The 72,089-nt window shown below is 36.1% G+C and overlaps 2 protein-coding genes across 2 annotated transcripts; both read right to left on the reverse strand.

The window, feature by feature from the left end:
* Positions 1-4,785: 4,785 nt before the first annotated feature.
* On the reverse strand, positions 4,786-8,735 carry LOC110915339 (lipid phosphate phosphatase epsilon 1, chloroplastic). Its single transcript, XM_022160017.2, has 4 exons — positions 8,193-8,735; positions 6,115-6,340; positions 5,952-6,025; positions 4,786-5,200 (listed from the first exon to the last, which is right to left on the reverse strand). The coding sequence occupies exons 1-4, from the start codon at positions 8,484-8,486 to the stop codon at positions 4,973-4,975; spliced, it is 822 nt and encodes a 273-aa protein (XP_022015709.1). The 5' UTR covers positions 8,487-8,735; the 3' UTR covers positions 4,786-4,972.
* A 6,326-nt stretch (positions 8,736-15,061) lies between these two features.
* On the reverse strand, positions 15,062-19,130 carry LOC110915341 (salicylate carboxymethyltransferase). Its single transcript, XM_022160024.2, has 4 exons — positions 18,975-19,130; positions 16,565-16,966; positions 15,786-16,058; positions 15,062-15,503 (listed from the first exon to the last, which is right to left on the reverse strand). Exons 1-4 carry the CDS (start codon positions 19,047-19,049, stop codon positions 15,171-15,173), a joined length of 1,083 nt encoding a protein of 360 aa, XP_022015716.1. The 5' UTR covers positions 19,050-19,130; the 3' UTR covers positions 15,062-15,170.
* Between the last annotated feature and the right edge of the window lie 52,959 nt (positions 19,131-72,089).

Consider the following 72,089-nt stretch of genomic DNA (forward strand, 5'->3'; position numbering starts at 1 on the left):
TGAGAAGCCGGAACGTCTATAGTTACCGCAAACAGCGATGCGGCCCGCACCGCATCCTGTGCACTCAGTAAGTGGGACTGACACCACAGAGCAAGTAGCACCAATGGCAGCTGCCTGTCAGGTCTACGTAAGCGACAGACTGACGGGGCGTCACCACCACAGCCGACATGCCTGACAGTCTGACACACCTGCAAAGGTGCAGCATGCCGTCAATCTATCCATCCACCTCCTCCTTCACTCCTCGGCTATAAATACCAACCCCAAACCAGGTTTGAGGTATCTCTTCACAACTCTCTCACTACTACTACTATCATACTTTGCTTCCCAAGCAGACTACTGATTCTCACGCCGGAGAGTGGTAACAAGGAGCACCCCCCACCCCATCCTCCTTGTTACGAGTCACGGTTTGTTTCCTTGTGCAGGAGATCAACCGGCAGGTGATCCAGCCAGCGATCCTCGAGAGGAAGGGAGTAACCCTTCTTGACGAGACCAGTGTGTTAACCCCGCCCGGTTAACCATTGTTTCATCAAACCCCCTTGACCGAACAATAAAAGATATCTTCAAATCTGATATTCAGTAAATTCGGAGATGAATTTTGTAGGTAAAGTTATGGTGTTGGGTGGTGATTTTAGATAAATACTTACGGTTATACCAAATGGTAGTACACAAGAAATCGTTAATTCTTCAATCACTTCGTCCTATATTTGGAGTACTTGCAAGGTGCTTCCTTTAACGAAAAACATGAGGTAAACTATAGGAGTCAACACATCTGAAATAGAAGACACGAAAGCTTTTGCAAACTGGTTGCTTCAGTTGGGCGAGGGAAGGACTTGTGATAGTGATGATTGTGAGGTCGTTTTATATATTCCTGATGATCTTTTAATTAACTGCTCTATGGATCCTATGTCAGACTTTATCGACTTTGTATACCCTTCACTTCTACAACTATACAAAGGTAAAGATTATTTTGCTGAAAGAGCTATACTGGCACCAACAAATGAAGTTGTACAAGAAATAAATGAAAATTGCTTCCTTTGTTTCCTGGTGAAGAAGTCGAGTATTTGAGCTCAGATAGTATTTGTCAAACTGACCAAGCAAAGGATTCATCACACTGTAAACTATATTCTCCTGATGTTCTTAATGGTCTTAAGATATCCAGTTTGCCTAATCATCGATTAGTCCTTAAAGTCGATGTCCCTGTAATGTTGCTTCGAAATATTAATCAACAAAATGGTTTATCCAATGGTACGAGATTACGTATTACTAAACTTTACAAACGTGTTATAGAAGCTGAGATTATATCCGGAGGAAACGTAGGGACAAAAACGTATATTCCACGAATCAGTTTGACACCATCAGATAAAAGAATTCCTATCAAGTTTTAACGACGACAGTTCCCTTTATCTGTATGCTTCGCTATGACTATAAACAAAAGTCAAGGACAATCTCTATCAAGGGCTGGATTGTATCTCAAATATCTAGTTTTCTCACATGGTCAACTTTATGTTGCATTATCAAGAGTCAAAAGCAGAGCCGGTGTCAAGTTGCTTATACTAGATAAAGATGAGAATGTAACAAATAAAACAACTAATATGGTCTACAAGGAAGTTTTTTTTCGGGATTTGAATAATTTTTTTTTGTCTTCCAATATATGTGTTTTTACATAGTATTAAATTTTGAACATAAATAATCAGTTTTTGGTTGAAATCGCGTGTAACGCGGGCAATAGCCTAGTATAATATAAAAAAGAACCAAGTGTCACGGCAAGCACCCTAAGGGTATGTTTGGTAAAACTAGCTGATGGCTGGTGGCTGGAAGCTGGTAGCTGTAGCTTTTTAGATATATTTGGTGTTTGGGAGAGTAGCTGGAGCTTTTAATAAAATGACCAAAATGGACATAACTAAATATTTAAAAAGTTTGTGCATTAAAAAATTTATTATCTTTAGAGGTTAAAATAGTCATTTTTTTTCCTAAAAGCTTGTAGCTCCTTCTAAACGCTACTAGTAGGAGCGTTCAACCAAAAGCTTCAAGCTCATAACCTAAAAGCTTCAAGCCCCTTCAACCAAACAAGTCTTTTTATTGAGTATGAGCTTTTTTCATAAAAACTAAAAGCTAGAAGTTCCTAAAAGCTCCATGCCAAACATACCCTATGTCACGGTTTGACCGCTGTCAAAACGAGCATAAAACACATTATGTGACAACCAACTGGGGTGTCCCAGTTGGCCAGTCCCACCTCTACTCTTCATAGAGACCCGGGTTCGAGTCCAGGCAGGGGGTATTCTGCCACCTTCTTCCCAGAGGGAAACGGACTCAGCTCGAGATGGGGTATTCACCGCCAGGCAGCATTGGGACGTTGCTAGCTTGTGGAGTGGGATCAATCCAGCGGCCGGGAGGTCCGTGCAATACCCCCCCCCCCCCCCCCCCCCCAAAACACATTATGTGACGGTTTAAAAGGAAAATAAAACATATTAATATTCTTGAATTTTGCTCGCAAGACAATTTTAATGGCAGTTTGAATATGGACGAGTCGAAAAGAATGTTACATGCCAGAATAACTAATACGGCGATGTAAAAGAGGGTTTCGGCGTGCAAAGATGGCATTCCGGGACCTGAACTCAGTCCAGAAATTGGTCGTTCTTGTTATAAACTCCACTTCAAAGTGTATAATATTCAACAGGAACCCGAAAGTAGCCCAAAAAGTGAATGCATCATGCCTCAAAGGATGAAATTAAACCACTATAACAATCCATTTACTCTGCAATCAATTCATGACACAATACAAACATCAACTTGGATCAAAAGATCATCTTTTCAAAAGACTAACAACCATACCAACCAACTGATGAACAAGAGTGTGTAGCCCATCAACTGTTTGAGAACATGGGTTTGAACCTGCAACCACTTTTCGCCAACTCTGAGCCTAATTTTTCAGTTTTGATTTTCATTTTGGTTTTCATTCCTTTGTGTGATTTTTTGATCAACACGCTCACAAAACTTCTAAACAAACAATAAACGATTTTCAACTTTGTGTCTTCTGACGTTGATGATGAGGAGGTTTGATTGAATTTGTGAATGAAGTTGATGATGAAATTAAAAGTGAAATCCATTGGGGTGAACCATTAGTCATATTTGTTATCTCACCGAAACACACAAACAGAAAAGTTTGTATCTTGAAGGAAAAGTGACGAACAAATTTGAATCAAGTATAGTTTAGTTTAATGGAAAGTGGAAACCATGTAACTAATAAGCATGCTATCAATTTCTTTTCATACCTTAAAATCAAAAATTGAAAAATATAACATGTTGGTCTTGAAGACTTACCAATATCACAATTTTATTGAATAGAGACCACCAAGAAATAAAGAACTCGCATTATAATGGTTAAATGGGTTCCTTTAGATTTAAAAATTTTTCTGTCTAATTTTGTCTGCTAGGCTCACAGCTTCTTGATGCAAGTCCTTTACCTTCTAATATAAAAAATAAATTAACAACTAAATTAGAGATGGGTGTGGATAGAGAAGGGTTGAGATGAAATCGGTTGGTTTTGTGGTGTGGGAGTTGTATTGAATAATGAGATTGCTAAAATGGTTGTGTTTGCATGACATGATTCTGAACGATGTAAGATTGTCATATATATGAAATTTCAAACTTTATAATCATGACCATTTTTTTATAATGACGTTAGTATGTAAATGAAAAATAAATTAAACGTTGTCACTTTTAAAATATCGTTTACAACAAATATAAAAGATAAAAATTGTTAGATTGAAATTTAATAAAGAGTTAAATGTCATTTTAGTCCTTCTGGTTCGGACCATTTTTGCAGTTTAGTTCAAATGTTTCATTTTTCACCTGTAGGTCCAAAAGGGTTTCATCGTTGCCATTTTAGTCCACTGTGTTCACTTCATCCATTTTTTGTTAACGAGAAGGGCAATTCGATCATTTTATATGTAATTCTGTTAACTAGAAGAACAATTCGGCCATATAAAATCACCAAATTGCCCTTCTCGTTAACAAAAGTAATGGATGAAGTTAACCCCGTGAACTAAAATGGCAACGATAAAACCGTTTTGGACTCACATGCAAAAAATGAAACATTTGGACTAAGTTGACAAAATGGCTCAATCCACATAGACTAAAATGGCATTTAACTCTTTAATAAATCTAATAGGTTAAATAAGATATCATTAATGTATAATAAATTTAATTTAATTGAAAACAGCTAGCTTAGTGGAGTACATCTAGGAAACTACATATACTTAGTATCCATTGGGTTTCCCTCAAAGTAAAAGTTAAAAACTATTAAAAAATTCATTTAAATAAGATCCAAGAGGTTATCCAAAAGAAATCAGAATATCGAATAACTTGAGATAAAATGTATCCAAATGTCATATATCTAGAGGGAAGTACTCATGGCCTCAAAAAGTTGAGGGATGTATTGCAATACTGGAAGGTTGAGGGTTATCTTAAAGTTTCTTACAGCCTGAGACACATGTTGCGTATTCCCTAAGAAATATACATGAATTACTACAAAGGAGAAACATAGTAAGGAATGTAAGCACATACCTACACACTCATAAAAGTAATAAGATTGGAAAGACATAAAGACTTTACATTTTGAAATAATGCGCGATTTTTTTCCCAGCAAATAAGGTGCGATTGAGATTTGACTCTAAAAACAAAACACCAAAATGTGATTGAGATTTTCGTTCGATTTATTTTCCGTTGTTTATTCTATTTTAATACGAGCTTTTATGGTGTTGATGGTCGCTAAGACGATGACGGTGGTGTGGCATTGGTGCTACTTGGCATAGTTTTACGCCCCAAGTCATAACGCGTTTTTGGTCATGTCTTATTTTGTAAGCCCCCGGCCGCATCGCGGCAGGGACTTCCATCTAGTTAACAAATAAATGTGAAAGTAACAGTACAATCTTTGGATCATTTCAACCTACCAATAAATTGTAGAAGCCCATTAATCTTCACCTTTCAACCAATGTTGAATAACATGTGAAATAAATCCTAAAGTGAAACCTGCAGCTCCAATAGTAACAAGGATTCGAACTAGCAGACTTGAATCAAATGCTCTATGAACAGCCGCTTCCCATGCCCAAAACCATAAGACTGCAAAAACAGACCCCACGATTGCTCCCACGACGACTTGGAGTGTCGTGTGATAACGTTGTAACACTCGTAGCCATGACTGCACATAAAAATATATTCGAATCAGAGAAGTGCTTGAAACGTTGTGCATGCACGCGAGCTCGAGCTAGGCTTGGCTCGGCTCGTGAGCTCGCTAGCCGGCTCGAATTATTTTATTTTACATAGATTAATTTTAGTTCTAAATGTATTGAAATAAAAAATACGTGGGACGGGGTTGAGGTGTTAACATTTTAAGTTTAATTAATCAATAACATATAAAAATACGGGAAAATAAACCAAAATTATACATATAATACTTTTGATATGCCTTTCGGTCTTTAAAATATTAGAAAAATAAAAACAATACATATAAACATATGTGTAATTGTTTTTATATTTTTTATGCTATCAATATTTGTAAAAAAGAGAGAAAAAATCCAAAAATTAACAAGCCGGCTCGAGCTGGCTCGAATATTTTACGAGCCGAGCTCGACATTTCAGCTCGGTTAAATAGACAAGCCAATCCGAGCTGGCTCATTTACGTTCGAGCTCAAGCTCAACCTGGCTCAGCTCGACTCGATTACATGTCAAAATTTGTTAGGGTCAAAACACATACTTTTACAAGTGGGTCAAAATGGATAAAGATCGGATTAGCTAGACAACATTTATTGGAGTAGTTGCAAGTACTTAACACTTAAGGCGTCTTTCAACCATTTTGACCCGCTTCCTTTATTGCTAATATTTTTCTATCTTACAGTTCAGAGACGTTATGACTAAACGAAGAACCAAAATAAGAGTGCATTTGTACATACAAAATAAGAGCCAATCGCTACAACAAACAAGCTAAGGATAGCTGCAACTCCACCGGATCCTTGCCATTTGAAGACTGTCATAACAAGCACAAAAAACTTTATGAAACACAATGAACGATTAGATTTAAACCACAATGGTTGTTTGAATCGGAAAGGATATTACCTGAATGGATAACAAATAAAACAGCATAAAAGATGGCTTGAGCATGAGAAGATGGCATCCCATGGCCTGAACTCAATCTAGAATCAGGCCGTTCTTGCTTCAAAATCTTCTTTAAAGTGACTGATAGCACCATGTTTATAACGGACCCCATTGCAGCCCATAATGCAAGAGCATCGTGCCTCAACAAAAGAAGTCCACCGAAAGTTACAGCAACAATCCATTTACTCTGCAATCAGTTTTATAACCATAAGATTTTGCTATCTCAAACATAAAAGACCAACACTAATTCGCGTCAAGAAAAGATGATGTGTGAACAAGAAATTCTAAGCGTAAACAAGACACATTGTCCTCGACATGCATGCATTGTGTAAGATGAATCATTCTTACAAGCATGGTGTTTTTCAAATTTGGTTTTTGTTTCAATTGGGATTAAAGAAAAATATCCTACGTTTTTCAATCACACGACAGTGTTGCTAACTTTTAGCTCTACAACAACTTTTAATTATCGGTAGCCTATCACTATTATTAGTAACCTTAGTAATTTGGCGAATTGGAAATAAATAATCCCACCTAGCTCAATTTGGCCGATAATAATCCCAAGTCAGTTATTGGCCGATAATAATCCGAACTGGTCAATTTTTTTTGTAAAATAGTCCGCCGTTAAAATAGCTTAATGGAGTTGAGTTTTTTTCCGAATTATAAACCGATGTTTTAGGACTTTTGATCAGAATGAGGATACGAGTCGATTGATGTAAAACTTACCTCGAAATGGCTTGATTTTTGTTAATTGGAAGTTTAAACACCCGAATTGAAGCACCGTTTTCGTGGGTTGGGGCACTATTTCGAGGTAAGTTTTACATCAATCGACTTGTATCCTCGTTCTGATCAAAAGCCCTAAAACATCGGTTTGTAATTCGGAAAAAAACTTAAATCCGTTAAGCTATTTTAACGGCGGACTATTTTAAAAAAAAGGCAAATTAGAAATAAATAATCCCAACTCACTGTTATTGGCCAATAATAATCCCAACTCATTTAATCACCAATAATAATCCGAACTATTCACTTTTGTTTGTAAAATACTCCCACGTTAAAAAAACACTAACTAGGTTAAAATATTGCTGATGTGGCTTAACATGTATGGACTGACGTGGCTGGTTAACATCTTACCTGTGTATAAAATGATTATCAGCCTCATTTGCACACACAATCGACTGTATTTGCCCAATTTGTAGAATTAGAGTTTTGAAGGAGAGTGCGATTGTGTGTGCAAATGAGGCTGATAATCATTTTATACACAGGTAAGATGTTAACCAGCCACGTCAGTTCACACATGTTAAGCCACATCAGCAATATTTTAACCTAGTTAGTGTTTGTTTAATATGGGAGTATTTTACAAACAAAAGTGAATAGTTCGGATTATTATTGGTGATTAAATGAGTTGGAATTATTATTGGCCAATAACAGTGAGTTGGGATTATTTATTTCCAATTTGCCTAAAAAAAATTGACCAGTTCGGATTATTTTTGGCCAATAACTGACTATGGATTATTATCGGCCAAATTGAGTTAGGTGGGATTATTTATTTCCAATTTGCCTAGTAATTTTTATACTTTGTATATACACGAGTTGACACCAGCCCACGCGTTACGGCGGGATATTGATTATGAATGTTTTAGTATCACCATATATATAAGATGTGAAAATTCTTAATTTTATTTAAAACATTTTTTTCTTGTTGCTTTAACCTTAGCCAACAACACAATGACAACAAAGAAATCCTATACATATACCAAATAGCAACAACAAAATTGAGCCGGGGTCTTAATGGAAGCGGCCCTTGTGTCTCCTGCGATAGAGGAAAGGTTTGCCCTCGACCCACCCTCCCGAGACCCTACCATTATTTAGTAAAAATATTTACTGGGTGCATTTGGATATTGTTGCTACCTGAATGCTTGTATTGATTCAGTAAACAGATATAATTCTCTAATCAATTTGACACCCAAAAGTCAAAACATAAACTTTCTGTAAACAACTGTTGAGAAATTCAAAATTAAGAAAGAAACAACAACAATACCCACCAGAAGATTAACAACAGCGTGCAGCCCACCAAGTGTTTGATGAAATGCCACACCACCATTTTCAATCAAAGCTTCCTGTTCCAAAGCAGAAACTGCAGGAGCAACATGTTCATCACTCCCTGCAGCCATCCTCTTACAAACCCAGAAAGAATTCCCACAAACAATCTTTTTTTCTCTCAACTTAAAGGTACAAAAACCAAGGCCGGTTAAAAATCGCCGATAATTAACCAACTTACGAAGTGGGTTAGAAACCGGTGGTGGGGCTATGAAGCACACCACTGCAGATGGAGACATAGATTAATCAGAACAAGTAGGTTCATCAGCATAGATTAGGGATAATTTGAGCTATAGAGTGAGCGGTTAGTAATTGAGCATGTAGATGTTGACTTGAGAACAAAAACTGAAAAAGATTATCTGATAATCAACTTTATCGAGTTTGTGCGATTAACTTGAGTGTAGGGTTGTGGGTAATGATGGATTGAATTTTGATGAAACAAATCAAATGATGGAAATTGTGAAATTAGGGTTTGTTTATGGTTTGAATTGGTAGGTATAATTGTTTTGTTATTGAAATAATAATTGAATAAAATTTAAAACCTTGTCAAATTTGTGATTTTAGTTTTACAACCTCACCAACCAAAAACTAGGGGCGTGCACGGTTCGGTTCGGTTCGGTTTTTGGGTAAAATCAAAACCGAAACCGAAATGTCGGTTTTTGGGTTTTAAAACCGTTCGGTTTCGGTTTTTTTCGGTTTCGGTTTTTCGGTTTTTATGTCCGTTCGGTTCGGTTTTTCGGTTATTTCGGTTTTTGGAACAAAATTATGTAAGATTCAAAAAATAAAAAGTATAATTTATATTATAACAATCTTTTTATATGTTTATATTTAAGTTATTATAGTTCACCTCTTTAATTAGTATTGTTTACATAAACCTAACCTTCTAATATATTTTTATGTTTCTTCAAAGTTTTATAAAATTTAATTTTTATATTAAATTTTGTTATATCTTATAGGTAATAATAAATCATTTCAGTTATAATGTTTTTATTATAAACACTTTACATTCAAGAATAAAATTAACATTTTCTACTAGCATTGGGTTAAACACTTAAACAGTTTAAACTTAAACATAAAAATATATGGATTGTAACTTATCGGTTCGGTTCGGTTTTTTTCGGTTATTGAAAACGTTTATCCGAAAACCGAACCGAAATTTTCGGTTATTAAAAATCCGAAAACCGAACCGTCGGTTTTTGTTTCGGTTCGGTTTTTTTCGGTTCGGTTATTTCGATTATTCGGTTACGGTTCGGTTATTTCGGTTTTCTTGCTCACCCCTACCAAAAACATTAACCAATGATATATGTGACGTGAACAACATATTAATGTTATAAATAATGTCAAGACAAAAACAAAAGGTTTAGTATATGTTTTTAAGCTCTGTTCTCAAACAACATATTTGCGACGGGTGAGTGTAAAAGGTGTTTGAAAATTGTACGAAATATTAGACATGGCAAAACAAGCTTATCTATTCCATTTTGGGTTAATATAGGTATTTTAAATTATAATATGGGTTAAAATTGGCCAAACAAAATTAGTCATTAGATTAGGATGAGTTATAAAGTGGTGGATAAAAAAAAAAGAGTTGATCATGATGGGTATGAGATAAAACCCAAGCGGGTCAGGATGGTTATGATATAAAATCACTAAACTAATTACTACTCGTAGATATTTATTCACAACTGCGACTTCACCAATCGCTGCCGAAGTACTCTCCCGTCGTTCTTTGTTTAAAAATAATAAAAAATTTAAAAATAATAAAAAATTTAAAAATAATAAAAAAATTAAAAACAAATTCTAAAAAATCAAAATATTCTAAAAAATAAAAAAAAATCTAAAAAATCCAAAAAATTCTAAAAAATAAAAAAAAATCTAAAAAAAATTCTAAAAAATCCAAAAAATTATAAAAAATCAAAAAAATCAATAAAAAAATCTAAAAAATCAAAAGAATTATAAAAAAATCAAAAAAAATGTTAAAAAATCAAAAAATTATATTCAAAAAAATCCAAAAAAAGTCTAAAAAAATCAAAAACAATCTAAAAATCTAAAAAATCCAAAAAAAAAATCTAAAAAATCAATAAAATCCAAAAAAATTCTAAAAAATCAAAAAAAAAATCAAAAAATCAAAAAAATTCTAAAAAATAAAAAAAATTCTAAAAAGTAAAAAAAAATCTAAGTTCAACAACCTCCTCCGTGTACCTCCTCCGGCAACCACCATCGTCATCACCACCTGCGACACATTATTCTCAGTTCAACAACCTGCCATCATCTTCTCCATAGCCACCACCAGTCGTCACATTCTCCGTCGTAACACTCCGGTCACCGCCACGACTTTGTCTACCCAACATCACCGTTCCTCCGCTGTTAATCTCCTTCGTTGCTATTGTCGCTGATAATCGAACGAAAAAGACGATTCTTGACGTTGACGGCGGTTCTGAATTAGGGTTACGAAGAAGATCAGGATCGCTGTTATTTTGATCATTTCAAGTTTTTTTAATTAATAATAATTATAATAATAATAATAATCATTATATTAATAATATTAATCATTAGGTAATCATTACTTATCATTAATATTTATTATAAAAGTTTTTATTAAAAATATATAATTATAATATTCTTTTATTTTAAAATTAAATTAAATTAAAAAAAAGATTTACATATAAAATATTAAAAATTAAAAATTTAATTAGATTATTAAAAGTTGATATATATATATATATATAGAAAACTTTAAAAAAATGATTAGAATTTTAAATATCTAATTTCTTTTAAAAGGGGGGGGGGTTTGTTGGTTTTTGTGAAAAAGTTTTAACAAGTTTTGAGGTACGGTACACGAAGCGGGATCGTTTGATTGCAAAGTGTTCGAAGATGTCTAAAGCCCTAACTCAGCCAGACGAATCAAGATCACTCATTGACACGGTTAACTATCTGTTGTGTGCTGAACCTTGCAGGAATAAGGTTGCACAACTTAGGGTATTCAACTCTAAAATGATGGATGATTACAACAGTGTCATGGCAAAGTGCACCAGTCTTCGAGAGAACAATAAGATTCTCTATGAAAAGATTGACGTAGTTAAGAAGGATATAGCTCAACTCCATCGAGACGTAAATCAACATCAATGCTGGGTTTATGACTATAAACACAGACTTATTGTAAAAACTTTAGAATGCGATTCTATGAGAGCTGAGCTGGAACTTCTTACTGGGAAGCATGGTTGCAAAAGTCGCTAGGCGCTCCCTAGTCGGATTCGGGAGTACTTGGGAAGTACTCGGCTTAGGCGGAGATTACTCGGGGAGTAATTGGTCTGGGAGAACAGTACTCGTGCCTCGGCAGCCTACCTTGTAGCGAGTACTCGGGGAGTACTCAGAGCCTAGGCGGGACTTTTACAACCATGCTGGGAAGTACAAACAAAACGAGTTGAACATAACGAAGTTTGATACTTCCAGTGACACTGTTCGTAATCTATGCAATGTGCAACTCGCGTTCAAAGAAAACAAGGGAAAGGCTTTAGGCTACAACAAGGTTCCACCGCCATATAATCATAATTACTCAAGAATGCCTACTACTGAACAAGAACTAGAAAATTATGATAAAAATGATTTATGGTAAACCAAGTGATTATGTTCCATGGGAGCCTTCTAGACCAACGAATGCCAGACCCACTGATTTTCAAAAGCCCATGAGTTTTGTTAAGAACATGGATTCAGATAAAAATTGTTTAAATGAATCAGTTGGTGAGTCAGAACAAGAAAATGAAAAAGAACCAGTAAAGATGTCAACTGAGGAGTCCCAAGAAAATTTGTCAAATTTTAATTCTGTAGACAATATTAACTGTTTTAGTTCATGTGCAGAATCAGTGATAGTTGAAGAGCAGTCTGAAGTGGATGATGAACCACATTCAAACGTTGCTGATGTTGCTGATGATTCAGATGCTTCCTTATGTGCCAAACACGATCTTTACATTTAGAACTCTGTTATGTCTTGGTTTGCTGAGTCTCAGGGTATTCCTACTAAAACTGATAATTCTGGTGTTGTGTTTTTAGATTATGATTGTGATGATAATGTTTTAACAGGGAAATCTGATGTATTGACTGATAAACTTGAAACACCTGTTCAAGTGACTCAGAAATCTGAACAGGTGATTTAGACAACTATTCTAGTGTGCCTGAAACATCAACTGATACATCAGAAACCTCTGAACATGATAAAGTTGATAAAATTGATATGTTTGATTGTGTGAATGAAGAGGTTGATAAGCAGGGATCATCTGATGAATCTGACAATCAAGTTGCAGATTCTGGTACATCAGATAATGAACATAGCGCTTCTGAAGATTCTGAATGTGATGAACACTCAGAATCAAGCAGTGGAACGCCCCAAGAGAGCCAAACAGTTTCAACATAGACTGCTCATCATCTGAGAAACCAGAACCAGCTGATGTTAGAAACTCAGTAATTGATGAAACTAAAGAAGAGATATCTGTGGAAACCAACCCTGTAAAAATTCCTGAGAACATGGAGTCTGAAGAAAAGGGATCCATGGAAATAAATTCAACTGATGAAACTGAAGAAGAAATATCTATGGAAACCAATTTTGCCGAAACTCCTGAGAACATGGATTCTAAAGAAAAGGGATCCATAGAAATCAATTCAACAGTTGACTCAATTCTCGATCCTAAAGGATCAGATTCTGAAGATACTGTTTCTAATGAAGCAAAGTCTATAGAATCTGCTCCTTTCAAGAAAAAGCGGTCACGTAAAAACCGAAAACCACGCAAGAAGAAAACTAAAAAAGGGAATTCTTCACATGATGTTAAAGAAAAACAAGAGGAAAACCCATCTCTCAAGCAAACTGAACCTAAATTGAAGGGTAAAGTTGTCGATACTCACTCGTGTGCAGATGATTATGAGCAGGTTTCATCCAAGGTTAAACATGCACACAAGCAATCAGCGAAGGTTATGTAGCAAAACTCTTGAAGAGTGAGCATTGATACCAAAACCTGAAGAACATTGATACCAAAACCTGCATATTTGGGTAAGATGGAAAAACTTCCCTCATGGATTGATAAGGCTAAAAGCATTGATACCAAAACCTGAAAAACATACTATATGAAGTTGATAAAATACGTATGCACTAAAATAGTCGAATCGAATGTGGTATAATCAACTCACTAGTGAGCTCGGAAACGAGAAATACATATGGTGAAGTTGGTCCATTGTTTTCATTAAAAGAACAATGTGAGGTTTACAAGTATTACAATATATGCTGATGTCATTGAATCTCATGAAGAGAAAAAAAATGAGCTTAATTAAAGCAAGAATTTGCAAATGAAATATGGTATTGCAAATCTATGGTTGGATTTCTAAAACATAAATTTGTATTATTATCCACCAGTCATAATAAATCTAGTAAATGATGGAAATTTTCATATGGACAAAGCTTATGGTCTAAGTAAATTTAATGATGTCCAAATATTTGATACAGAAAAAATGAATTTTATCATCTTCTATCAAAGAATCAAAGATCCTTGGTCCTGAAGTACCCTAGTTCAATATAAATGGTATTAATATATCTTGCTAGTTATACATAAACATATATCATTAAATTCATTGGCAAGATATAACTCGTGTAGAGTGACGAGATAATGTAATGGGTAAAACATATATTTTCTATACCCTTAAGGTACGAAAGATATGGGTTCATATTTTACTAACCCATCAACAAGTTTGGTTAGTTTTGTAAATGCAGGGATTATAACAAAACACATTCATGGATATGGTATCTGTTTACAAGAGGAGACATTTAAAATTTCACATGAAGATCACACATCAACGTTCATTGAAGGATTGTACATCAATAGATCAAACGAAAAATTATTTACTACAAAAGTTTTCAGCAACTTTCATAGAAGATTGGCACCTGTTACTTAAATGATACATATCATAATGAGGGGGAGTTTTACACAAGTTGCACTCTTTTTCCCTTCACTAAGTTTTATCCCATTGAGTTTTCTTAGTAAGGGTTTTAATCAGGCAACGTACATGCTCCAGAAGTATCAGGGGGAGACGATACACGCTGCACTATTTTTCCCTTAGCTAACGTTTTGTCCCACTGGGTTTTTCTGGCAAGATTTTTAACAAGGCAACATCTCCAAGCGTATCAAGTTGATAACCAAGGGGGAGTGTTATAAATATATTATTATTATGGTTATCAACACTAAAAATAGATTAGTCTCTTCTTCAAGTTTTGTAATCATATATATACCTCTATTGTATCTCAATGTAAAACATATTATTCAATGTAATATCATAGCTTTCTCTCTATTGTTCTTTCTCTAGTTTCATAACAAGATGGATATTATGCATTAAGTTTTAGAAATAATAGAAATAACCAATTACCTTTTTTTGGGCCAAGTAGATGGGTTAGGGGATTATGGGTCCACTCCACGCCCGGCTAAGGAGGCAAGAAGCTAAGGCCGAAGCCCAGCTAAAGTGCTAAGGCACATCGAGCTGGCCCATTTTATGCTTTATTTTTAAAATACAACGGTTATAAAATACTCATATAAGAAAATTTACATAGCCCGCCCATGGCTTTATAACCTAGTGGCATCTTGGGGGTGGGATAAAACTTTGGAACTAATAGGTCCTGGGTTCGATTCTCACAAGGAGGGTTTTCCCATATTTATTGGGTTTACTCCTGAATTGGTGTATAGACATTATGCCTAGTGGAGATGGATATGATCGGGTGGTTCCGCTGGTGGCACGATGATACTCCAGTGGTCCGTCAGGGATCCAAATTTGCCGTTCAAAAAAAAATTACATAAAATATAAACTGTATATAACATATAATACAAATATAACTTACTCACGCTAACATACATGCTACATACACTTGCAATAATGCCTACATCTCTTTAAAATCATAACTTTTTAAGAACAACAATAAAACTTATGGGCTTAATATCTTCTATAGCCATTTCTTCATCAATCAAATTTCCATAATCTTCAAACAAGTTGTCAAGGATTTCTTCTCCGAAGTGTTGGGAAAGCATCGACTCTTGAATCGCTCGAATGGTCCTCGCCACTTCGGTTCCATGACTCGTATAGAGACCCGAGCGGTGTTCAATTTCGAACATTTCAAACCGGTCCATTACAAAAGACCCTTCTTTCTTTACTTCATCCTCAATTTCATTCCTCGAGGGTGCATAAAAGTGAGCATCATACTCGTCCACCTTTTCTTGCTTAACTTCTCCCTACATGACCCAAAATAAATTTAAGTTCGGGACAATCTTAACTAGACGCGTTCATGAATCGTCATCGGTTTTGTTTCATGGACAACCTTTCAAAATTGCCTCTTTATTTTGGTCATATGTTATGTATTTTTTATCATCAATGCCTAATAATTATGCCCAAACCGTAAAACCAAAATAGAGTTAGATCGTTAGTAACAACTAGCTTACCTTAACACTATTAAAACCGTACTGTAAACACCCATACACTTAACCAGACCATTTATACGAAAAGTTATAGTGTACCTTAGAGACTAAGGTGGCAAATGACCGTGAAAGAAGTTCCCATAGGATCGAGTTGCCCCTATCAACATGGCTTCGATCTCTCCTTCCTAACAAAATAAGCACCATCCGACCTCCAGACAACAGTTCTTTTGACCTTGATTGCAGAAACAACGTAAAATCTTCTTGGAATTGATTGAAATACGCTTTTGAGACTTCTGGCGAGCTCGATTTGGAGATGTAAAATTTACCTTTGTTAATCGATCTACCTTCCTTGTCATAAAGACCCGGAGGAATCTAAACGAGCAAATACATTTGTCATATATAAAAGTTGTTGCTTTTAACTAACAAGTTAGTTAGAATATAAATGCATAGACAACAATGACGGAATCATAACTTTTAGTCGGGGTGATCATAAAGTTCCTTTCTGACCGGTAATAACTAGAGGGGTAGAACTCATTTTTTTATTAAAAAACTCAATTTTATAGTCAACAGAGGTCAACGGACCCCTATTGACCCCACTAATTCCACCTCCGATAGACAATTTAACACTTACCCTAGAGAGCCAATGCAAACTGTAAGACGAGTAAATTCCTACTCATGTTCTTATTTTAAAAAGTCAAATTTTACGTTCAAAATTCCTATAAATTTTGGTGAGCAGAGGTCAACGGATCATCTAAATGGGTCCTACTCATGTTTTTATTTAAAAAGTCAAATTTTATATTCAAAATTCCTACAGCAGTGGTCAACGGGCCCTCTTGACCCCTACGGGTTCCATTCCTGATAGAAAATACAACACTTACCCTAGAGAGCCAATGCAAACTGTAAGATGAGTAGATGAAGTGAAGACATTTGTCCGGAAACAATCTACCATAAAAACTGCCCGGATAACCCGCGATGAAGACACTTGATTCGTGCTTTTGGCACCGATCCATGTTCAACTGCTTGTAAAAGTCAGGCAGGATCTTGAAGACAGCATTGAAGTCATTGGTCGGAAGATCGTTAAGGTAGATACGATACTCGGGTGGTGGGATGTTTGAGGTGGTTTTGTCGATGGCTTCGACCATTTCTCTGATGGTTGATAAGGTGTTTTGGCCACAAGAACAGCCAAGATCGGCTATGCCTAAGCTTTCTGGTGTTGTAGAAACGTAGGTTTCCTCAAGGCTTTTGAGTGTTATGTGTTTCACCATATCTGAACCTTTTTTCTACACACAAATATATAGCATAAGTGTTATATTATATGTTTATAATATGTCTTCCTACTTTGTATCTATATCATCGTTGACGTTAATTTGTAAGAAAAATTAACAAAATAACTTTTAATGTAAATTAGTTTATAACTTTAGTCTATGCACAAAAAAAAAAAAAAAAAAAAAAAAAAAAACATACAAATTTATAAGTTTCATATAAATAAGCCACTCACTAAACCGCCTCTAATTTTAGAAACTCTAAACATTAATTGTTTTGTGACTGTAGTTAATTAATTGAAATACAGAGTTAATTTTTTGGGGGGAAATTGGCCTGTAATAATCCCACCTAGATCTTATTGGTCATTAATAATCCCACCTCAGAATATTCCCCCCACCAGTCCCACCTTTCACCTATTTTTCCTACAATGGTCCCCCGTTAAAAAAACTTAACGGAGTTAAGCTTTTTTTCCAAATTACAAACAGATTTTTTAGGGCTTTTGATTAGAATGACGATACGAGTCCATTGATGTAAAACTTGCCTCGAAACGGTGCTCCAAACAATGAAAACGGCGCTTCAATTCGGGTGTTTAAATTTCCAATTAACCAAAATCAAGTCACTTGGAGCACCATTTCGAAGTAAGTTTTACATCAATGGACTTGTTTCATCGTTCTGATCAAAAGCCCTTAAAAATCTGTTTGTAATTTGGAAAAAAACTTAACTCCGTTAAGGTTTTTTAACGGGGGACCATTGTAGGAAAAATAGTTGTAAGGTGGGACTGGTGGGGGGAATATTCTGAGGTGGGATTATTAATGGCCAATAAGGTCTAGGTGGGATTATTACAGGCCAATTCCCCTTTTTTGGGTGACAAAATTTCTGGTACATTATGAGATTAAAGAAAAAAAAAGGTATATTGGCATTTGGCAGTGCCAAGAATTCTCAAATAAATTTAGGCCTCGCGAGAGTAAGAAAACGAGTAGACCAATTATAATTATAAACTGATTTAAACTTTACTAATGGGAATTGATGAATAAAAGAGTAACAAGCTTACTTTAAAACGAGTTTTCGTGTTTATTGTGCTTAAAATAACATATGACCCCACGGGAGATCAGTCTCTTGGTCATCACCCACCCTGCCCCCTTAGGGGCGGGCCATGTAAATTGGGGATAATTGGCTTAGTTAATGAGAATTTAACCCGGAAACTTATATGATAAACTTGTCGTTTCATTTGACGAACCGATTTCATCATGTTGAACTGTTTTCTTTGTTTAAAACTTTAAATGTTGTCTAGTATTATTTTTGTCTTTTTTTATACTTAATTTTGATCTTACATTACTTTTTTGTTGAGCTATGAATATTAATGACACTAGTCATACAACCTAGCCGATACAAATATTATTATGGCTAATTCATTTATTAATAACTATATATAAGTGTTAAATGGCTAATCCATTTATTAATAACTATGCAAGTGTTAAAGAGTCCAACTCCAACTTTTTCAACATGATTAAGTAGGGTTTCTGAATCTATCAAAGTCAATACAAAATTACAAATTTACAAATTTACAAGTTGACATACAAAAAAAGGTTGGTGAACACCTTACACCTCCATCACACCACTATAATAATTTTAGTAATATTCAACGAAGTGGCCTTCTTTTCTGTTTAACAACAACTCGTACTCAGCAAAAACGTCATTTCAACTGTCGTTTAGTGAAAATTTAACGACTCTTAAACTTATCATCTTGAGCTTATGATTTGTAAAAATCAAAGTTGATAAACTCATATACTTCTAAATAAATTTATCAAATTTTTATAAATTATTATAAGACGACAAAACCCTAAAAATATGGCAATTTAAACACCCCTTGAACAATATTATAATTCGTTACTAACTATTGATTAAAACATCATTATGTAAACATACAATCTATTTTGACAGACAACACTTAAATATTACAAAGTGATTAATAATCTTTGCATTGTTTAACAGAATAGATTAGATTAGATGTTAGGTATGTGTTACCTGAAGATATGAATTCTGGGCATAGCTATGTTCACCAAGCCCACCATTCATGTGGAAGACTTTCTCAACATCCATTATTGCTCAATAGCTAGTAATGGTTGTGATATTTGAGTTTGAGTGTGAGATCTACTTACCACTTATCCCCTCTTTATACTTGCTCCAGATATGCTTGATGGCCTAACTCATCTCCAAAACAGCACATCCCAAAAGTTTCGGAATAAAAAAACAATCAAATCCTTTTTATTTTATTATACATACATAGGGGAAAGTTCAAATGAAAATCATTAGTTATTGTGAAAACTCGAAAACTAATTAAAAAAGCCAAACAAACATACCAATTTTTTTTTTGCATATCAATTTTCGCCACTTTTAGTATATAAAAAAAATTTCAAAAAAAAAAAAATTGTACTGCACATGTGTAATACAAAATATTTTTTTTTTTGAAAAAAAAAATTTTGGTGTGTTTTTTAGGCTTTTTTTAGTTAGTTTTCGAGTTTCACAATAAAAGTGGTTTTCATTTGAACCATCCCCTATATATATATATAGTGTGAGGTTTATCGGGGAACACTAAAATAGTGGGGAACCGACTCAAGCGAACTCGATTGGACTCATTCCAACGGCGTTGAAACCGGCTCGTCGAACCCTAACTAGGATCTCTTAACCCTAAACCCTAAATCATAACCCCTAAACCCTAAATATATTAGGGTTTGGCTTTTAGGGTTTAGCTTTAGGGTTTAGCTTAGGTTTTAGCCTTATTTTTTAGCTTTAGGGTTTAGAGTTTAGGAGCTAGGATTTAGGGTTAAGAGACCCTAGTTAGGGTTCGATGAGCCGGTTTCAACGCCGCTGGAATGAGTCCAATCGGAGTTCGTTTGAGTCGGTTCCCCGCTGTTCCCCACTTTTTTAGTGTTCCCCAATGAACCTTCCCCTATATATATATAATATATATATATATATATATATATATATATATATATATATATATATATATAGAGATATATATTTATATAGGAGTGCTTGTTCAGAACCAGTCTTATCTTAGAACTACGCAAACCAGATAATGAAGTTGTAAACAGTGCATGAAAAGACAGGCAAAGAAGTCGAATAGAGAAAGGGTCTCGGTTACATAACTGTTTTATATATTACATTCAAAGCAGTTCGTCCGTCCGAACTAAATTATAAACATATTAATAGTTTGAAATAACCATCTCTCAATATGTATGGTAGTATTTGATGCGTGTTGAAAAGAAATTAATATAATTCAAATCAAGATTCCAAATGTCTCCTCACATGTCATATTCATCTGTATGGAAATTGTACATTTTCTTGGATGACACTGTTATGTTTACAAAAATGGTCAGCCAAATTGATAAGCAAATTGGTTTGGACCACCTTCTTTAATATAAGGACAAGTTGAAGTAGAAACTGGTCATGAACGAACTATATATGCTATTTTTAAGTCTGTCGATTCAATTATCCATGTCCTCATTCTTTTCCTGTTACTTTTTCTAACACTTTTTAAATGAATTAATCTAATTATGTGATGACATTTATAGATTTTTAGTTATATATTAAAGAAATGGGACATTTATTTCAAGATAACCAAGTAACCAACTACTATTGAAGCATTTATGTAAAAAAAGTAAGTTGGGTGAACAAAAACCGAAATCAGCAATATAGGAATGGTAATTCTTTATACGACACGATGTAAACTCGAGTTACTAGATGTAAGTCCGACACAACTCTATTAAATTGGGTTAGAAAGTGTTGGGATCAATCTTGATTTGTTTGTTTTTTGTTTAATATTTATCTAGTTGGTTAGAGTTAAAAAATTTTATGAATAATGTGTGTTTGAATTATTATTTAATTAGGTCTCATGATCTAGTTGTGATAGGTTTGTTAGCTTGGTGATAAGTATGTTTAGTATAAATAGGATTTAGAGTGAACTTTCATTTTGCTCCCTGTAGTTTGGTCATTTTAACGGTTTTGCCCCAATCATTTAGGTATGTACCAAGTGTTGGAGGATGGACGGGATTAACTCATTCTAGGTCTAAGAGATTGTTTGGGTGTTCGTTTGCAAGTTTAAAAGAGGCGGTGGAACTATATTGAAAACCAAGGTTTTAACAGTTCACACTTTTGTTAATCACAGATTCACCCATATTGAAGACGGGGATCCGAGATAACATTCAACCCTTAGAAAAATGCCGGAACGGGGAAACAGACCCTTTGCGCGAATGGACTGGGCCAGCCAGTCGCGCGAATTGAATGTCCATTCGTGCGAGTGGGCTAGGTCCCTTCGTGCGAGTAGCTTCTGTTTGAAACGATTCAATTCGGTTTTGTTTGAACAGATTCGCTTTTTGCTGGAATTAACCTCAACACTAATCTAATCTAAAGCTATAGACTTAGCTTTTGAGCTCGGTGGGTTCTTGCATCTGCCAAGTTCAGAAAGTCTTTTGTAAAAGTTTAAAAATAAAAGATCTTCAACCTTTAACTTGGACCTCAATAAGGTGAGCTTCATTATTCAGACTGCCATGACAAGTCTGTGAATGCTTCCTAGAGGGTAATCAAGTTGCAAGATAAAAGAATGGTAGAAAAGTAAGAGATAAGTATAAAAATATGCTCAGCTGGAAGTGCACGAAAACAGTAGGTTTGAGAGAATTTCGGAGTGTGGAAGGTGAGAAATGAGGGTGAAGGTTAGTATTTATAGGCTGAAAAGGATGTTCGAGCGACTGGGCTTTGGACGAATGGGCCCTTTCGTGCGACTAGGCTTGACCACTCGCACTAAGAGGGTTGCTCCCTTCGTGCGAAGCGCCTTGTTCAGTTGCACGAAGATTCATGTTTGCCGTTTTCGCGTATTTTAGCCGGTTTAAGTGTTTTAAGCGTGCAGGTGCAATGTATAAGTTCAATGTATAAATAAATGCATGTGTAAACTGATTTTGCATGTATAACAAGCATGAGTTTGGGTATAAGTATGTATCAATGTTTGCAACTTTGCATGTATAATAAGTATGAGGATGTATCAAGTATGTATAACAAAAAGATCGAGTTTTATTATGATTCAAGTATCGAATTATAATGCTTAAAAAGGAAAATCGGATACAAAGAGATTATAAGTTTCATTAAATAGATATACCATCGAACTTTATAAATTAGCAAAGTTCTAAAATGCGAATCATTACATAACCTACGTGAATTACTGCAACTAAATGGACACAATTACCACCTGACCTAAAACTTACGTATATGTATTGTGTTACAACAGGAGTACATCCCATGTTGAGCCAGCTAATCATATTGAAAAATTGAACCATGCAATTTTATATACAACACGTATATCTAACGACGTTAAGACTACATTATTAATAACTTAAAGAGTAAAAAGAACTATAAAATCTATATAATATCAGCAGGGCCGGCCCTGAGAATTCCTGTACCCTGTTCGACCTCGAAAAAACGTGCCCTCGAGCCTTAACGAAATAAATAATTTAAACTGGTTTTTTCATATAATCGTGAACCGTTGACAAAAATATAGCATTCAATAAACAATGCAGTTAACAAAATACTCTCCTGCTATACAACGTTTCAATATCCACAGGGCACTAGTTGCCGCCCAACATGGACTAATTGTTTTTTATTAGTTTTTAAAATCATTTAGGTATTGGGCTCAGTAATCTAATCCCAATGGGCTAACTAATCTAAAACATATGATTTTTTTTGTAAGTGCGCCTATGTTATGTTAGTATTTGTTTGGCTATACCCTATTAATTTTTTTTATATATATAATATCGGATGTTTTTTAAAAAAATTCCGTGCCCTACGAAATCACGGGCCCTGGCCGGTGGTCCTCCCCGCCCGCCTCCTGGGCAGGCCCTGAATATCAAATCATTTTATCTAATAAATGGAGATTAAGGCTGATGTCATAAGGCAGTCCTCCCCCAATCATAGGCAGGTATTTTAAAAAGGGTGATGTCAATTCTTTAAAAAATGATGTCATCTTTTTTCTAAAACACATACATGACCACATACATGCACACATACATACATAACTTGACCAATAAAACGATTTTATATTTAAAATTAAAATTGTTTTAAACTATAACCTAGATTGTTTAAACTCTGCAGCTTATTCATTGGGCCAACCTTCTCTCCCAATTAAACCCTGTAGCTTTTTTGCACGCCATTACACCATCCAACCACCCCTTCACGCCATTTAATCAGATGAAACTTCGAACCCTAGAGTTTTGAAATTCAAATCACGCTTCTTTCTCTACTGTTACATAATCTGAAGAAGAATCAGTTGCAACATTACCAAACCCTTTCCTTTCAATCTTTCTTCATCAATCGGTATGTGTTATTCTTTGATTTGTGTATGTTTTACATATATTTCACATATTTCAATGTTAGAATTAGGGTTCTTCAAATGGGGATTTCACGATTAGGGTTCTAACAGGTTTGAAGCCAACAATGTTTGATCTTTCTGCCGTTTCTCATATATACTAACAGCATCAAAAACCCTAAGTTGTTGTAAGTCTATCAGTACTGATTCTTTGATGTTTTAGGGTTTATGTCTATATATGTTTTATTTGTTGTTTGTTTGAATCAGTTTATTGATTCTGCTACTTCGTGTGTTCTGTTTGCAGGTTGTTTGATCTTGAGAACTGTTTTAATTGCGATTTTTATTGACTGAAGCCCTAATTTGTTCATCGGAGGAAGTAAGTGACGTTTTTCTGGTCTTTAGCTTGATTATTAGCTGTTATTAGGTTAATTGGTTTCTATTAGACTTGATTTGGTGTATTTTGATTGATTGAGATCAGATGATGGAAGATATAGTTTTCATGAATTTTTAGGTGAATTTGAAATTGAACATATGAACAAATGTTTGTTGTGATCCCCCGAATATGTCAGTTTTACATGTTTTTTGGATTTTGTGTTTGTGGTTGTTGCTTAAAGTGTCATTTCTCTTATCTGCATTTAAACAACTTATCTGTTTATCGTTTGGATGAAGAATCGTGCTTTTTTTGCTTATCTTGGGTGATATAAGTTGTTTTTAATAAGTACTTTGAGATTTACAACCTACTGAAGCCATAGTTCAAGATAACTTAGCCATAGTTGAAGCAGCTCCTCAGGTAAAGCTTTGAGTTTTCTTCATTCGATATTAAATAGTATTACAAAATTGTGATTTTGAAAAATATTAAAAATTACACATTAAAATAAACACTTCCTAGGATATCTATTTCTCTCGCCTTCTTCCATGCAATTTCATTTTTTGTTTTAATTTGCAGATCAGCTAGCATATCACAGGTCTTCTGATCCTGTTTCAGCAGATGTGTGATAAATGCTTCTGCTTTTTCTTTAGACTCTGATGGAGTAGAACAGACAACTTCATCCAGCAGTGCAATGCTACTCCAGGTTTGCTTATAATATTTATCACTCACCATAGCAACTTTTTTGTTGAGTTCTTCATCTTTTCTCTGTTCTTCGAGTGACCATCTTGAAAATTCAATTTTAAGATCGGCAGTTTCCGACCAGTGGTAGAAGCTTTTGCTTGCCATTTAGAAAGAGTGTGAGTGTTTTTTGATGGTTTGTTTTAGGATGAAAGGTTTTTTAAAAATGAAGTGGTGATGTTTTCAAGTAAACTAATGATGATCCTTTATAGTGTTTAAAATGTTTGATAGGGTAAATGAAGAGTCGTCTCATAATTATGATAACCTTTTTTTGAAGGTTTAAATTTTGTTCTTTGGGTTTCTAGATATTTAATTTTACTTGCTTTCCCATGAAAACTCATTTTTCAAAGGTTTTGCATTAAAATGTTTTATAGGGTAAATCAAGAGTCGTCTCCTATATACATGTTTTTCCCTCTTAAATCATTAAATGTACATGGTTTTTAAATATAAATTTTTATTTAATGGTTGCATTTATATCTGACCTTTGGGCTGTTACATATTCTATATAATACCATTGCCAATTCAAATGTTGTTTCAACATACCCAGATTCATTCAGTGAAATAGAAGAGCAACTGTTATTGTTTTGCCTTAGTTCTTATAAATACATTAAAATGGAGTCATATACTTCTGCACAATCTGACGATTTCAAGCAACGCTTTATTAAACAAATCGAAGAGCAAGTTTTTGCTGATAGGTCTACTCTTCAAGAGTTGAAGAGGTGTTTTAACGGACTGCAACTTGGTCTGCTGACAAGAGACCAGGTTTTGAGAGACCTGATGACGATGTCGACTACTTCCGTTCGTGACCTGTGTGTTGCGAGTAATATAGAGTGTGGAGATAGAGACCTGGAGTTCATGAGAAAGATCAATGACATACATCGAGAGGTTCAGAGCTCGATGGAGTTGAAGTTAAAGTTTCTTGATTCTTGCTATTAGAGTTTAAGTGTCTGGTTAGTTTTCTTTTTTATATGTAATTGTTACTTTTTTAATACTTTATATTTTAATCGTATTAATTTTTCTTATCACAGTTTATTTTTACTTCTTTTTATGAGTTTGAAGATAAAGAGACAGTGTTCCATTGTCGATAAATTAGAAAATTTTTCATCTGAATTTTTTTAAGGTTGTTGTTTGGTACCATTTTCTCTCTCTCTCTCTCTCTCTCTCTATATATATATATATATATATATATATATATATATATATATATATCTCTGTTTCATGCTCTAATTATCCAAATCAATTAACATTTTCATGTGTTTCATCCAAATCTTTGCTGGCTTCACTGCTCTAATTCAGGTATACAGATCATTCATGAAGATTTGTTCATTTATGTTTGATTTAACATTGTAGTTTATGTTTTAGACTTTTAGATTTAAGGATCAACTTCCTTCATTTCAATCAAACTGTTTAATCTTGATTTATTTTCCTCCTTTAACATTTTTGGAAGCCCAACAGTTTCAACAAACCCGGGTAACTTTTTTCTCAATTTGGATTAACTTAACATTGTTTGGTAGCTGTATATATTCTAGGGCTAAAGTCGAAAGCTCCATTAGTGGCAGGAGCACTCAATATGGTAGTCTTATATACTCAAGTTTTTTTTGGTTTTGTTTTCAATGCTGATTTTTTTTTGTTATAGGTTCTTCAAACACATACCGACTTGCTCTCAGCTAAGTCAGTATTCTTCTTCATATAATTTGACCTAATTTTCACATCTGATGTTCCATAGTTCCAATATGTCTTCTGATTGTCCAGAATGTGTATGTTTATAATTCAACTTCACCATTCATCCTCTTGTGTTTATATCTTCACTTGAATGTTTTGATTAGTGATTATGTTTCTTCTAATTAGTTCTTCACATACTATTCTTGATTAAACAAACAATGAAAATGATTGTTTAAGTATATCATAATTTAAATGTGACTTTAGACATGTTATCAGTTATGTTGGTGTGTGATTGATAAGTGTGCAAAACAAAAGAATGATAGAAGAAGATATGTACTAGATTTTATGATACGTGTGCAAAACAAAAGAATGATAGAAGAAGATATGCATTAGTTATGAAATTGGGCTTCAGTTTTAATTATGTTTTAGGACCATTTATCTCACACTTATCTTTGGTTTTATGATTAATTATTACTCATAATAATATTTTTTATTGTAATTTTTAACTTTGTTATATATATATATATATATATATATATATATATATTGTCTTTACAGTGATAAATGACTACAATCTCATTAGAACCTTAAAAAATGCAGCTTCTTTAGGATAATCTCATGTTGTGGACTTCAGAAATTCATACATGCAGGTCGGATTTTGAAATGTTTTTATTCAGTTCATCTTTTTACCTCATATTTCAGCTACATTATTGTTTGAATTATTTGTGTAATTTAGGGGCAGTGGCCTCTACAAATGGATCAGCAATAGCAAAGATAGGCTCCACTGTAAATGGACAGGGGATATTTGTCTAATATGGTAGAATTCAAAAGATCATGGTTTTAAGGTAACTATGTAAGTTGTTTCTTGAATAATAGATGCCTTGGATATATGAAACATTATATTAATTTCTTACGTTTTATGTTTTGTAGCTTAGTCTGCCAATTTGGTTGAATCATCTTTGCCATTCATACGGAGTGACCGAGAAGATGTTAAGGTCTACAGATCAGGGCGGTTACTCTCAATTCTCGATTGTTGTTCACTCAGAAGTTAAGGTACTTTTACCATCCGTGAAGATGTTCTTGGTCTGTTTGTTGCTTCAAGCTGTCTCGATCTCTTTGGAGTTGGATAGGCGGCTTTGGGAGGCATGAAAAACAAAATTGTTAAATTTTGGCAAAATGTACTTGAAAGATGATAACTTAATAGTTGAGCTTCTCATTCTACAACTTCGATAAATTCAGGGGTGTTTTTCAAATAATGCTTCCTAGATGTTTGAAGACCTACAAATGTCCAAAGAAGTAGCACTGTGGACATTTGTCGTGATTTGTCGATCTTCAAAGTTCTAGGAACCATTATTTAAGAACACCCCTGCATTTATCGAAGCTGTAGAATGAGATCCTCCACTGTTGGGTTATCATCTTTCAAACCCATTTTCCCTAAATTTATCGATTTTTTTCATGCAGGGATATAATCTGTTTTTTAGTATTTGAGTTGGCCGATGACCCATGTTCAAGGGTGCCTTATCTTTCAGACTATACGAAGATTGCCTCTTGCTTACCATAAGGTTAAATTTTAAATTAATATGGTCTCATTCGTTAATAAGCTTATAATTATACTTAAGAATTACGAACAACCAATATCTAATCATTAATGCACCTAATGACAGCAAACCATAAACAAAGCAAGAAGATATGTTGCGAGGATACATCTGTTATCAATCTCAGGTATTGATTTTCCGTTGCTAATTTCGTGTCAATATAAATCTGATTCTTATGAGTAAAGTTATTCTAGAAATGCTATGTTTTCCGTTTACATCTCAGGTGAGCAAGAAGAGAGGAAGACACAAAGGATGTGAGCAAGAAGAGAGGAAGACACAAAGGATGTGTCAAACACAGTTCAGATGATACAGGTTCAGGTAATAAGAAAAAACCTTCTGTTGAAGAAGCAACCAGTGATAGTGTTTTGGTGGAAAACGTGGATGGGTCGGTGACATTGTCGAGGGTTGTCAGAAAATGCTATCACTGGTTGCTTCTTCAACAGTGATAAGAAGAAACCCTCTGTTGAAAAAGCAACCACGTAGCATTTCCTGACAACCCTCGACAATGTTGCCGACCCTTCCATGTTTTCCACCAAAACACTATCACTGGTTGCTTCTTCAACAGAGGGTTTCTTCTTATTACCTGAACCTGTATCATCTGAACTGTGTTTAACACATCCTTTGTGTCTTCCTCTCTTCTTGCTCACATGAACACGAAAGAGGTTATCTTGAACATGAGTAATAACACATATCAGTGTTTATTTGTTTGTATGTTTTATTGTATGTAAGACTTTAAGCTGTGGACTAAAATTTTGTTTAAAGCGTTATGTAGTTTTCAAGTTTTGTTGGTTTATTATAGTGTTTTCGTTTCATTCATTAGTATTTGTTGGTTTAATATTAAATATATATTTTTTATTATATTTTTTGGCATGTAATAAATGAATCATAATCGCAATCAATTAATGAATAAAACGTAAAGCACTACGTAATTATGATTGTTTTCATTGAAAGATTGATATCATGTTCTAATTTTAGTGTCTCATTAGCATACGCTGTTTAATTATTATTTATTTCATTATCGATTAATATTTATCGTTGTAATGTTGTTAGCAAATATAAAATGTTCATCATATGACATTTCTTATTTTCTATCAATTAATGAATGATTTTTAAAACATTATATACTTACGATTGATTTGATGGAAAATTTTATCTAATGGACTAAAACAAACCCGTGTGTTACACGGGTCATAAGCTAATCAATTATAAAAGCCAAAAGATACTATTAATTATTATTAGAGTAAATTACGTTTTTGACCCCTGTGGTTATATCACTTTTACTATATTAGCTCAAAATAAGAATTTTTAACATATTTGCCCCCATGGTCTCTATAACTAACCATTTTGGCCCCCATGATCTCTAGACTTAGGGGCCAAAATTGTTAGTTATAGAGACCATGAGGGCAAATATGTTAAAAATTTTTATTTTGGGCTAATATAGTAAAAGTGATATAACCACAGGGGCCAAATACGTAATTTACTCTTATTTTTATTACTTATAACATAAATAAAAGCCAAAAGATACTATTAATTATTGTTACTTATAGTATATAAGAAACTATTATACTCTAAATATATAGTGAAACCAATAATAAATATAAAAAGCATTTTATAATATCCAAACTGATGCTCTAGTGTAGAAGTTTTTTTAAACACTAGATTTTTTTTAATTGTAACCTTAAACGGGTCGGCATGCTGGAAAAACACTAGATTTTTATTAATTTTAACCTTAAACAGGTCGGCATACTGGAAAGAGTCGGCTTAGGTTAATCTGAAGTTGACCCATTTAGCAACAAAAACTCATTTAGCCTCAATGCTACTTGTTTCTTTTATGTCACAGGTAGTAAGAAATTGTATATAATAAGATACTAACATGATGTGATATGATCTTAACTTATGAACTTTTATTTTGTTGTAGTTGAATTATTGCGAATATATTATTGCAAATATATCAATGATTAATTGTTTATAAATATATTAGTGTTTCGTGAAGGTGTGTTTGGTAATGAGTGCAGAGTTTGATGTCTGGCGTGCACTATCTTGACTCACAAAAGAAATTAGGCATCTAAGTTAGTCCATCAAATCAAACCTTTTGCCCATTTTGGGTACAACTCTTTAAACTATTTGAGCGTCATGCCATATTGTTTGTGTTTTAGTTTATTATTTAGTTACATAAACAATTTGTTTTAGGATTTGAATTATTTAATATGGTGAGAAAACGTATTGTAATGAAGAAAGTATAATCTTACATTGTATATGTAGGCATAGCATTCCTTAGTGTACAAATAGGCTTAGGGTGTGCGGAGCGGGATGCGGCAAACGTCGGCAAAAAGGTTTGCCGAGCGGCAAACACCGCCGCCGAGGTTTTTCCGACGCGGTGAAACATGTGGTGCGGGGATGGCATGCCGATGCGGGGAAGGTGATTGAGAGAGAGAGAGAGAGGGTATTGTGGGTGGGGTCAATTCCTATCTCAACCAATCACAACTTTTTTTTTTTTTTTTTGAATAGTTTACCAATTCACCAAGTGTCTAAACCATTGCCAACACTTTTCACCAAAGTTTAAACACTTTTGACTCATTGACATGGCGCGCTCTGATTGGTCGGTTTTTTGGTTTGCCACTCCAAAATGTTTAACCACTCCTTACACCCTTAGGGTGTCCGGAGTGGGGTGCGGGGAGGAGTGGCAAACTAGTTTACCACTCGGTAAACACCACCACCAACAAAGTTTTCCGATTCCAAGTTTACCAAATCGGTGGTGTGATGCCGATGCGGTGAAGTAGAGGGTGTGTGTGGTGGGGTGAGGTTCATTCCTATCTCAACCAATCATAACTTTTTTTTTAAATAGTTTACCACTTCATCAAGTGTCTAAACTATTGCCAACAATTTTCAGCAAAGTTTAAACACTTTTGTCTGATTGACATGGCGCACTCTGATTGGTTGGTTTTTTAATTTACCACTCCAAAATGTTTAACCACTCCGTACACCCTTAGTAAAAACAGTAGCTCGTAGTTTAGGCTATAGAGTTCACTTTATACCGTTTATATACATTGACTATACTAATCTTCATATGGTTAGTGCTTGCATAAAATATTATTGAATTGGCTAACAGATAATTTGCCTAATAAAATATTGAATTGGATAAATTGCCTAGAATTTCTCCACTTTAAAGTCAAAGCTTTAGATCATGGAGAGGAGACTAAAACCTAGTGAGTTTGCAAGAGATTTATATTTTGAGGAAGACTGAAAGTAGGGCTGTAAACGAATGAACGTTCAGTGAACAGTTCATGAACCGTTTGGTGGGAAGTTCGTTTATGTTTGTTCGATTAGTTTAACGAACGAACACGAACAAAAATTTTTGTTCGGTTAGCTTAGCGGACGAACATGAACAAATGTCTCGTTCATTCGACTACATTCGTGAACGTTCGGTAATATGTTCGGTTATGTTCGTTCGACTATTCTAAGACATTTTTTGCTATAATTATGTCTAAGTTAGTTAAACTTGATTCATCGTTTGGTGGTACAGTAGACATCTTGTGTTTTGATTTATCATTTGATGGTTGTATTTAACTACCTATATCCAAAGTTTAAGGATAACAATGTTTTTATTTTGAGTTAATTACTGTTTTCGTCCCTGAGGTTTGTCAAAAATAACGGTTTCAGTCCATTAGTTTAAAAATTGCGATTTCAGTCCATTAGTTTCATTTTCGTAACCATTTCAGTCCACTAACTTAACTCCATCCATTTATTTTGTTAACCTTGAGTTAATTAACTAATTAAGGGACGGTTTGCGTCAGTTTTAAAAACACAGGGACTTAAGTGTAAACTCTAAAACATTAAAACATAAAAAATAGTAAATTTCAAAAAATCAAAAAAAATCCAAAAAATCAAACAAATTCCAAAAAATTCTAAAAAATAATAAAAATTCTAAAAAATCATAAAAATTCTAAAAAATCCAAAAAATCCGTTTCGGCGCGAACTGTTTCGACCCGAACCGTTTCGAGCTGAACCGTCCGTACCGTTTCGACCCGAACCGTTTCGACTCGAACCGTTTCGAGCTGAACCGTTTCGACACGAACCGTTTCGACCCGTACCGTTTCGATCCGAACCGTTTCGAGCTGAACCGTCCGAACCGTTTCGACGCGAACCGTTTCGACCCGTACCGTTTCGAGCCGAACCGTTTCGACCCGTACCGTTTCGAAGCCGAACCGTTTCGAGCTGAACCGTTTCGAACCGAACTGTTTCGACCCGTACCGTTTCGAAGCCGAACCGTTTCAAGCCGTACCGTTTCGAACCGAACTGTGCCGTTTCGAACCGAACCCTTTCGTGCTGAACCATTTCGAACCGAACCGTGCCGTATCGAACCGAACCGTTTCGAGCTAAACCGTTTCGAACTGAAACGTTTCGAGCTGTACCGTTTCGAACCGTACCGTTTCGATGCGAACCGTTTTGAACCGAACCCTTTGGACCCGAACCGTTTCGAAGCCGAACCGGTACGGTTTGATACAGCACGGTTCGATACGGCACGGTTCGCGTCAAAACGGTACAGCTCGAAACGGTTCGGTTCGATACGGCACGGTTCGGTTCGAAACGATTCAGCTCGAAAGGGTTCGGTTCGAAACGGCACAGTTCGGTTCGAAACGGTACGGCTTGAAACGGTACGGCTTCGAAACGGTACGGATCGAAACGGTTCAGCTCGAAACGGTTCGGCTTCGAAACAGTACGGGTTGAAAAGGTTCGGATCGAAAAGGTACGGGTGGAAACGGTTCGCGTCGAAACGGTTCAGCTCGAAACGGTTCGAGTCGAAACGGTTCGGGTCGAAACGGTACGGACGGTTCAGCTCGAAACGGTTCGGGTCGAAACAGTTCACGCCGAAACGGATTTTTCGGATTTTTTAGAATTTTTATGATTTTTTAGAATTTTTATTATTTTTTAGAATTTTTTGGAATTTGTTTGATTTTTTGGAATTTTTTTGACTTTTTAAAATTTACTGTTTTTTATGTTTTAATGTTTTAGAGTTTACACTTAAGTACCTGTGTTTCTAAAACTTACGCAAACCGTCTCTGAATTAGTTAATTAACTCAAAGTTAACAAAATAAATGGATGGAGTTAAGTTAGTGGACTGAAATGGTTACGAAAATGAAACTAATGGACTGAAATCGCAATTTTTAAACTAATGGACTGAAACCGTTATTTTTGACAAACCTCAGGGACGAAAACAGTAATTAACTCTTTTATTTTTTATTTTCAAGTTAAATATTCGTTTGTGTTCATTTTTATATGCTTGCGTTCTTTTGTGTTTGAGATCAGTATTCACGAACTGTTCGTGAACAACTGAATTTCTTTAACGAACGAACACGAACATAAACTTATGTTCGGTATGTGTTCGTGAACAGTTCGCGAACATATTAATTTCCATAACGAACGAACACGAACATGGTCTTGTTCGTGTTCGTTCGGTTCGTTTACAGCCCTAACTGAAAGTATAAATATAATACAAAATTACGAAAAGATTTCTTTTATGTATGCATAAAATTGGGGTAATTTGTATTCTACGTTCTTTAAGTTCAGTATAATTTCAGAGTTATCCTTTAATTAATAAAATTAGAACGTATGACCTTTATATTTTAATTTCTTTACAGCAGATGGTATTTATGATTTAATTTCTTTATAGCAAATGTCCTTTATTTTTGTAATCTTTTAAGGGAGAAAGGACACCGCCTGTAAATTAATTAGAACATAAATGACATTCGCTGTAATTTCGTTAGTTAAAGGACAACGTTAGAAATTTTGCTAAAACTTAAAGGACCTAAAATCCAACTTACCCCATGAAATTGCAAATTTCCGTCTTTAGGTTTAGAAATCACACAAATCAACCTTTTGTTTTGTATTTTCTTGCCGTTCTAACCTTTAATATAAATCAATCCACTTCTTTAATGGTAGATCAATTCAAACCAGTCATCGGCTACCCAACCAGCACCGCCACCACCTACCCTTAATTACGTTGTCCCACCACCAAGGCACATACTTTCAACCCTTACTACTCAAACTCGTAAAAAACCACAATTGTATAAATGTTAACTCTCCTCACTAGCAACATAGTTAATAAATAAGCATGAGCGAAAATCCACAGTTTGTCAATAACCATATTTATCATCTTTAAATTAATGTCAAATTGCAAATGAATTACATCATTAGCAAACCAGTTTAATCGATTTTATGGAGAATTAATCGAACTGTTTGGTGGTAGAATATAAAGTGCGGTCATGAGTCGTCGGAAGGTGGGTGTGGATTGGCGATGAGCAAACGACCAAGGAGAAGAATCATGTTGTGTGCCAATTTAAATTCATTTAAGCTAATAAAATAAATCTAGCTTAGTGTCACATGAAAACAAAAACAATTACGTTTATAAATGAAAGTGGCCATGTAAGATTAAATATGTATTTATATGTATTTAATCTGTCATCATTATCATTTATATAATATAGATCAAAATATATAAAAACCTATGAGTAGGAGTTGGCTGCAAAGCCAATTTATCTGTATTTCGATTTTCTGCTGGCATGTTTGCTGTATCAAGTATTATTTATAGGTTTTCCGTTATGTTTAAACAGAACTGATCAACCGACAAATAATATATTATTATAGAAAATTAACAAAATTTGTCTAAGGTATAATATATTCTTTATAAACCCTAGAAGTTTAAAAGGTTGGTTTTAATGGTGTTTTACAGGAAAAAGTGTTATTAAGAAACATGGTATGGTGGTGAAGAAACACTAGATAAATGGTCGGAATCGAGATATCTAGGGGGTTTAAATTCGCATAAAAGGTTGGTTTCTACTCAATTGATTCAGGTCCGACTGGTCTTCTTCTCCGATAACTCTGCAAAAAAGAGCACCGTTAGCCTCGCCAAGGGGAGAAAAGGGTTCTCTCCTTGACTCGACTCCGGTGTGAGAATAAGTATTGGTAATGAAGAAGAAGATGTATTTTGTAAGTGTGTATAACTTGAATCCATACCTGGGTTGCTTCTCATATTTATAGCCTGGAGTCGTTTTAGGCGGGAAAACCCTTTTAGTGAAAAGTTGACGGAAGATGCTAACCCCGTAAGCGGTTACATTCCCTTCCGTCAAGCTTCGTGATCCGACGTGAGAGCACACGGATCGTGGCTTAGATCGAAGGCTGGGGATTTGCCACGTGTAAAGTGATCAAGTGGAGATTATTTTCCAATTGCATGCTTCCGTTGTGAATTCAGGGATGCCTGAGATGGTGACACGTGTCCAGACGGTTGTAACCGTCTTGGTGGTGCACGATTGTATTTCTTCTAGAAGATTCCTGCTGTAATCTGGTGTGGCACCTTATCGTGTGGAGACAAATGAATAAATAAATCCCAAGTCTGGGTAAATAATATCCAGGTCTGGATATTTAGGCGAGAGTGTTTATTTCAGGATTTTCATCCTTTGTCTATGGGAGAAAGCGCAAAGGTTTATGATTTCCTTTGGGCGCGCAAGTGTTGACAGTTGACTGTTTTTTAAATCTCTTTTTGTGAGACAAGTGCCCGGCCGCGCAAGGTACAAGGCTGATCAGTAAGGTTTTGGTATGGTCCCAAATATTTAATATGAGGTTTTTGGGACCTTACCCCTTCAGGTGGTAAAGTGAAGTATTTTTTTTTCTAGAAGAGTGTTGGTGAAAAGAATATTTATCAAAATAAATTATTTGATAAATATTTCACATAATGGGTGTTTTTTAAAAAAAAAAAAAACTTTCTTTTTTCTCACTAATTCATATTTAAAGTATATGTTTTTCTAGTGTGATTCTAATAATTATCGTTATACCCCATTTTTTAAAATAACTTCAAGTTATATATACCGTTGTAATATATATTTCTGGTTAACTTATGTTTATTTAGTGAAAGATATATATTTTAACAACCCTTATTATTATTTAATATCTTGGTATAAAACACAATAAGTATGAAACATTTTTTGCTGTTTATATATATTGTTTAAATATCAATTCCACTAATATCTGGGTGACATAATATCGAACTTAACCACCAAAGTATTTCGGTTATATCATATGTGAAATTCTATATACAATCTTAAAAAGAGAAAGTTGATGGAAATTCCACTGGTTTTGTCTTTCCCTTCTCCATGCTTTTATGAGATTATAATTTTAGCACCTTGACTTTGATACCTTCAAAGTCTCATAAAATGATAAATTTAGTCCTTAAATTAGTACTCTATTTTACAAATAGTTTGCTTTTGACACCTCAACTTTATGGTAGTTTCCTTTTCAGCCCCAACTTTGTTATAGTTTCCTTCTTATCCCAAAAATTTATCAAATTTTATCTTTACCATTTCTTAGACCATGTGTAGTGGGGCATTATAGGGCAAAAAAAAAAAAAAAACGCCCCCTTCTCCATTACATAGGGCATTATAGGGCAAAGAAAAATGGGTTTGGCGTTTTAATGAAAACGCCTAAATGAATTGTGGAAGGTTTGAATGGGTTTGACTAGCCAATGAGAAAATAGTTTTTTTTTTTTTTTTTTGTTTAATGATTGGTAGGGCATAGGGCATTATGCCCACTACACCACTTTTGTTATAATGCCCAAGTGTGACTAGGATGCCACATGTCATATAATGCCCCATGGTGGGGGCATTATAAATTGCTACCACTACACATGGTCTTAGCCCTTAAGTTTAGGATATGTAATTTGTAACCACTTAACTTTTTATGAACTTTGTAAATGCCACTTTGACCCCCTCGAGTGTTTTTGGCTTGACGATATAAATTCGAGTTAGTCGGGTCGTGTATAATACGTTATGATTGTACGATATAAATTCGATTTATGTTACGTTTTGATCCAATTGCAATGCAACTATAGGATGCATTGAGTTCAACTGGATACGTCAAAACGTGCGTTTTCATATGGTTAACACATCACATAACGCTTGGACTAATCCGTTCGATATTTGCGAAGTACCCGCGCCGCAATCCACGCGGGTCTTATTACTAGTTTTAGCCATAAACTTTTTTGAGGTTTTAGCGATATATTAATCCGTATATTACATTGGGTGAAATGAATTTAATTGTATATTTTTATCGGGATATTGGATTTAAATAACCTCAATTTTCATTAATTGGCGGATAACACTCTCAACTTTCGATTTGTACACAAGCACTCTCAACTTTCAACTTATTGGCTGATAACACTCCCTAACTAACAGAACTCTAACACAGTTAGCGATGTCATCTACCACATCATCAAAAATGCCATGTCAGTTGTCTCATCAGTTGCCACGTCATCAAAAATGCCACGTCAACGGCCACATCATAAAAATGCCACATCAGCTGCCACGTCAGCAAAAATGGTCACATTGGATGCCACATCAGCAAAAACTAAATGGGTTAGGGTTCAGTTAGTTCGGGAGTGTTATCTGCCAATAAGTTGAAAGTTGGGAGTGCTGGTGTACAAATCGAAAGTTGTTGTGTTATTGGCCAATTGGTGAAAGTTTTGGTTATTTAAATCCAATATCCCTTTTTTTATTATATTTGATTTCTAATTTTAGTTTTTTTTCCGGTTTAATACGAAAATAAATGAGCTTCTCACCGAAGGGTTCACGAATGGTTTATTAAATGTTTGATTAGTATGCATGCCTAGCTCATTGAATTTCGTATATATCGGGAATGAATAAAAGTAGGGAGTAATGCAGTTGGGCCTGAGTTTGACTAGGCTCGAGCTCGACTTGTATTATTCCTCTAAAGCTCAGGTCGACTCGAGCTTTAAGTGAACCGATCTCGAGTTGTTTACGAGGATCTTACCTTGTCTACACTCTAAATAAAGGTCGGAGAAATGAAATTACAACATATTTAAACGGGTCTGAAATTAAGTTATCTTAAAGATAAGAAAAAATAGTAAAGCAAAATGAAAACTAAGCTGTAAAAATTAATAACAAAAAAACAAAAAACGAAATCTTAAAAATAAAATGTTAGGTGGAAGATCGTATATGAATATATGATTAATAAAACAAAACTAAAATTAAAAATTAATTAAAAAATACGTAAACAACTAAAATTCATGGTATGTATTACCCGAATAAACATAAATTAACTTTACAAACTTATATAAATTTAAGTGATATTTTACAAATGGGGTATAAATACGTATTCTTTATATATAATTTTTTTTATCTAATAAGATTAGGAGTGAGAAAGTAATGTTTCTAAGAAACACCTATTATAGGTAATATTTTTCAAATCAGCTATTTTGATAAATAAGTTTTCCACTAACACTCTTTATTGAAAAAAAAAACTTTGGTAAAGTGTCTTCCCTCCTCTGTATCTAAAAGGGTTTAAACCCTGTAAATTACATGTATAAAGTATTTTGAAGTATGTTAGTTTATCGTTTAAAAAAAACATAGAATAGTTGATTTCTCACTTGGTTAATCTACAATAATTTTGGTATGTAAATCTCTAGTGTTTTGTGACTTTTGTCGGGAGCACTCAACACATTTCATATAATTGGCACTCTTTTGAAGAGACTTGTGCATGACCCTTTACTCCCAGTTTTGTCGAATAGAATGTGGCCCCATGCATTTTGCCCTGCGGGTTACGGCTAAAGGACACTTGGTGGAAATGGAATTGTGGACTCTCTTTCCAATCTTGAGAGATATATATTGTGTTAGAAAAAGGAATACTTTAAACTTGTTTCTAGAAAATATCTGATCCTAAATTATTTATTATTTTATCTGTAAACAGATTAGGCCACACATAAGGGTGTAAGGGGTGCTCACCTAAGAGGTGAGTCCCCTCTCTTACGCCCAACTAATCCTCGTGTGCCACGTCAACTCACCTCTTAAACTCCCCTAACACCCCAAATTGATGGCGGCACTCCCCTCTTAGGTGAATTGGTTTTTTTTTTTTTTTTTTTTTTTTTTAAAAAAAAAGGAAACGTTTGATTGGTCCCCTCATCCCTCTCTCCTCCCCCTCTCTTCGGCAGCTCCCCACCGGTTTCCTCCCTCTCTCTACCTCACCGCATGGATGGTGGTGCTTGTCCCGCTCGGCAAAAGGGGTCCCCGATATGAAATCGGTGGGTACCCCGTGTACCCTAAGACCGCCTGTACTGTGGCGTTTTTTTTAAAAAAAAATTGCAAAATAACGCCGCATAACGCCCAAACCCCCATTACATGGGGTGTTTTGGGGCGTGATTTCTGAAAAAAAAATTGTCCCGGCGTGATTATTAAAACGCTGTTGAGATGTTGACCAACCAATCAAAAGCCTTAACGGCTAGTTAACGGCTATAATATTTATTTATTTATTTATTTAACCTTTTTCCTTGTATATATATATACAAACACAATCAAATCTCACTCATTTTCAACTAAAACTCTCAAAAACTCTCTAAAAAAATACCACCATTTTATAAAAAATGGATTCTCCTAGTTGTTCATCCATGATAAATTTTTACTACAACGAGTATTTTGCGGATGGCGATGGTTCGACCGATGAGGAGCTTGAGCAAGAGGCGGTTACGAGTGCATGTCAACTAGCGGTGAGATATGTCAAGCATTCTCGTCGGCCCCAAGCACAAAAAAATAAAAGAGGCTATGTTGAACGAGACCGACGCGCGGCACACGATCGTTTGATGAAAGACTATTTTGACGAGGCGCCGACATTTTCAAACGAATTTTTTAGGCGTCGTTTCCGAATGAGTAAGCGGTTGTTTCTACGCATAGTCAACGACTTCGAAGCCAACTACGATTATTTTAAACAAAAACCGGATGCGAGAGGGGCACTTGGATTTACCGGTATCCAAAAGTGTACGTCGGCATTACGAATCCTTGCTTATGGTAACACTACCGACATCAACGACGAGTATCTAAAAATGGCGGAAAAAACAACACGAGATAGCTTGGAACATTTTTGTCGCGGTACAATTCTTATACTTTACTTACAATTTTTTTTTAAACGACGAGTATGCGTAGATTTTTTTTTTTGAATCTTATGTTTATCTATATTTTTTTATAAAGGTATAATTGATGTGTACGGTGCGCGTTATCTTAGAACGCCTACATGGGAGGACCTTCAAAAGATCTACGAGGTACATAATGCCGAGCATGGTCTGCCTGGTATGACCGGGAGCATAGATTGCATGCATTGGCGTTGGGATAACTGCCCGACTGCATGGCGAGGCCAACACACACGTGGTGACCAAAAAGGACCCACTATTATTCTTCAGGCGGTTGCTTCACAGGACCTTTGGGTTTGGTCGGCTTACTTTGGCGTGGTGGGGTCATGCAATGATATCAATGTTTTTGAACAATCGCCGTTGTTAGAGGAGTGGATTTCTGGCAAAGCTCCAAAAGCGTCGTTTTAGGCAAATGGAAACTACTACCCCCATGGATATTATTTGAGCGACGGAATTTATTCTAGGTATTCGATTTTCGTGAAGACGTATAGTGATCCTATTGATGACAAAAGAGCATACTTTAAAAAGGTTCAAAAGTCTTCACGAAAAGACATTGAGAGATGCTTTGGGGTTCTTAAACAGCGCTGGCAGTACTTGAGAAATCCTTGTCGTGCATGGAGCAAGCAAAAAATGAGAGATGCTATGTACGCTTGTATAATCATGCACAACATGATTTTGGAAGACGAAGGAAAGGCGATATGCCAGAATTATGTGCCAGAAGCCGTTCAACAGGGGCATCCACAGGCGTCAATGGAAGAAAGAGTGAATAATGCGCGAGAGTTGCGTTACGAACCGTACCATTCCCAGTTAATGGTTGATTTGGTACACCACGCATGGTCGGTTCGATACGTACTGCCTGAGGGAGAGGAAGAAACGGAGGACGAGGAAGACGAAGTTGGCGAGGGTGAAGAAAGCGAAGACGAAAACTAGTTTTTTTTTTAATTTAATCGGATGTTTTTTTTTATTTCTAGTATTGTATTTTTTTTTATTTAATGAAGTATTTAAGTTAAAAAAAATGAGAAATGCAAGAATGGAGGTTATTGGCATAATGCCCCACTACGCCACTTTTGCTATAATGCCCCCTTGCTGACTAGGACGCCACGTGTCGGATAATGCCCCATGGTGGGGGCATTATAAGTTGTTACCACTACACATGGTCTAATGGTTAATGCTTCATAAGAGACTTTTTCCGTCACATCAACATTATAATGCCCCTTAAAAAATGTGTAATGGTTAATTTCCATTAATGCCTTCGTTCCATCATTACTTTCCAATTTTGTCATCTTCATTGGACATTATACTAGAAATGTCCCTTATTTTTCATGCTCATATAAAGCCCACAAAGATAATGTCGAGGACATTATCAAGCTATTTCACACTCCTATAATGCTCATTACTCATTACTCATTTTTTAGTGAATAAAATGCAGTAATATGATTTTTAGTAGGCCAAGAAAGTGATAACCTGAAATATTAGATTTTAATTTACCACTACACTATTCAGAATTCGTGGTATTAAGTAAGAACTTTTTTTAACAAACTGTATCAAAAGTAACATTTCACTCTAAATTTTTAAAGAATATACTTATAATGTGATATTTGAACTCTGATCGAGCATGGTATAATGTAAAACCTACTCCTAAATTTACACTAATACTCGTTATAAAACTGGAACCCTCAATCATTATATAGATAAACATTTTAATTCAATAACGTACTTATTTAACCATGCCAATTTTTATTATTTGCATTTTGTATATTGATGTGTTTGTATTTTACACATTAAGTGGCAGTTTGCTTAGCTCTTAATGAGATTCTTAATTGTTCAAATCTTTTACTGGTTTAGCACTTAATAGTTCAGACTGTTTGTTTCGCGAACAGATATCTTAATGATTCAGACATTTGCCTTTGAATGGTTAAGCATTATACTGAGTCAGAATGGTTAAGACCTCTTATTTGAATTTATCAGAGATTTGGCTCTGAACGGTTAAGTATTATTCTAGCTCTTAATGATTCAGACCTCTTACTGGTTAATCACTTAATGGTTCAGACCACTTACTGGTTTAGCACTTACCCATTCAGAAGTTACCAAATAGTCCCTAAGTGACCAATGTATAAAACTAGGTGTTGCCCCGCCCGCGTTACGGGGCGATAGCCGAATAATTCTTAACCAATTAAAAAAACAGTACTATAGTTTTGCTAGAAAGAAAAAGTAAAAAGAGTGTTAGGCAGCTTCTTGACACGATTTTTAGCTGGGGCAAAGTCATATTTTTATTTTTACTTGGGGGAAAAATCAAATTTTTTTCCCAATAGTAAAATCCTAATTTTTAGCTAGGGGAAAACCATATTTTTATTTTGCACTGGGGGCAAAAAACGTAATTTTGAATTAAGGGTGATATCGTAATTTTGAATCGAGGGGAAAATCGTAAATTTTAGCTGGGGGCAAAAACATAATTTTATTTTGAACTGGGGGCAAAGACGTAATTTTAAACTGGGGAAAAAACGTAATTTTCAAGTGGTAACTGGTGTAAAATCGTAATTTTGAGCCGGAGGAAAAAAAATTTATTTTGAACTGGGGCGAAAACGTAATTTTGGCTGAGGGTAAAAGCGTAATTTTTTTACCGAGGGCGAAATCGTATTTTCGGTTTAGCTTGGTGTAATGTCATTTTTTTATTTTGAACTAGGGGAAAATCATAATTTTGAATCGAGGGTAAAATCGTAATTTTAAGGTAGGGGGAAACCATAATTTTATTTTTAGCTGGGGCAAAAAAGTAATTTTAAACTGAGAGTGAAATTGTAATTTTGAACCAAGGAAAAAATCGTATTTTTGAGTTGAGGGCAAAAGCATAATTTTATTTTGAACTGGGGGCGAAGACGTAATTTTAAACTGGGGGCAAAACCGCAATTTTAAAGCGGGTATAAAATAAAAAACTAAGGGTAAAATCGTAATTTTTGAGCTGACGGCAAAATCGTAATTTTGAGCTGCTGGCAAAAGGGTTATTATATTTTTAGTTGGGAGAAAAGCGCAATTTTATACTGGGGGCAAAACTGTAATTTTACAGTGAAAATAAAATAATAAAATGATTGGTCCAATAAAGGAGGGGCGGCCGCCCATTTCGACCAATGGTAGGGAAACACTATTCCCTGCCATGCTTGATGTCCCGCCTGCGTTGCGGGGCGATGGCCGAATAGTTCTCAATAAAATTAAAAAAACACTACTATAATTTTGTTAGGAAAAAAACTAAAACGATGATAAGACCGTAATTTTGGGCTAATGGCAAAACTGTAATTTTTCAGGACTAATAAGCGAGTGTTAAGCAACTCCTTTAGACGAAAAAAAATTAAATCGAGTCAACCAATTAAAACTAAAAAATTTTATAGTTTTGCTACAAAAATTAAAACAATGGGAAAACGTAACTTTGAACTGAGGGGGAAATCATAATTTTGTTTAAGGGATAAAAACTTAAATTAAATTGACCAATGGGGTTAAGGGCAAAATCGTAACTTGGCTGTGTGAGAAAAAAAAAACTAATGGCAAAACTGTAAATTTAAACGGGGCAAAATCGTAATTTTGAACCGAGCGTAAATTTATTTTTAAATGGGGTAAAAACATATTTTTCAACAAATGGCAAAATCGTTATTATAAGAAAAAAACCTAATGGCAAAACTGTAAATTTAAACGGGACAAAATCGTAAACCGCACAAGCCCATTCGCGGGCTGGGGAGTATGTTGGGCCGTTCAGTCCTTGCGTTGGAACACACTGGGCCGCACACTTAAACGGGTGACTAGAATTGGACTGCTTACTGGATCAGTGGGCTAATCGCACACCCGAGCCACACACTAGCTAGGTCAGGTGCATCGCACACTATTATGTCACACATTTCTTTTGAACTACATTCCATGTTTGTAATGTATATTCAATTAGAACACTTCGCACACCGGACTTTGGGTCGCACACCTTTAGTCATGTCGCATACTCCGGTGAACAATGAATTAAATGCTACGTACTTTTGTGAAACATGAACCTGTGATGCGGATTACTCATGACCTAAAGACTTGCTAAGTGATTGATATGTGAATGTATGATGACAATAGACTGATAAGTTGCATAATTATCTAGCATGACATAAATGACTATACGTGCCCTGCTTGATTGCTACTTGAGTAATGATTGTAGAGAATATGTGTGTTGTTAGTAAGCAAGACTGACTGTTATTGATAAACACATTAGGGTTTGGTTAATCAACTTGGAACAGGTAACATAACATAACATACCGAGCAAACCAAGGTGAGTTCACACTTTCCACAAGGCATGGGATTCCTTAGGGTTGGGAACGGGTAAAGGATTTAAACTGAAACTGCGTGATCTCCTGGTTTAGGACACGTACACACCCTCTTTATTGAAGGGTGACAACACGAGATAAGAATATAATCGAAACCTGCGTAATCTCCTGGTTTGGGGATTACGTACACACCCTCTTTATTGAAGGGTGACAACACGGATACTAGACCAAAAACTCTATCATGAAGTCCCTCCTTCTTATATCGACTTAATCGCCGGGCCACTGGCGAGCGGGTCATTAGTTAGATAGCGCTATTTACGTTTGACAAGCCTCACACCGTGCCGCAGAGGACGGGCGTGAACTAATGGATCTGGGCACTAGTCAATGATGATAGACATTGACGTCAGGGCACCAACTTACTTTAGTCAGTGGTCGATTTGGTAACGGGTCTAGTGGTTCACATGGGGAAGCCCCCACTGGTTATGGATATGGTTTGGGGAAACAAGGAACTGATTAAGTACTGGTTTTCGAATGAACTTATGGTTTTGAAACAACTTTAGACTAGACAACCAACTGTGAACTCGCTCAACTTTGTTGTTGATTCGTTGTTACATGCCTTGCAGGCCTTTTGGTGCATATCATTGGAACTTGCTGTATGGGAAGCTGGAGTGGTCATGGGTCGAGCTACATGGAATCACAACACAAGACTAAAAGCTTTTACATGTGGTTTATAAACACTTAACGAATAAATTATGCTTCCGCTGTACACTGTGAATTACTTGTAACGTTGTAACACATGATGTTAATAAAATGAAAGTTTTATTTAAGTATATCTACGAGTTCAATGTGATTGGTGGCTTGGATCCTGGTCAGTCACGCCTCCTGCGGTGATACTCCGCTTGTGGATTTTGGGGGTGTGACATGCCCTTTGGTTTAACCAACGCACCCACGATTTTTATGGATCTGATGAATCGCGTGTGTAAACCCTTTCTTGACCGCTTCGTCATCGTGTTCATCGATGATATCCTAATCTATTCCAAGTCGAAAACCGAACACGCGCAACATCTACGTTTGGTTCTCGAGCTACTCCCGCAGAATCGACTCTATGCCAAGTTCTCCAAGTGCGAATTTTGGCTAGAGGAGGTTCAATTTGTCGGTCACATTGTCAATAGTCAAGGTATTCACGTCGACCCCGCGAAGATCGAAGCTGTTAAGAGTTGGGTTACACCTAAGAACCCGTCTGAAGTCTGTTCTTTTCTCAGACTAGCGGGCTATTATCGCCGATTTATCGAAGAATTCTCTAAAATCGCCGTGCCGCTTACTTCTCTCACGCATAAACACAAGCCTTTTGTTTGGGGAACTGAAAAAGAGACTGCCTTTCGAACCCTCAAGCATATGCTTTGCAATGCTCCCGTTCTCGCTTTACCCGACGAAAACGATGACTTTGTTGTTTACTGTGATGCCTTGAACCTTGGTCTTGGTTGTGTTCTCATGCAACGAGACAAGGTTATCGCTTACGCATCTCATCAGCTCAAGATCCACGAGAAGAACTATACAACTCACGACCTCGAGCTAGGCACAGTTGTCTTCGCGTTGAAGATTTGGCGACACTACCTTTATGGTACCAAGTGTACGATCTTCACAGATCATAAGAGCCTACAACACATCCTCAGCCAAAAAGAACTGAATATGCGCCAACGCCGATGGGTAGAGCTTCTTAATGATTACGACTGTGAGATTCGTTATCATCCAGGCAAAGCAAATGTCGTTGCCGACGCTCTAAGCCGACGAAGCTATTTGCATAGCGTTCGTAATATCCAAGCCCAACATCATCTCGAAACTCTTATCCGTGACGCGCAACATGCCTCTTTTACCGAACGCACTTTGAAGAAGGAGAGGATTCTTAATGATGGCGCCCAGTTAGTGAATAAGTGGAATGGGATATTCCATTATCTAGACCGAATTTGGATTCCCAAGCGTACCAATTTACGACAGATTCTTATGGACGAAACCTACAAGTCTCGATATTCTATTCATCCCAGTGCCTATAAAATGTACCACGACCTTCGCTACAAGTACTGGTGGCCGGGCATGAAAAAAAGGTATCGCTCTCTATGTTTCGAAGTGCCTGACTTGCTCGAAAGTCAAGGCCGAGCATCAAAGACCCTCTGGCTTACTCATCCAACCCGAGATCCCTATGTGGAAATAGGAGAGTATAGCCATGGACTTCATAACAAAGCTTCCGCGCACGCCATCAAGTCACGACAGCATCTGGGTTGTTGTTGACCGCTTGACTAAATCTGCTCATTTTCTGCCGATACGAGAAGACTATAAGGTAGAAATATTAGCCCAAATCTACACCGATGAGATCATTTGTCGACATGGGATGCCTCGCGACATCATCTCTGACCGCGATGGTCGATTTACCTCACGTCTTTGGGAAACGTTTCAATCTGCTCTCGGTACTACTCTTAATCTAAGTACCGCTTCCCATCTCCAAACCGACAATCAGACTGAAAGAACGATTCGCACCCTTGAAGACATGCTTCACTCATGTGTCATAGATTTCGGTGGTAATTGGGACGCACACTTACCTTTAGTCAAATTCTCGTACAATAATAGTTATCACTCTAGCATTCAAATGGCACCGTTTGAGGCATTATACGGAAGAAGATGTCGATCGCCTATTGTATGGCACGATATCGGAGACTCGCAAATAACCGGTCCTGAGCTGTTGCAAGAAACGACTGAGAAAATCCTCCAAATTCGAGACAATCTGTTGAAAGCTCGGAGTCGTCAGAAAAGTTACGCCGATAGACGACGCAAGCCCCTTGAATTTGACGTTGGCGATCACGTACTCCTAAAGGTGTCACCTTGGAAGGGTGTGATCAGATTCGGCAAGAAAGGAAAGCTCGCGCCTCGATATGTTGGACCCTTTAAGATTCTGGAAAGGATTGGCAAAGTGGCCTACAGACTCGAACTACCAGAGGAACTTAGCAATGTCCACCCGACTTTCCACGTTTCGAACCTCAGAAAGTGTCTGGCCGAGTAGGATTTACAAGTTTCACTGGAGGATCTACAAGTGGATGAAACATTACACTTCGTGGAGAAGCTTGTCAAGATCATGGACTGAGAAACCAAGAAGCTCAGGCGCTCACGTATTCCCATTGTGAAGGTTCGCTGGGAAGGCAAACGCGGGGCAGAGTTCACCTGGGAACTCGAAAGCGACATGAAGGCGAAGTACCCGCGGTTGTTTGTTACGGCTAAAGCCTAATTTCAGGACGAAATTCCCTTAAGTAGGGGAGGTTAACACCCCATGTTACGAAAGTCAAAGTCAAAGTCAAGATTGAAGTCAAAGAAAGAAAAGATTGCTAATTGCGATCTGTCACTCCTTGCTTAATTACTGATTTGACTTCTTTGACTTGTAATCGAATCTTTTATCTTAATCGCTTTAGTTGTATTATGTGGAGTATCTGTGGATAATCGAGGTTTTATCGCATGTTTTATCGCTTTATCACTAATCGCATCGCAATCTCATTCGCAACTCGAATTATGCGTTCTGGATATTGTTTTATGTATGTGTTACTTATGTGTTACTTGTGCATGATTACTTTATGATTTGTGGTGATTAATCGAAACGCAATCGCAACTCTATCGCATCGTAACTCAATCGCAAACGCTAAACGCAAGTTAATTATGATGATTGAATGTTAGATATAGTATTTGGGTGTTTATTATCGACCTATCGCATCGCTTAATCGAAACACGCTTAAACGCAACGCAATGCTCAACACGCAAAACGAAACGCCAAAACACAACTCGTCGGAGCCACTCGATCGAATGGCCAATCGATCGGATTGCCATCCGATCGAGGTGCTATCCGATCGAGGTACATCATGTTCGACACTTGCACCCTTTCCCTTTTTGGCAACCTATAAATACCCCTCCTGTCACATCACTTGATGTGACAGCTCCCTCACTCGACCAGCAGCGTTCCAGACCTTCTTTCTCTCGATTTCTCGCGATTCTTGTAAGTTTTCAACCTAAATCTTGTACTTCCATGATCTACACGCACTCCTTCATTTTTTTCACCTTTGAATCTTAACTTTTAACCGTGAAATCAACGGATTTGAGGTGTTCTAGGATGATGTCATCATAGAATTCCTATGAAATTCAAGGTTTGGCTTCATTCCACCAAGAACAACTTAGATCTGAAAGATTTCCACATGATTAAGCAATGTTTTCGCATAGATCTAAACTTTTTCAAGGTTAAAAGGATTGAAAGAAGCTTTTCCAACTTTCTTTCAATTCTTTTACACTTAATGCACTCAAAACCGATAGAATCGGAGCTTGTACAGACCTTCTACTATTTCTTAGTGATGTGTTGGTTCAAGATCTGGTTTCTATCAAAGAGACAACCGATTTCGGGTTAAACATGAACCACCGTCACGAACTAGTAAACTGATCGGACTTGGGTGATTCCTGTTTGATCGGACGACTTGGGTCTGATGGAGGTTCCGTTGTTTAGTACGTTGTTAAACCGTCTCGATCAAACTTCAAAACTTTCAAAATAATCAAGTTTCAAGACGATCAGATTGTGGGACAGATTGCCGTCCGATCGGATTGCCATCCGATCGAACAGCTGTCCGATCGGATTGTACTTGGTTATTTTCGCACTGTTTATCGCGCCGTTCAATCGTTTATGCTATCGTTAAATGTTCAGGCTAATCTCTCTCAGCGCTCCCTTCAATCCAAGAGAGTGTTTACTTGTTAAACGCTATCTGTGAGTATACTCGATCCCTTTTTTCTTTACGCACTTTTGGGTGTTACATACGTTACTTATTCAGAATGCTTCAATGAAAACTTCAAAGCCATCATACACAAACACATGCATCCCAAACGAATGTCAATCCGACCGAATGGCCATCCGATCGGATGACCATCCGAATGGATTGACATCCGATCGAATAACCATCCGATCGGATTGCCATCCGATCGGATTACCGTTCGACACTTGGTTCTTTTTGCACCGTTTATCGCGCTGTTCAATCGCTTATGCTATCGTTAACTGTTCAGGCTCATCTCTCTCAGCGCTCCCTTCAATCCAAGAGAATGTTTACTTGTTAAACGCTATCTGTGAGTATACTCGATCCCTTTTTGCTTTACGCACTTTTGGGTGTTACATAAGTTACTTATTCAAATCATAATCGACACACAACGCAAACACTATTTATACGCTGACCGTTGTTGCATGTTATGTGTTATTCGATGAATGCTTATATGTTATGTTAACACAGTGATTGTTGCCTGACACCTTAGGAACGATAGTACTATAGTTTGGATTCAACACCTGTTGTGGACAGGGGTTATTAAGGGCTTTACTTCACGTGTCCCAGTGGGGATATGTGTTGCGCATTCTACAACTCGCAGTCACGTCTGTGCATATTTCTTTGTCGATAACCTACTTGCCTTCACTTGTATATGTTGCATGCTGGTTATGCGTAAATGATTTCGAACTCTATTATACTATTAAACTTGTATGCTCACCTTTACACTATGTGTATTGACTTTATTTTAATGTATGTGACAGGTGTTTGAGATGCTAGGATGTTGCTTGCTTTCATGGAAATCGAGTAGGAGAGTCTAGAAACAAAGACAATTTATTTATTTAAATCTGAGTTATCCGAACAATGTTTTATTTTGAGAATATCTATGTCTGTAATAATTGATTGCTTGATAGGTTATGGTGTGGGACATAATATTAACTATCCGGTAATTTAGTTATTATGGAATTTCTCTTGACAATCTGTTTCGCTCAGTGCCGCGCCCCGATGTTTCCGTCTTCGGTTGGGGTGTGACAGCGGCGGGGCGTAAAATGGTGTCAAATGGTACTAATGCCACACAACCGTTATCGACCACTAACACTGAGTCGACCTAAGATCTGCGTGTTATGACGAACCTGTCAAATATGAAAAAATAGAGGTAAAAACGTTGAACCACACATGCACGTTGCACGGTGTTAACTTGCAAAATTTGAAACAAAACATGAAAAAGTTGAACCACAGTCGTACGTTGTGTCGTATTAACTCGAAAAATTTAGAACTATACGTAAAACGAAAATTTGCGAAAGATGAAAAGTATAAGTGACAAAAGTTGTGAAGTTAAATTGCAAATAATGAAAAGTTTTGGGTTAAAGTTAAAAAAACAAATTATGTAGGTTAAAATTGCAAAACGTAAAAACCTTTGGATTAAAAGTAGAAAATCAAGTTTTTTTTTTTTTTGAAAAAATCTCAAAGCACAAAGTACAAGTTGTATTGCATATTTTTGTTGCTTATTTATAGTAATAAAATAAAATTCCTTATATCTGGCTTGTGTTTGATAACCATAAATGTATAATAGATCAGATGCTCAATTTTCAATTGATTTAAGGGTGAAGGGTATCATTCAATCACTTAGGGTGTTTGAGTTATTCTTTAGTCAATAATATCATGCCATGTCAACTCCCAATTTCACTCCCTATTTTGCACTCAATCACTGGCAATAGTTCAAACACCTAAAGAGTGGTAAAGAATTTAAAAAAAAATTATGATTGGTTGAAAGTGGTTGAGACCCACCATTAAACCCTCTCTCTTTTCCTTCCCTCCTCTTCCCCGCAGCGGTGAGTAGTCACCTAAAAAACCATTCACCGAACACCGAAAAGAGGCCGGCATCCATTCACCACTCAACAAACACACTCCCCAAAGCCTCTCCCCGAGATGATACCGAGTTCCCTAAGACTCGTCAATCCAGGTAATTGAGGCATTGATCTTGTTTGGCATCTTGAAACTAAAGTTTCAATTTTAAAACATAGGGTTTGACCTTTGACCCAAGTAGTGGGCAAACATACACTTGTGACTTGGCCACCCATTTCACGAAAGAAAAATCACTGCCATCATTTCATATCTTATATCAAATCACCACTGACATTAATCATGGCTTTTTCTTATTCCATTTGGTCGAATTATCAATTACTCAATTGTTGTGTCCCACTATGTTACATTCAATCCCAATTAAATACTAGACTATAAGAGCATCCAGACGAAACTGTACACCAGCACTATTAAGGTGTGTTGATAAAATGTTCATTCACGTGTGGTTGATGGTTTAAGTCCCATAGTGGATATATGTGTAAATTTTGAGTAGGATTAAAGGATGTATGCCTTAGCCATTGAAAAAAGAAGGGATATTGGATTTAAACAACCCCAACTTTCATCAATTGGTCGATAACACTCCCAACTTTGGATTTGTACATCAACACTCCCAAGTTTCAACCTATTGGCCGATAACACTCCTAACTAGCTAAATTCTAACCCAATTAGTTTTTGCTGATGTGACATCTGATATAGCCCTTTTTGCTGACATGGCAGCTGATGAGGCATTTTTTGATGACGTGGCGACTGATGTGGTAGCCGACGTGACATTTTTGATGACGTGCTGGCTGATGTGGCAGCTGACGTGGTATTTTGTGATGACGTGGTAGCTGGCATCAGCTAACTGGGTTAGGGTTCGGTTAGTTAGGGAGTGTTATCGGCCAATAAGTTGAAAGTTGGGAGTGCTGGTGTACAAATCTAAAGTTGGGAGTGTAATCGGGCAATTGATGAAAGTTAGGGTTATTTAAATCCAATATCCCAAAAAAGAAAGAGCATCTACAATAACTTACATAGAGGAGAAAGGGAGGATCTGTAGAGGAAATACGGAGGATGGATGGTTTTGTTGAAGAACGCTCTCGATCAGCTTTTGTGAGAGGGGTATGGGAAATGGAGGGCCATCCAATGGCGTTTTTATTGTCGGTTTTGGCTGTGAGAGGGGCAAAGCTCATATAGGATGAGCAACAACGTGAAGTCGGTTTTGGAGCCTCATATTGTAGATGCACTAAATTCAACCAATGATATACATATACTAATAGGTTGGAATGATAATAAATTAAGAAAAAAACAACCATCAAAGTAACTGAAATTTGTAAGGTTGTTATCACTATTGGAAAAACTTATAATCAAGAAGTTATTTTGTGATGTGATGGATAGGGATGCTTCCCATGTTTTCTTAGACAAGTCTTGAGAAGATAATGTGGATGCATAATATATATAAAACATGTATCACTTTACTTAGGGAAAAGAAGTGGATAATGACCATGCGTATTAGGACATAACCACTTATATAAAAACCAGAATGTAAAACCCTTTTTACGTTATAGTCTATCATCATAAGTTTTGCGTAGAGACAAAAGAAACATAAAAACTATTGGTGTAGTAGTAAAAGGAAGTGAAAATGTGTCATTAGACTTTGTTTTAGATGTAATGAAACCTTTACTACAAGATTTTAATAGGCAGTGTCTAAAGATACATTTAATAAGCTACCGCAATTAAGGAATAATATTCAACACCAAATTGACTTGATTCGTAGCGAAAGCCTCCTTAATCTCTCCATGTTACCGCATAAGCCATGAAGAGTATGATGTCATGAGGTAGAAAATTGAAAAGTTTTTGAATAAAGGAATCATCAAGGAAAACACTAGTCCATGTGTTGTGCTTTCTTATCTCACACCCCAAAAAGATGGGAATTAGAGAATTCTTGTGGACAACTTGTTGATTACAAGATCAGTTTGAGGTACAAATATCCAATCCTTTGTCTCGATGTTTATTAGACAAACAACCAGGGAAGAAGTTATTCTCTAAGATATATTTGCGAAATGCCTATCATAATATTCAAATCAAGCTAGGATATGAGTCGGAGACAACTTTCAATATGATGGAAGTGTTATACGAGTGGCTAGTATGATATTCGGTCTATTAAATGCGCATAATACATTTATTCATTTGCCAAATTAGGTACTCACAGTGTTCTTGGAGTAGTTTGTGGTGGCATGTCTTGATGGCAGTTTTATTTGTAGCATTGGAGAGAAAGAACATCCATATCACTTGTGCACCATCTTATCTACCCTTCAAGATAACAATTATATGCTATCGAAACAAATATAGTTTTCTGACAGCTTGTGTTCCATTTCTTGGTCATATTATGAGTGTCCAATGAATACACATAAATAATGACAAGATAAAAAAATTCAAGACATACCCTAGTAGAAGAGTGGGAATGGGATTCTTAGCTTTCATGGTCTTATTACCTTTTACTGGTGGTTCATATATAAATTTAGTAGTAACTAGTCCAAGTGGTAGGGTGTAGCTGATAAAAATGGAACTCATCTAAGGTGATTAGGAGCTAATTGTAGTGATGCAAGCCATAAGAGGATGGGAGCACAAGGAGTTTGTTGATCACTCTAACCATCATGCTCTCATGTAGTTCTATACTCAAAAGAGCTTCAATAAAGTGTACATGAGATAGACAATCTTTCTATAAAAAAATTAGTTATATCATCAGGCATAACTTTAAGCATCCAACAAGTTAGTTGATGCCATTAGTAGAAGAATGACCTTTCTTGGTCTTGTTAATATCTGTTGGACATCATAGTTTCGGTATCAAGTCCCCTAGTAAATACCTATGTTATGGTTGTTATTATGTATTTAGTTAGTAAATGTGTCACAATAAACAACCGGATAGGAAGATAGAAAACCGGTTGGTAATATGTCTTGGCGGGAACAACCATCATTAACTATCTTGTAAGCGTTCGAACAAAAGGGTATAAAAACCCACAATACTGTCATTTGTAAATAAGAAGTGTATTGTTGTTTTATAATTATCTCTCGAGTTCTAGATATTCTAAATTGTTAAGTTCACTTATTATGGAAGCATACAATTCTCTAAGTTGGTATTAGAGCCATAAGATCAAAGGAATCTGTGAAGATACCTTGGAAGATCAATTCATTTCAGGCAGTATTGATGGCGAAGATTTATCTCCATTTAGTCTCGTGATTAGACATGGTGGGGTAGAACAAGAAGCCGTGAATGATCAAGTTGATCAAAAGGATGTGGTTGATCAAGTAGATCAAATGGATATGCATGATTGGGTATATCAAGGTAGTGCATATATTTCGGTAGAGAAAGAGGCTTCGAATGTGGAAGACTTGTGTGTCAACCTAGGATCCTTCAACATTGGAAAAGGATCTGCAAACAACACCAATAGAAACCCAAGACCAAGGAAGAAGCAATCGAATCCGAAAAACAAGGGGTATGATTTAAAGAACCATTCTTGTAATTATTGTGCAAAACCAAATAGGTTTGTTGGTGTTTTTTAAACAAGAATCCAGAACTCTGAGCCTCTTTTAAAGGGAACAGATAAGTATGGTTGGGACGATGCATGGTTCGTTAGTTTAAACCGAAAAACCCATGTTTGTGGAAACAAAGACATGTTCAGGAAATTAAGAAACTCATATGGTGTAGAAACTTATGATTATGGCCCGTACGAACAATTTATTTTCATAGAAGGGGACAAGTGATAACTTACTCTTACAAGGAAGATCATTTGGTTGAATCAGTTTAGTACATCCCATCACTAAACTGAAACATCCTACTTATGAGTCAGTTATCAAGTCAAGGTTATGATATAAAGTTTGCAACAACAAAGTCTAAAGATAGTGATGATGAAGTCAAGGAAAAATGGAATGATATACAAGAGCCAAATGAAACCGGACTACTTTGGAAACATTTTGAGCAAATGCAGATTGAAGAACAAAAAGATTTGGAATGTGAAAACAAAGGAAAAGATTTATGTAATCTATCCAAAACTTATATCATCCCGAGAAGACTGTCTACCCTTTACAGATTTAATCCAAGTCGATGTTGAGATTGAAGCTCACAAGGAGAAGTTTGATAAAGAATTCGCCATGGTTGTCGAATGGTTTTTAAAGGACTTCAGTAAGATCAATGCTTCATGCCATATTCCAACTTTGGAAAATAATGGCAAAAGGCTAAGTTTGTTGGACCTTTATATAATAGTGACATCGGGTGGTGGATACAAGGAGATCAATGACAACAAGAAGTGGAGTGACGTTTCAAGAATCATCGGTTATGATTCTGATATGAATGACGTTCTAAAGATCACAGACTTGCATTATCTCAAAATGCTTGAAGAGTATTACCTAAAGATCAAAGGGAAATAATTACACTTTGAAGTTGGAGAGACAAGCGGATCAAAGGTGAAAAGATCATACACAAGGAAGGACGGAGACGTGGTTGAAGAAGGTGAATTGCCACTTAAGAAACGGAAAAGAATGTAGGAAGAAACTGGCCATCACCCGTGATCTGGCCAGCAACAACAACTTACTTTGAAGATTCAAGATTAACTTGATATCGAAATTAGGGAAGTGATTGTTGGATAAAATTAACTTCGATATCGAGTCCCCTATTAAATACTTATGTTATGTTTATTATTACCTATTTTAGTTAGTAATTATATCACACTAAATAACCAGATACGAAGATAGAAAACCGGTTGGTAGTTATGTTTTGGCAGGAATAGTTGTCATTAACTGTCTTGTAACCATTCAAAAAAAGGTATAAATACTCGCAATCTTGTCATTTGTAAAAAAGGATATATGTTTGTTTTATAATTCTCTCTCAAGTTCTAGTTATTCTAAATCGTTAAGTTCACTCATTATGGAAGCATACAATTCTCTGAATAACGAGATGGTGGAATTTCGAGTTTGTGAAACAATTATATGAGAAAAGTGAATTCAATAAAATTTGGGAGGAATTAAACACCACACAAAAACAAAGTGGTTTCATGAAGTAGGCTTATAAGCTTACCTTAATTGATACAAGACTAATGTTGTTGTTGAAGTGGGGTACTTTTAGTCTAGGATAAAAAAAAGACTGGTGAAGATTTGTGCTGAAGTGTCAGGAGGGTAAAGGAAAGTATAAAGTACTAGAAATGTCACTTTGAATTCCATGAGCCGCATTGGAAGTTATCTTTAGAGACTTCATTTCTGGTCCTCTTCGAACTCAACATGGTGTACATTCGGTATTTATAGTCGTGGACCGATTTCTTAAATTGTCACATTTCATTCTATGCAAGAAGATATCTGATTTTTCCATATGAACAATCAATTTTTGTTCAATAGTTTTTTAATTTACATGATGTGTCTAACTCTATGACTTCTTAAAAAGCACATGCTATGCTTTAGTTCAGAACTTGACTTTACTTGTATAGCTCATGCATATTCTGGTTGTTGTCACACCCTGATTTCCAAGTGGGCTCAGATGTGGGGTTTATGTGTGACGATTGATATAGGTATTCACATATAGCACAACAGAAGTCTTGGGATCATAAAATAATATTACAAAGTACAAGTGTCCAAAATGTTCAAAATAATTATACAGACGGAACATGTACTAAAAGATCCACAGGCGGATCGAAATGAACAAAAATGAATATTAAGACTACTAGGCCTTGCGTGAAGATTTGTCGAACAGAATCCACGTTAGATGCCATAGATCCGAGAAAGTTTGGAAAGGAGGTAACAGCTAATACGAAATATTTGGAGTTTTAATTTGAAACAGATTTATAACGCGAATAAAGAGGGAACGTACAAAAGGACAATCGTACCCCTGCATATCATTTAGCGCCCCCTGCCACGTGTTGGGCCAGGATCCGTTCTCATACTTTAGGGCGTTTCTCCTGATCCCGTACCTATATATATATATAGGTTATATAGGTACGGGTTCTATATATATATATAGGTTATATAGGTACGGGATCAGGAGAAACGCCCTAAAGTGTGATATATATATGTATATATGGGACCGCTAAAATGAAAACCACCTCCAGTTGTAAGAACCATGAGAATTACACCGTACGGGGCGAGTTGGACCAAAATATTTTTTCATAAACGTAGATGTTTGTATTATAAACACATCTGTAAAAAAAATTCAAAAACAAAATGTCGTGTGTGTAGTTTTGAGCACCACAAGTAAAATTTACAGTACCCGTAAACACAAACTTATTTAAAATTTACGGTACCCGTAAACACAAACTTGTGGATCAAAAAGTTCTTATGGTTCTTACAACTGGAGATGGTTTTCATTTTAGCGGTCCCCTATATATATATATATATATACTATATATATATATATATATATATATAATGCATATACTTAATTAATTAATGTAAGTATCTATAGAAAACCCACTTTAAGTTAGAAAACCCGGGAAACTCAAAGCTCCCGATGTTTTTTTTTTCTTGAAAAAATTTACACATGTTATATACATGTTTCTAAGGGTTTTGGGCAAAAAAAATCAAAAAAGCGCCGAGTAGATATTTTAAAAAAAAAATAAACAAGTTTTGGTGTAACACATGTTACAAATATGTCAGATGAATGTAACATGTGTTACACCAAAACTTGTTTATTTTTTTTTAAATATCTACTCTGCGCTTTTTTGATTTTTTTGTCCAAAACCCTTAAAAACATGTATATAACATGGTAAATTTTTTCAAGAAAAAAAAACATCGGGAGCTTTGAGTTTCCCAGGTTTTCTAAATTAAAGTGAGTTTTCTATACATCCTTCCCCTACTTAATTATACGCAGTTTTACGTTGAACAAAACTTCATAAGAATTTAAAAACATTACTACATATTAGCGATATTTGGTTTCATAAACAAGTAAACAAAGTCGAAGCTTGATCTATGAATTGTGTTCGGTTTTTGGCTATGCTTGATCATCATCCGTGACTTCATAATAACCACCTAAATTTCAAAATCATCAAAAATGTTAGTTAATGAGAGTTTATAAAGTGTGAAATCCATCACTTATGATCAAACCAAATATATCATTATTCATTATTATTAACTCGTTTAGTTATTCGTGTGAAATCCATCACTTATGAACAAACCAAACTTATCATTATTCTTTATTTTTTTGGACCCGTTTGGTTGTTCGTGTGAAATCCATCACTTATGAACAAACCAAACTTCATGAGTGTTACTTCCTCGTTCAACATACATCAATAACAAAAATTATTTAACGAAACACTACGAAGCATAAGGCCGCGTACCTTAAGCCTTTCCTTTTAAGTGCACGTCCTCCCCGGCTTGTCCACTTGATGCTTCACCCAAATTTCTTTAAGCCTTTCCTTTCAAGCGTACGTCCGCCCCGACTTATTCACTTGATGCTTCACCCAAATTGCCTTATGATTAGATGATTAGATGATGTAGAGCACTCAAAATCACTAAACATGCATCAAGGACTCCTCAAATATTTAGTTGAATTAGGGAATTACTTGATGACTTTGATGAACACAAGTTCACCCTCAATTTCTGTATCTCTGTACACGCACACATACACGTCTATATGTGTGTGTGAAATTTCATTTTATTATATTTAGTTTCCATTTAATTCACTTTGGTCTCTCAAGTTTGTTTCACTTTACAATAGATGATTTACCGCTCATTTTCTTTTACTAAATACTAACTAAGTTATTTATCCCTAGTTATTTTACTTTAGTCAATAACGAAAACGTATACTTACCTGTATATTTTGATATTTTTGGGGTGTTACACAAACAGTTTGGTTTATGTATAAATTTTAATAAATGGGTTATTTCAATTTGGGGATTTGATGAACTTAACTAGGAGTTGTGTAAAACTTCATTTAAATGAGTTAGCATAATAAAATTTAACAAGATTTATCAATGAGTCCTAGGTTAATTGGGTTGGGAGAAAGTACCTATGACCTTTTAACGTGAAGATCATGGGTTAGAGTCTTACTTCGTGTAATATTTTTCAGATGGGTTAGGGATTTTACAACAAGATTTATCTAAAGTTTTTATTAGAGTTAAATGCGATTTTAGTCCCTGTGGTTTGGGCCATTTTGTCAGTTTAGTCCAAAGGTTTTATTTTTAACCTGTGGGTCCAAAAAGGTTTCACAGTTGCCATTTTAGTCCACTTGGTTAACTTTATCCATTTTTTTCTATTAACGAGAAGGCCAATTCTGTCATTTTGTATGTAATTCTGTTAATTAAAAGGGCAATTCAGCCATATAAAATGACCGAATTGGCCTTCTCGTTAACAGAAAAATGGATGAAGTTAACTCAGTGGACTAAAATGCCAACTGTGAAACCTTTTTGGACCCACAGGTTAAAAATGAAACTTTTGGACTAAACTGGCAAAATGGCCCAAACCACAGGGACTAAAATGGCATTTAACTCTTTTTATTATTATTATTATTATTATTATTATTATTATTATTATTATTATTATTATTATCATTATTTTAATGATAAGCATTTAAAACCTTTTTATTGGTTGTTTATGCTTGGTTCATCAATTGTTTTGTAAGCCCTATTCACCAATCACCATCTAAATTACTAATGGACCAGGACCAAACCCCCCAAAAGAAGCCTATATAAAGGAAGATTTTGCTCATTTCATTATATAATTAACAGGACTTGTCAAGTTTTGGAGCCTTTCGTTTCTAATGCATATACACACAAGCGCACATCAAGGGCGTTCGTCCTCATGAATTCTCTCTTCCATCTCTCCTTCACGTGCGCTAAATAAGTGGCCGCAAAACGGGTGTATTGGAGTTGCTCTTATTGTCGTATTCTTTTGGATTCCAACTTGCCAAACTGACTATTTTGTGTGAGCAATTATTAAGGTCAACTAACTAAACATTTATTTAATGATTTGTTTGGGCTTTAAGCGACCATAATTAACCAAATCATATTGACGTGACCAAATAGAAATGCAGAAACATAAACACTCAAGTACTTAAACGAATAAAATGAGTTAATGGTTTCAAGCGAGTATATCGACCCTCTAAAGTTCCAACTTTGGTTCATGTGGGTGGTTGATATGATGGTTAGGGTGGAAATCATGAGTCAAATATAAATATGCAAAGTGACAAGACCTAAACTAGCCCGAACCACATATTGAAAACCTAGAGATAAAGTGACTTGTCCACCCCACCCACCACCACCAATGTACATTTGATTTTGGTGCTTCAGCTTTTCTTTCCTTGACCGTTCATCATCATTATTATTATTATTATCATTATTATTGTTATTATTATTATTGTTATTATTATTATTATTATTATTATTATTATTATTATTATTATTATATACATATATTATATATTATATACATATATTAAAAACCTAATGTAATGAATAGTATTTCTAAGATATTATAATGTAATAAAATATAGTAATTTAAATATATTATAATGTAATAAAATATTATATACAATTTTTTAATAGTCTTATTATTTTAATATTATAATCATTATTTTTTTTCTTTACTTTTTAAGTTTGATGTCAACCGGTACTTGTATCGAAAATACCGTTTTGGTACATGATAGGAAAAACCAGCACCAGCCTGGTACATAAAACGCCAAAAGTCGGTACCAGATTGAGTTTGATAATCTTTTAGTTCGAGAAATTTGGTACTGCTACCCAGTACCATAGGGCTGACAACAGATATCTGTATAAGACACGATTAGACCTGTTTACTAAAAAAGTACATCATTTGGTTTTTTTACTTTTTTAAAAATAAATATAATTAGGAGGCTACGATCAATTATTTCTTCTCATTGGTACATAAAATGTATAACTGTGTTATAGACATGAGATATAAAGTAGTTAAATAAGTTGTATTCATGTTTAATACTTATGTTATTCGCGTCGTCAGAGACCTGTTAAACCCGATAAGACACGATTTGCCTGCCCTACAGTACCATTTGCTCATCCCTGATCACGGGTACCGTACGAACAACAAAGGTATCGTACAACTTTTTTTTTGCTTCAGGGGTAGGGATGAGCTCGATGCCAACTGATACCGAATCGGTATTGGTACCGAAAATACTGGTTACGGTACTGGTATATGAAGGTAGAAACCGGTAGCGAACCGCTACCAGGAACGCCAAAAGTCGGTACCAAACTGGTACTTAGGATCTTTCGGTTCAGGAAATTCGGTACCGGTACCTATTACTATTTGCTCATCTCTAACTACAGGTTTCTACCGAACAACATGATTACCATACAACTTTTTTAGTTGATTTTCTTTCGGTTATTTTTAGTGTTTTTTGTCTACATTCTTTTTTTTTTTCAGCGGTTCCATGTGCAACGCGCTTGTAGTGATTTCAAAAACATATAAACACAGACTAAATAACAAAAAAAATAACGCCGTAACGCGGCGACGGTTTTTATAAGTAGTTATTTTAATTTTTACATTTGTAATGAGGCTGGAGGGTGTGGGATAAAGCCCTTAAGGGCTTTGTCACGCCACGGCAGCGCCACGTCACGTCCATGTCAAACAGGGGGCTTTAAGGCCCCTTCCCTTGTAGGATCGTGATCTGACCCGAATGAGTCGTTCAGAGGTGTTCTACTCTGTTTCAGGTGCGAAAAACAAGAAACAAAGCTAGGAAAAGCTGATTCTTCACTTAATCTACTAATTGTATTGATATGACAACGATTACAGCTCAATCTTCACACCGGCAGCACCTCGGTATGGAATTCGTACAACTGTTTACACTGATTTCGCTCATGAACACTATATATAGGACTGAGATTTCGCTCCAAGGGACATGACCATAAGAGCGAAACCCCAACATGTCCATATAAGCGAAATCAGACTCCTAAAACCCTATGAGCGAAATCAGAGTCTAATACACATACCTTCTCTCATTTTCTCGTAAAACGTGCCCTAATCTATACAATTCAATGTAAGACTCGATCCAAGACGAAGTCGACAAATGTAGTGCACCAACAGACTCCCCCTCAGATGTTGACGAGTCGTCCATCGAGTCTTTGACAATATCATGTCTTCACTTCTTCAGTCTTGATCAATCTCTGGGCTTCTCTCTCTCTATCTTCATCAACAGACTCTCCTTTAACAGTATCTGCTTGAATATCTTCAGACTCCCCTTCTCGATTTGCTGGCATTTCTTTGTTCTTCAGCAATATCTGCTTCAGGATCATTGTCTGGCTTTCACAAGTTCAAGATAGTTTCCTGTCTTTAACTTTGACCACAGAAACCGAAACCTGGCTCAATCTCTATCCACAGCGTTTAATTTCCAGGATTGAAACTTGGCTCTAGTTCTGTCCATAGAATCTTCCGAATCGATCAGCCTGGCTTTCCTCAATCAAAGTCCTCAGGTATTGTAACCTGGCTCTTTATCTTTAGGTCCAAGATTGAAACTTGGCTACACCTGCACAACCTCTACTTCAAATTAAGATTTTAACAATTTAAGTATAAACGTATGCACCAACACTCTGAAATAATCAAACGACTTCCTCTCATAAACATATGCACCAACAATCACTCTCCCTCAGATCACACACACATGATAAACCACTTGTTGATTTAGAAAACATATTTTGACACTCAAAACACACTCCCCCTCACAACAATGTCATCATGTTTAGCACTTTGAGACTTTGAAAATCAACTTTCCAACATCAGTTGTCGAAAATCTTTTTGATTTTTTCAAAAATTTATGCTAAACACACACAAAATCTTTTTGGATTTTTCTGAAAGAAAGTAAATGACACCACTTGTAGAGACAAAGACTGACACCAATTGTAGAAACAACAAGATGCAGAAATGAAATATTTACAAACAATATTTTTGTGAGTTTGCGTAAGAGGATCATATCAGTTTATGAGACATGTCACCAACACCGTTAAGCTGATTACATTTTAGGCTTTAAACAATTCACCTAGATTGTCAGTATATTTGTCCACTTAAATTTTCACACAAATTTCAATTGATCCGAGATACGATATTAATGTTTTAAACTCTTGAACTTATTCGTGTGTCCCAATTCTTGAATATACTCCCGTATCCAGATCCCAATATTCAGTCTTACAGGTGAGTATACCACAGATGATATATGTTCAGGGGATAAAATGTGAGGGCCGTGAGAGCTCAGGTCGATACTTCCGTATACGCAAAGAGATGACGGCTTCGACTTTAGGTGTGTCCCCTTTAGAGGATCTTTTGATTACAACAGCAACGACTATCAATTTTATTGTTTCATTAGCTTGCTGAGGGCGAAGCTATGTTTCAAGCTTTTTGCGAAAAGCATTATCCGGGGACTAGGTCAGTACTTCCATACAGCAGAAGTCCCGGGATAATACCCCAGATATCACTGAGCATAAAGACCTAGTATCTCAAAATAAGGGACCTTTCAAACAAGATTTTAGGAGTTACCTATATATCCAAGAAGTTGTTAACCCACATAACAAGCAAGTTCGAATTTTTAGGTTTATATCTCGTCACAATTTACTAAATGTGTAAAAATCTACTGACACATCCACAGTGAGATTGTTTATCACATTTTTATCATTACAATTCTTTAGAATGTTGTGACAGCTCACTAATGTACTATCATTTCCTCTTTTAACAGCAGAACACATTTTTGATTTATCATGTTTTTGGCTTTTTCAAATTTTCTAATGTTTTTGGATTTTCTGAAATTTTCTACTCCACCTAAAATGCAAACACATTAAAGAAAATTGAAAACACACTAAGCTCTTGACCCACTTGAACACAAAATTCAAAACAAACTGTACAGAAATTTGACAACTGACATTGAATTGCATCAATTCGCCATCCACTAAGGCATAAACAATCAGAACTCCCCCTTTCACAAACCATTTTCTCATTTAGATTTCAAAACACTTAAGTTTGTTTTAATCAAAATGATTTTTACGGAAAATGAATTTGTGTTAACCATTTGAAGATTTACCACTTGTAAAGTACGGGGATATGGTTCATCATTTTGTCAGTTATTATGTTAGTAAATCAAGTACAACTTAATGTCCCTGATTTACCGTTTTGCAATTAAGCAACCTCTGTACCACTTGTAAATGTATCTTGAAACAATATCACTTGTAGGTATATCAGAACAATTACCAACTGTAGGAATGTTACGTCTACATTTACTAATCAGGATGCCGATTCCTGCTTCGCACTTACCAACCTGGAAGCTCCGGCGTAGTCCTTTCACCTGTAAAATTCAAACATTTTTCAAATTCATTCAACTTCGTAAAACATGAATGATGCCGATTCCTGATCCATGATATAAACTTGGGATCTCCGTCATAGTCCTAAGACTTTTAAGGGAAACAGACTTCCATCCAAGTCTTCTCAGACTTGATGGCTTTCAACTCTTGCATAGTAGGGTTGTATGTTGCCTTTTTAGTAGCATAAAAATCTTTAACCCCCTTTGCTTTCTCATTCAACATTTTCCCAAATATTTTCTTAACACTCCCATTGAATGTTTTCTCGACATCAAACTTAGTTTTCTTGTTGTAAAACTGGTTCGAGATGTCAACCTTTCCAACCTTCTGTTTAACCTCTTCAAATTTCAGTGATGGAAACTCATCATCATTCACTGAAATTTTTACCTCAACCTGTGGCTCCTCTGGCTTTGTGGAACCAGATTCATCGCCGACATTCACATCAACTTTCTTAACAACCCACATTTGGTTGTCATTCTCTTTCTTTTTATAAAAATTTTTTTAGAACACTCACCAACCTCATAAGTTGAATTTTCAAAAATTTTAAGTCTATCGGTTGGTGGTTCAATATCAACAATCTTTTCTTTCAATTTCTGAGTAACTCCCTGTTTTGTTTTGGCGTTTTTCTGACAATTCCATGCAATGTGACCGACTTCATTGCATCTGTAACAGGTTCGAGTTTCTCTTGGATATGACACTTCAGTTCCATTCTTTCTCTTCTCAGCAAGAAACTCCTGGTTTGACTGTCTCCAGAATGGTTTCTTCTGTTCATCTTCAGCACTTCCACCTGAAACAAATTCTGTTTTTGTTTTAGAATTTTTCTCATTTTTATGATTTTCTGGTGGAATAAAATCTAAACCTTTCTTTTTGTAGCTACGATTTTGGTTTGATTTCTTTTGAAAACCAGAACCAAAATTGTAACCTTTTTTCTTGTTTAAGCGTTGTTGAACTCTTGAAGTGTACTTTTTAGGTTTTCCAGTAAGATTTAAATCTTTTATTTCAGAAATATTAATTTCTGTCATTTTGAAAACCTTTTTGATCATGTCAAAACGAACACTTCTTATTGGAAATTCTTTGTCAGAATATAATTTGTCCGAATCATTTAAAGTGTATGCTACTTCAAATGTTTCATCATCCAAATTTGCTTTCGATAACAAAAATTCTTTACTGTAAGACCGTTTGACCGACGATTTTGAACTGTTGACTGACGAATTTGACCCTCCAGACTCAGACTTTGACTCATCCTCATCAGTATCCAACACCTGATCGACCACCTTTTTGATTAACTCAGACTCATGATCAGTGTCAGACGAGGTAAACGTGACGTCAATGTTTTCTGCTAATTCATCAGTTGTGTCGGTTTTTAGCTTTATATTGACTGCTTTTTCAAGTTGCTCCTCGTTTGGTTTTCTAGGAGAATACCCTTCCCAAATCGGAGGCGGACACTTGTTATAGCTAACAGTCGGTTTCTTACCAGTATCTTTCTTTTTCGGCTTCTCATCTTGAAAAGCTTCCATACCTGCAACAGTTGGGTAAATATGATCAATGAGATAATCAGAACTAGAATAACTTTGCAATAAACGTCTAACTCTCTCATTTTCTATCTTTTCTGTCTCCAACTCTTGCTTCCATTTAGCACTCTATTCGATGTAAAAGTTTATAGCTTTTTGCTTTGTCATCATCACAGCATTCATCATCGTTAGTGCTTGTTCTCTCCCTGAATTTGTCTTTTGGAGACCAGTTACTGTTTTGTTCAAGACATCATATGATTCTTTCACATAGTTGAGGTTGAACAGTAACTGCTCCTTCTTCTCATATTCAGCAATTTTATCATCCTTTGCTACACATTCCTTGCAAGCTTCCAAACACTTCTCGCAAGGCTTTACAACTTCAACAATCTTCTCAATCTCGATTGTCTTCACCACTTCTACCACTTTCTCTGTCTCAATCACCTTTTCTTTTTCTTTCACCTGCTCACTCTCAACATTCTTCTCAGCAACACTTTCAACATTCTCACTCTGAACAACATTTTCAGCTTTCAAATCTTGTTGTTCTTTTGCAGCTCTTTTCTCCTTTAGCTTTTCCAGACGATTTGCAAAATAGAAATGAAACCTTTCAGGAGATAGATGAGATTTAGCAACATTTATATGTTTCTCTTCCTCATCATCACTGCTACTATCAACTGGTGACTGATCAAACTATACAGATTTTTCAGAATCAGCATCTGATACACTAGAATCAGATGGTGTTTGATCGAAAACAGCTTCCTTTACTGAGTTAACATCATTTTGTACATTCTCATCTGAACTCTGTGAACCTTCATCATCACTTTCTGAGCTTTCGTCAGATGTAACAGACTGTTCCTCCATACTTTTCACCGTCTCACCAATAGACTTCATCCAGGTGGCAAACATGTCTGGTTCTCTCACAAGCTTAGCGATGAAAGCTTTGAAATCACCCTTTTCATCAACAAACATATCCCAGCTGAAACCTTCAGGTAGTCTTTCATCATTTTGATCGACTAAACATGCTTTGCTTTCAATTGATATGTAGTTGTTCCAGTTGAAGTCTACCAAGCAAGCTCTCTTTGAATCCTCAATCTTCCTACCATGAGCCGTCTGTGAATCTTGTGATTGACCAACCTGCTGATAAATGGCTTTCCGGTAGTAATCGTCTTTTCTGAACGGATTCTGAGCACCACTAGCTTCCCTATTCTTGCACTCTCGCTTGAAATGGCCTTTCTCCCTACATCGAAAACAAGTAACTTTAGATTTATCAAAACCTAAAGTAGATACATGAGCATCGAGAAAGTCATTTCTCCCGGTAATTGTCTTAAACTTTTCAGCACGTCTGAGTACACTCGCAAGACACCATTTGATATCCATCAGTTCCATCTCTTCGGCGTCTATTTGATCGTAATCCTCTTTGGTAAGCATAGGATTTCCGATCCGACCAGCAACTAGACCCTCATAAGATAACAACACAGAACCAAGTAGAGCCATATGGTCTTTTGCAGTTTCTTCCGAAAAACTTTGACCTTCTGGAAGATTTAGAGCGATGTTGCACTGAATCACATAACCATTTCCTGTCTTTGTGCTCTGAGACTGAAAGATTGTATTTGACTCTTTAGGATTGACATTTGGAAATGATGAGAATCCACTGCTGCTTTTGTTTGAACTCTGATCAGTCTTTTCTGTAGAATACCCAACACTAAAAGCAGTTTGGATTTTCGGACTTCTCTCAGCTTCTGGAACTGGAACACTACCTTTATAGTACATCTTTACGTCCTGTTGACCACTTGGACTGTTCATCCTAGCGATCTTCTGTTGTTCCAGATCCTGACTCTCTATCTTTTCTATGAACTGAGAGATAGTTAACCCATCATAAACACCCGTATTTTTCAGAATCATCAAATACGTTCCCCATTCTTTTTGCGGTAACGCATCGGCAAGCTTATCTACCCATTCTTCACGATCTTTTGTAATACTTAGCATTGACATTGATCGCACTAGGTGGCAGTAGCGTTCTATCAGCTTCTTCGTATCCTCTCCCGGTAAGCTATTGAACAGATCAAATTCTTTCTTTCGCAACGCCTTCTTGCTCTTTATCATGTTTTCACTACCCTCAAACTTTACACGAAGAGCATCCCAGATTGACTTCGTAGTTTTGTCATGCTGTAGCAAAATGAAGATGTCTTCTTTGATTGCTTGTTGAAGCAGACTAATCATCATTAAACTCAGATAATCCTTTAAGAACCTGCAAATCTGTTCGAGGAAACACATATTTCTTGAGAATACATTGCTACGAACTGAGATGGTTTTCCTGAACCCAATTCTCGAATCTGTCTTTCCACCCGTAGTATTCTTCGATACTCATCAGTTTTGGGGGCTTTTGGGTGGTTCCCGTCTCATTTTCCAAACTCATAGCTTGAACAATGGCTGCTGGACCAGACGGTGTTGCAAACGCGTTATAGAACTCGGTATCCATGATGACTTAGCACGTATTTCAAAATCAGTGACTTATAAGTGAAATCAATCAAATTGCAGCTATGAGCGAAATCCTAGAGAGACCTTAAAAGCGAAATCAGATGTTCACAAAAGCGAAATCAGTCAGAACTGCATCCCTGGAGCGAAATCAATATGTTCATATGAGCGAAATCTCTGATATTGTGACACAAGAGCGAAATTAATTGGTCATTGGAGCGAAATTAGGGTTCTTGGGTGTACATATAAGCGAAATTAGGTGAATTAAGAGCGAAATCAGAGAATGTCTGTATGGGCGAAATCAACTCGGGGGGTAATTTGGTCCATTTTTAGTCCGAATTTCAGTGTCAAACTTTTAGGGATTTGTCTATGTCCAATAACACACAGTCTGTGAAATTTTGAGCGAAATCCGACCGTTAAATCTTGATCTGGTGAAGAAAGAAGGTGTAGAAGTAAGAAATCTCGATGAATTCCAGCTAATCTCTGCAGAACTCCTCATCCTGAAGCTCTGATACCACTTGTAGGATCGTGATCTGACCCGAATGAGTCGTTCAGAGGTGTTCTACTCTGTTTCAGGTGTGGAAAACAAGAAACAAAGCTAGGAAAAGCTGATTCTTCACTTAAATATACTGATTGTATTGATATGACAACGATTACAGCTCAATCTTCACACCGGCAGCACCTCGGTATGGAATTCGTACAACTGTTTACACTGATTTCGCTCATGAACACTATATATAGGACTGAGATTTCGCCCCAAGGGACATGACCATAAGAGCGAAACCCCAACATGTCCATATAAGCGAAATCAGACTCCTAAAACCCTATGAGCGAAATCAGAGTCTAATACACATACCTTCTCTCATTTTCTCGTAAAACGTGCCCTAATCTATACAATTCAATGTAAGACTCGATCCAAGACGAAGTCGACAAATGTAGTGCACCAACATCCCTTAACTTGCAGGGTGTGGGATAAAGCCCCCATCATCATTACCTAATTATATTTTTATTTATATATTTTGTTTTTTTTAATTAAATGCCAATTTTAATAACTAGAAAATTAAAAAAAAAACATAATTTTCATTAAAAAAAAAGAAAAACATTACAAAGTCCTAAAAATGCGAAGTTAAAAAATAAGGTACTAGAAAATAAAAACTACATATATTTCGCCCGAATGTGTGCCTTACGAGCCTCCAAAACGACTCGGTCCTCCTCCGCTATATTTGAAAAGTCTTTCGCAAGAAATTCCATGTCTTTTTGGATTTGTTTCTCCATTTTTAGTTCTTACTCTTTTTCCTTCATCGAGATTATTTTGTTGAGACTTGCCTCACTCTCATTCAACTTTGACGGGCCATCCGATGGCGTTGAAGAAGACTTGTCTCGTGCTCGTGCCGCTGCCTTACTTTTATCCCTACCCTTTGGTCGTGGCAGCTCTTGTGGTTATTCAAATTCGTTGAAATCGTCGTTTAGATTAATTTTTGTACGAACATCGGACTCGGATGGTTCGGTAGTGGATGTTGCTTTGGACCGTTTTGACCTAGGGCGGGTTGGGTCGAACGACGCTACAAAATGCCACTTGGGAGATTTGCGAAGAAGCTCCCACGAATTTATCGTCGTAAAGTGATGCCCATGATACAATCTATAGTCGGCGTGGGCTTGGGTCATAACGTCAACGTCGCTCGAACCACTTCTTATTCGATGATCGTTGACGAAATTAGTATGTATATTGTTGAAATTGCTAACCTTCGTCCTCGTAGCGGTCCACTTTCCCGAAAAAGAGTGGGCCGTTCGATATTCGCCACGACCCATTGAGTCGGCCGTTCGATATTCCGATACGTCAAGCCATGCTTGTGCCAACGCAAATTCTTCCTTAGGCGTACACAATTCGACCTTCTTAGGAGCACGTTTTACGGTCTCATCCTTCTTTCCATGCTTTCTCGTTTTTGAGGAAGTGGGTTCGGCGTGGGTTTCGGGTACGGATTCGGTTTGGGTTGTGTTTTGGGTTTGGGGTATGTTTTGGGGAAAAAATGGAGGTTGGGAATAATACCTGTAAAAACCGGAATCGGTGGAGTGGTCGGATGAGGAGCAGTTGGGGTGCTAGGTGGCATCGGATAATATCCAAGCTCACCCGTACGCGGGTCTCTTCGATTACGGTCTTCTTGCTCGTTATTTGGCGCACTTTGCCAAAACGGATGGGTCGGATCCCACGAGTTTTGGTTGTTGGGAAACATTGTGTGATTATATAAAAAAAGTGTAGAGATTTTGTATAAAGATTGAGGTATAAGAGATGAAAATAATGGAAAAAAGTGGGGAATTTATATGTGAAATTTATAAAATTTGAAATTAATTTTTTTTAAATTTGAAGTTACCATTCAACGGTAACATTTGACCAAACACCCCTCGATCATGCCAATTCGTCTTCGTTACCATGCTGGCGAGATAACATGGTGCCCCAGTTTAACTCGGTGGGTATGGATGATGGCGCCCTGGGGGCGCTATCGGTGGTGAGGTGACGGGGTGGCGCCCTCTCACACCCTCCGGCCTGATGGTTATTACTCTTGTTTTAGCATCCACCAATCACCACCATCCACCCACCAATCACCACCTGCCATCTTTTTTTCATAAAACTCAATCTCATCTTTCTCTCTCTCTCTCTATCTCTTTCTCAGAGACGTATCTCAGAATTAATGTATTTTGTTCGAGCTTGAAATAACATGCCCTTGATCCGTAATATTTTTAAAAATCAAATGAGTATTTGGCTCACTAAACCTAATGTCAATGGGCAAACTTCTAAACCATAAAAATTGTTAAATGGGTCTATCTTGGGGGTAATATGAGTATACTATTTAAGAAAAACATAACATATATATCGGATATTTTAAAAAAAACATGTGCCCTTCGAAATCACGAGCACTATGCGGTGATCATCCCCACACACCCTCATCATCTCCCTTGCTCTTTGTGTATATATTTATGTAAGTATCTATTAAGTTTTATCAATAAGTGAACGTTTCATCATTGGTGCTTTGATGGACTTTTCTTGTTCTAAATTTAGTGTAAGAAATTAAGAAAGCTATAATATGTTTCTTATGAACGGAGATCTATTAGAAACCTCTAGCGTGAAACTAGAGACAGAAAAGCAAGTGACATAAGAGAGGGAAAAGCTATAATATATCTTACACTAATTTAGAAGGGTTATTGGATTTTAATAATCCGAAGTTTCACCCGTTAGCCACTAATAATCCCAATTTCAAAAATTCCTTGTGACAATCCCAACTTTTAAGATTTTGGCTCCCAATGATCCTTTGCTAACTGGGTTAGTTTTTGATGACATGGATACTGACATGGACGCTGATGTGTGTAAAAATAAGTTGGTTCCTTATGTTGATGAGTATGTGGATATTGATATGAAAAAAATAATTTTTTTAATTATATATATATACATACATAGATACTAACCATCTTCACCACCACCACTCCACTACCTCACTACCACCACAACCACCCAACTCCCACCGCACAACCACCATCTTCAACCCCCAATGATCCCACGGTTAGGTCAAGTTTGAGAACGCCGATACGGGGGTGGTTGTCGGTTAGGTGACGAAGGTGGGGATGAATCTGAGATGGCGATGGTAGGTGGTGGCGGAAATGACAGTGGTGGTGGGTGGAGATGACGGCGGTGTTGGTGGAGATGGCAGTGGTGGTGGAGGAAGTGGAGGTGGTAATGGTAGTGGGTGGAGGTGGAGGTGGAGGTGGAGGTGGTCGGAAGTGATGGTGGTGGGTGATGGTGGTAGATGATGGTGGTGGCTGGAGGAGATGGTGGTGACAGTGGAGGAGGAGGAAGTGGAGGTGGTGACGGTGCCACATAAGCAGCCAAGTGAACAAATAACAAAGTTGTGTCCACGTCATCAACCACGTCAGCAAAAAACTAAATGGGTTATAACCTAGTTAGCAAAGGATCATTGGGGGCCAAAATCTTACAAGTTGGGATTGGGATTGTTACAGGGAATTGAAATTAGGATTATTAGTGGCCGACGGATGAAACTTCGGATTATTAAAATCTAATAACCCAATTTAGAATAAGAAAGTCCATCTTGGCACTAATATTGATTGCAATAAATTCAGAATAAGAAAAGTCCATCCAAGCACCAATGATGTAAATGTCACTTATCGATGAAAACTAATACATATATATTGTGGGCGGTTGTAGTACATGCATGTATATTCCG

This window comes from Helianthus annuus, chromosome 16, assembly GCF_002127325.2.
Source record: "Helianthus annuus cultivar XRQ/B chromosome 16, HanXRQr2.0-SUNRISE, whole genome shotgun sequence".
Lineage (NCBI taxonomy): Eukaryota > Viridiplantae > Streptophyta > Magnoliopsida > Asterales > Asteraceae > Helianthus > Helianthus annuus.

Bases quoted from the DNA above. Each gene is read 5' to 3' on its own strand.
- LOC110915341 (XM_022160024.2), bottom strand. From the start codon at position 19,049: ATGGATGTTGAGAAAGTCTTCCACATGAATGGTGGGCTTGGTGAACAT. The intron at 16,967-18,974 runs GTAACACATACC...ATTTGTGTGTAG, and splicing joins CCCAGAATTCATATCTTCAG to AAAAAAGGTTCAGATATGGT. The intron at 15,504-15,785 runs GTACACTATAAC...TGGGTCATGTAG, and splicing joins TTGCCACCTTAGTCTCTAAG to GGAGAAGTTAAGCAAGAAAA.
- LOC110915339 (XM_022160017.2), bottom strand. From the start codon at position 8,486: ATGTCTCCATCTGCAGTGGTGTGCTTCATAGCCCCACCACCGGTTTCT. The intron at 6,341-8,192 runs GTGGGTATTGTT...AACTGATTGCAG, and splicing joins ACGCTGTTGTTAATCTTCTG to AGTAAATGGATTGTTGCTGT. The intron at 5,201-5,951 runs GTATGTACAAAT...TTTTATGTGCAG, and splicing joins TAGCGATTGGCTCTTATTTT to TCATGGCTACGAGTGTTACA.